General features: G+C 35.7%; 4 protein-coding genes across 6 annotated transcripts in view; all 4 read right to left on the bottom strand.

Moving 5' to 3' along the window:
- LOC108910612 (eukaryotic peptide chain release factor GTP-binding subunit ERF3A) overlaps nucleotides 1–3,955 on the bottom strand; it is a 10,167-nt gene extending 6,212 nt beyond the window's left edge. The window contains exons 1-3 of one of the 2 annotated variants that reach the window (XM_018715286.1): nucleotides 3,612–3,955; nucleotides 2,248–2,685; nucleotides 1–228 (exon numbers count right to left, since the gene is read on the bottom strand). The exon at nucleotides 1–228 is cut by the window's left edge and continues 73 nt beyond it. In XM_018715286.1, the coding sequence (XP_018570802.1) occupies nucleotides 1–228; nucleotides 2,248–2,685; nucleotides 3,612–3,846 (901 nt within the window). In that variant the 5' untranslated portion in view covers nucleotides 3,847–3,955. Of the gene's footprint in view, nucleotides 229–2,247; nucleotides 2,686–3,125; nucleotides 3,227–3,611 lie in introns of those variants that run through there. The other variant, XM_018715287.1, reaches the window with a different exon arrangement.
- Nucleotides 3,956–4,118: 163 nt separating this feature from the next.
- Nucleotides 4,119–9,192, bottom strand: LOC108910611 (ribonuclease Z, mitochondrial). Its single transcript, XM_018715285.1, has 14 exons — nucleotides 8,842–9,192; nucleotides 8,606–8,792; nucleotides 8,330–8,554; nucleotides 8,161–8,275; nucleotides 7,658–7,930; nucleotides 7,454–7,598; nucleotides 6,332–6,503; nucleotides 6,088–6,278; nucleotides 5,403–5,554; nucleotides 5,286–5,346; nucleotides 4,919–5,231; nucleotides 4,670–4,859; nucleotides 4,392–4,615; nucleotides 4,119–4,335 (listed from the first exon to the last, which is right to left on the bottom strand). The coding sequence occupies exons 1-14, from the start codon at nucleotides 9,105–9,107 to the stop codon at nucleotides 4,156–4,158; spliced, it is 2,694 nt and encodes an 897-aa protein (XP_018570801.1). The 5' UTR covers nucleotides 9,108–9,192; the 3' UTR covers nucleotides 4,119–4,155.
- Nucleotides 9,193–9,675: 483 nt separating this feature from the next.
- LOC108910613 (rho GDP-dissociation inhibitor 1) lies at nucleotides 9,676–14,865 on the bottom strand. 2 transcript variants are annotated; one of them, XM_018715289.1, is made up of 5 exons: nucleotides 14,755–14,865; nucleotides 14,252–14,446; nucleotides 13,070–13,294; nucleotides 10,446–10,646; nucleotides 9,676–10,356 (listed from the first exon to the last, which is right to left on the bottom strand). In XM_018715289.1, exons 2-4 carry the CDS (start codon nucleotides 14,439–14,441, stop codon nucleotides 10,447–10,449), a joined length of 615 nt encoding a protein of 204 aa, XP_018570805.1. In that variant the 5' UTR covers nucleotides 14,442–14,446; nucleotides 14,755–14,865; the 3' UTR covers nucleotides 9,676–10,356; nucleotide 10,446. The 2 variants fall into 2 exon arrangements, with proteins under 2 accessions (XP_018570805.1, XP_018570804.1); XM_018715288.1 differs by having other exon boundaries at nucleotides 9,676–10,646.
- A 7,651-nt stretch (nucleotides 14,866–22,516) lies between these two features.
- Nucleotides 22,517–50,408, bottom strand: LOC108910607 (the record flags this gene model as incomplete). Its single annotated transcript, XM_018715279.2, is given in 15 exon segments — nucleotides 22,517–23,214; nucleotides 28,570–28,647; nucleotides 28,714–28,819; nucleotides 28,883–28,936; nucleotides 31,298–31,563; nucleotides 31,671–31,943; nucleotides 31,996–32,249; nucleotides 32,305–32,704; nucleotides 32,766–33,007; nucleotides 33,062–39,344; nucleotides 39,397–39,600; nucleotides 39,657–39,874; nucleotides 40,064–41,386; nucleotides 41,389–49,062; nucleotides 50,358–50,408. Coding segments are annotated over 15 exon segments (17,459 nt in total), but the record flags the coding sequence as incomplete, so codon positions are not given.
- Nucleotides 50,409–68,244: the final 17,836 nt, after the last annotated feature.

Consider the following 68,244-nt stretch of genomic DNA (forward strand, 5'->3'; position numbering starts at 1 on the left):
TCTTGGCCAGCATGGCGTGTTCCCTGGTCTGTCCGCCCCTGTCGAATCCCGTTTCGAACTCGCCTTTCCTCGCTGAGATCACCAAGACAGCCAGATCGGCTTGGGCAGCACCCCCTATCATGTTGGGTACGAAACTTTTGTGACCGGGCGCATCCAGGATGGTGAAGTGCTTCTTGTCAGTTTCGAAGAAGGCACGGCCCACCTCCACCGTCTTACCCTTATCTCTTTCTGTTATGAAACAAGGAAAAAAAAGAAATGTTATTTGGAAAATGTTTTTTTCTCGATTAGTCATCTTTTTATAAAGATTTTACAAGAAGTTTTTTTTAGCTTAAAATCACTCAAAGATTCATCTCTTAAAGTTTACCGATATTATTAACTATATTCGCTGCCTACCAAAAATTTTGTTACATTTATTTGATTTAATGTAATTTTTTTTAATATATCAAATATTATTGTTTTATTATTTTAAATTTCCAGTACTATAATTTATACAAGGATGGCTGTATTGAAGACATTTCATAATCTCCTTATGAAACGTCTCCACTATAACCATTCTTGTCTATCACATGGATTTCTATACTTTGTTCCTCTCATGTAAAGGTAGATGGACCATGTGGATTTCCAGCCGTGCATAGAAAATGTCATAATATACCTATAGAGCAAATTAATGAAATAGCACAAATTGACTTTCAAACAGCCATTTTTGGGCAAACAAGAACATTGACACTTGGTTAATATGAGAATTGTATTACGCAAGTAGTAGATTCACTAGGAAATGTTTTTTGTGAAACGAGTATCCTTTTAATAAAGTAAAAGTCCAGACTGGTAACACAAAATATTTATGTAGCTCTTACTAGCGACCAACTGAAGAATATGTCTTAAATTGGTGGATTGAAGAGCGATAGTAATACTCGTAATTCTAAGTTAACTACAAACAGGGTCGGAAAGTACCGATGGTCCATTTGCCGTATCGTGAGAGCGATAAAGTAAGTCAGAAATCCGTGCGATAGAGAAAGATGGCTATAACGAAGGCGTCTAATAGTCAGCGCCCATTTCGCCCTTCCACAAATAAGAAGTGGATCTTATTTGTGGAAGGGCGAAACGGGCGGTGACTATGAGACGCCTTCATTATAGCCATCCTTCTCTGTCACATGGATTTCTTTATCGCTCTCACGTAACGGCAGATGGACCATCGGTACTTTCCGAACCTGTATAAAAAATGCCTATTTAGGACATTTCCCAATTTCCTAATTTTTCGTAAAAAAATATTTTCTATTATTGAACTTTAGTTTTAAAGTATTATAACATGGACTACTTACTGCCAAGAGAGGAATTTTTATTTTTTTTTTTTGAGAAAAGTAATTTTTGATAAAAATTCTCGATAGTATTCAGAAAATATGAAATATTTGATGGACAAAGTGGCTTTATTTCTAATAAAAAAAATTGTTTGTAACTAAAAAATGGAAACAAATATTTTAAAAAGTGTAGCTATATTAATAAGTTTATATTTAATAATTAGAAACAAAACTAAACAATCAATCAAACGTCATCCCACCAAGACGTACAGTTTTTTCAAATCCTCTGAACAATTTTGTATTTAATCTAATAAAATGTTGGCAGCATCTCTATTTCCAGTTTTGTGTTTCAATAATTCCACATTATTTTCAAAACAGTTTTTTTTGTTTAAAATATTTGTTAATAAAAATAAAATTTATTAAAAATAAAACAAAATTTGTATCCATCTTTTTTAGTTGTAAACAATTTTTTTAATGTTTTTTTTTTTTTGTAGAATTTTGTAAAATACTTAGAATACCTTGTAAATCAAAATTTTTCTATGATAGGATTTATATGGAAAGTAAATTTTATATAAATGACCTCAAAAACAAAAAAAATTATAGTCGATAAATAGCATAATAACTTTTTTGTTCATGTTTGATTAGAATTCCTCAAACAAATATTAAAGTGGGGGAATCTTAACGTAAGCTGTAATAAGTATGTATAACTCGAAAACCTAAAATAGATTATGCATTAACCTTTAGAGTTGTGAGAAAAATAATTCTAATAAGCAAACTTTCATAAACTACATAATCTTTTATGTATTACATACATAATTCTTTTCACGATTCAATCAAAATTAAGAAAAAATTAATACTAAACATCCAATCCAAATAATTTGACAAAATGGGAAGCGACCCCATTTAGATCATAATTAGAACTGACAAAAAAAACAAAATTTTGCAGACATACCTTCTTGATTGGTGTCCAGGGCCCAACTGAGATACCAACTCTCCCTACTCTTCTCCCTCGCCTCCCTCTCATATTTTTCCAGTGTCCTCTTGTCCACCATGCCCGTCAACGCCATGATCTGGCCTCCGATGGTACTCTTACCCGCATCGACGTGCCCTATGAATACGACATTGACGTGTTCCTTCTTGTCTTCCACCACCTTCTCTTTCACCTGTTGCTTCTTCTTTATCTTAATGGGGGCCTCCTCAGATGAAGGTTCTTCATCATCATCTCCTTCCGGGGTGGTGGCTGGAGGGGCAGAGGCCGATGTGCTGTCATCATCGGCCGCGTCTTCCCAAGTACCCCCCTCCCCACCGGGGGATGCATCTCCGTCAGCAGGCGGGATGGGCGGAGGTTCTTTCACTTCCACCTGCTCGGCGGACGTTTCCGTGTTGGTACCTACAGTAGGTATTAATAGAATAGAAAGCGAAAAGTTTAATTCGTTTAAAAACAAATACGACAAAATTGAAATAGTTTTTAATTTAATTGTTGCTTATTTAGTATTAATTATACCGCTTAATAGTAGCATCCGTATAATTTTCAGAGAATACGTTTTATTAGCACAAACTTAAAATTTGTCATTGTCAATTTATGTTGTCATCACAATGCTATACTTTATGCTTTGTGGTCACCTTTATTCATTTTTCTATTTTTGTTAATAATCTGAAATATAATTGAAAACATAAAATACAATTTTATAACCCATTAACAATTGATTAAAATTGATGATCTGAACACACAAAAAACTGGGAAATCTTTACACAAGTTAAAAAGTGAAGGTAATATTATTTTGAAAGGATTTTTTTCTTTAGAATAATATCTACATTAGTATTACTCACCATATGGCATAATTTAAATAGAAGTATTTGGAAACAGGAAGTTTGACAAGTAATTACTGACAAAATATGTTACTTTGACAAACTGAAAAAGGATATCAATGTGCTACAACTTACTACCATAATCCAGAAAAAACTGGTTTATTGGTAAATGATTTACTTGTCATAAAAGTTTCACATTTATCTTAAGGCCTGACTTAACTTACTGAATACGTCAAGTTTTATAAAAAACATTACACATTGTTTCAAAATGATCGGATTGTATAGGGGTGCGAAATAAAAAAAAAAATCTTTGTTTACAAAGAGCTTGGGAAAACCATCAATGTGGACAAAATTTGAGCAAGACGCTCGTGTCTCCTTCTTTTGCAGAATGATTTACTAGTTATGCAGCAGGATAATTTCGCCTTAGTAAAAAAAAACGTTATAAAACGGAGGGTGTATAACCTAAATTAGAAGCAAACGTCAATTTCATCTACACTTGATACTTACCGTTTAAAATGGGATTGTGTTGGGGAGAATTACTAGATCCTTGGGAGTTTGTTGGAGACGGTTTCTCGACTACTTCGGGCGCTTTTCCAAATGAGAATGAAGGCACAAATTCGACAGCATTCACATTCAACGTGGAAAATGGAGCTGTCACATCTGCATTATGTTGTGGTGAATTATTGGTCGATGTAGAATCGGCTTGAGATTCCCAACTGTCCGGTGCTGTGTTGTTTGACATTTTGTGCACTTACGTTTACTTAATTCCTTATAAACACCTTAAAAATCAAAATTAACACTCGATAGCAACTCGTCTTCGTCCGCGTGCGTTCTCTCGACTTGCCACCGGAACACAATGGCCGAATGTCGAATGTCATTACAAACGACTGTTACCGACCGAGTATTTTTCGAATTCCATAAATAAACCGGAAGTTTCACAGCGCGAAATTTGAACTTCAAAGATCATTTTATTTGTTTTTTTTATACTGTTTAAAACTGTACGAACTAAAAAACTGTTTTTTAAAAAATGTTTATTTTAATAAAAGTACAGCTATCGTATAACTTCATTCTGTTTCCGTTTATCATTTCTATTGATAGAAGCCTCCCTTTGCTTCTCAATTTTCAGTTGTCTCTTCACAGCCTTATGCTCTAGTTCTTCGTAATGCTCTGCGAACATCAGTCTTAAGGCAGGGTACAAATGTGGCACCAGAGGCAATTCATCTATCCTAACCTATAAAAAAATCAATTAGACTTAGATCTGGACAGTGCGGTTCACATCCCACTAACCTGCATGTTATCAAAGGCAATGCCAACATTCTCAGCGAAATTGTCATTGAATCTCGGCAATTTCGCATACCTTTGACTGAAATGGGTCAGGAGGATATGCTTGGCATTCATTCTTTTGCCGATATCTATCGCCTGAGATGTGGTGGAGTGCATTTTTATGACAGCTTCATGGGCTAGTTCGTCTTCCATCGTCGCTTCGTGAATCAAAACGTCACTATTAGTACCTGCAAATAACTGATTATGTCACAGTTTCATGTTTTTTGGTGTTTTTCACAAACCGAGTTCTACCAAATTATCCGACGGCATGGTATCACCAGAGTAAGTAATCTTGCGCCCGTTCTTGTCTGTAAATGCTACTCCAAAAGCATTGGGACAATGCCTAACGAAACAAGTACTTATACGCGACATCCCCAGTTTTTCCAAAACAATTTCTTTTGTAGATTCGGACAGTGTTTGGTTGTTAAATATCTACAAAATAAAATAATTATTTACGTGTAAATATAAAAAGTAATCAATAATTTCATTACCAAGTCACCGTTTGGCACGAGATGGAATTCTTTTCTGATATTTTCAAAGCATTTATCGTAAAAATTTAACCAGGCCAGTATTTGTTTAGGTGCAAACAAATACACTTGTTCTTTCTTCATTTTTAGATTATCCAAGGCCCTCCTTCTACCTTGCAGAAGCCCTATAAGCCCGATGTGGTGATCGGCATGCAGATGTGAAATGTAGATGGCGCTTATGTTAGCCAAGACACGATCTGCTTCTTCGTGACCAAAGAACCTTATAATTTGCCCGCACGTGCCTTCCCCGCAGTCTAGAAGCATATTCTGGCTTTCGCTAAAATAAAAAAATACTAATATCGCTTAAAATTTCATATTGAAAAAAACCTACTTTAATTTTAGTAAAATCCCACTTGTATTCCTTGTTTTGTTTGGTATACAAGAACCGGTACCTAAAAACAATTTAATTTGACGATTTAAATTTCAAAATCTACTAAATGAGGGTTACCTAAGAATAATATTTGTGGATATTGACTAATGTCCAAATTTTTCCTGTCTCGTTTCAAATTGTTGCACAATTCCTGCAAAGTACTGGAAAAATTCTCCACTTCCATTGTCTCTTTCAGATATTCCGCAGGATTTACTTTCAGTTCAGCAAGTCTACAATTATGACACAAACTACAGGGTGTCCCACTTTGAAAAACCAAGTGAACTAATTTATATAAAAATCTATACAATTTGATTTTCACCGGATCATGTTTATATGGAGTCTACTTTTAGAACCATATTGATTTAAAAACACGTCACAAAGCCATACAGAAGAAATATGTTTTTGCAAAATTTATTTTCCGTTGAATTTCCGCTATGCCTCATTATTTTTATACATACAACCGAGTTCGGATGCCCATTTAAAGTTACACACTGTATATAATAATTTAAAAACAATCATTTCTGATATATTTTAATTGGTTTAATTATTTGAAAATTGGTACCTAAAAAAATCACAAGAAGTTATAGTATTGAAATATGTGTGCTAAGTTTCTTAAAAAAATACGTTTGAAATGTTTGTTTCTTATGAATTATGTTGATGGCTTGTACAGCTATAAATCCGGACACCCTGTACATATAATATTTAGCGACTTTTACTTAGTTATATCCAAACGCTAGAATAAAAGAATTAATACAATTTTTACCTGTCTAAACCTAATTTTGGCCTTAAATGAAAGCTACAAAAAGTTTTGGGAAAAATATATGGCTCCGTAGGACTGGCTGGTCTAGATTTCACAGACAAATTTTCCAATTTTAGGTCATTTTGAAGCGAACTGGGAGACGTCAAATCCTTCTCTTCACATTTCTGTTTTTTATTTAAGTGGATCCCTGGATTCTAAAAAAAATCAAATAGAAAAAGTGTTACTTATGTGAATCAGGAAAATTTACGTCATTAACGATTTCCATTCCCTTTTCACTTAATAAAGGAAAAAAGTCCTCTGAAAGCATGTTCAATTTGTATTGTATCCTATGAACCGCTTGACTACCCATGCAAGAGTTTGTTTCATTCAGAATCATGTGTTGTGTACTCGCTGAAAAATTCTCCATCCATTTTTTATACCTATAAAAGCCATAAACAAAATTACATATTTCCTATTCAAATACTGTAGAGTTTGGTTATTATGAGTCCACTTTTAGTGACTGGCCATATTTTGTGCCATACTTTCACTCATAAATTTGGTTTCTCCTCTTTTATAACAACTCAACTTCAACAACCTAATTTCGAATTGCGTGATGTGATTTTTTTATAGTTGTCACGGAAACACACGTTGAACAGCGTAGAGCAATCAAGTTCTGTTCTAAAGCTGATAAAACAGCCACGGAAACATATCAACTGTTACAAACGGCGTATGGTAAGAACTGTGTATCACGTATGACTGTGTTCCTGTGATTCGAGAGGTTTCCTGATGGTCGAAACAGCATGCATGACGACGAGAGGATGGGGCATCCACACACCAGACGAATGAATGAAGACATCGAAGCTGTGAGCTCTGCACTGAAGTCTGATCGTTGATCAACCATCAGAATATTCGCAGACGATCGTGTATGATTGATCGATGATCAGACAGCGCAGAGTGCACAGCTTTAATGTCCTCTCGTCGTCATGCATGCTGTCTCGGCCATCCTCCTCCCAAGCCAAACGAACGCAGTCAGATGTGATACACACTCCTCACCGTACACCATCTGTAACAGTTTCCGTGGTCGTTTTACTGGCTTTAAAACAGAACTCGATTACTGTACACTGTTCAAGGTGCGTTTCCATGATAACTATCAAAACTTTATGCACGCAAAAGTTATAACTTTGATGAAATTTTGTTTGGTCACTCGGAAACTGTGTTTAGTCTACAATAAAGATGTGGGACATTTTTTCAAAAACTTTAACACTTCCTGTACCTTTTTTTTAAATAGTCCTGCATATATTTTAATTTCGATTGTTAGCTTACGTTTAGTATGATGCAATTTCGCTATTGCTTCAACGTCGTCATAAACGAACTCCACGTGTTTACTTACCTTGGATGTTGCACCACATCTGCTGGAGTAAAATGCACCACCAAAGTCGCTATGTCACAATCTTCTGTTGCAAAAATTTGGTGCCTTTTCAATTCTTCACTGTTCGTCAAGGAATCTAAATATTCTTCAGAAGGACAGTCAACAACTGAAAGTGCGGTAAAATTATTTTTCTATACGAACTGCTAGAATTAGTGCTACACGAACCAATAAAGACAGGACCAGCGTCGTCAGGTTCACACACATCTTTGGAAGTGACGACATTGCCGTTTGGTAAAACAACATCCTCACCACCTTTAAGTTTGCCCAACAGAGGTCCTGGCGGAACGCCCATTCGGACACATTTGTCCAAATTCAAGGCACCCGGTCTGGGTTGTAGTCGACAAATATAAGTCATGGAGATACCTTTTTCTTTCGTGTCTTGTAGGATCTGCTGAGAAGTTATCGAAACGAGATTGGGGGTTATCCTCCTACCACTATCTAGAATAAAAATAGGCATCAATACATAAAGTGTTACTAGTGTAGCGGGGGTCAGTTTTTTAAGGGTAATAGTTTGTGTTTCCCAGAATACTAATCTGAAAATCTCAAAGTTGCACTCTGTATAATATTTGGTTTATATTTTATGTTTTTTAGGTGAGATTAAGGGATACCAGTTGTTTTGGATCGGGATCTGGATCGGGAACGATTTCTATTTCTATGTCTACTCTTACGTTCGTGGGCGTAATAATCTACATTATCTTCAACGATTTCTTCTGAAGTGCTAGAACTCGAAGCCGATCTCCTTCGTAATTTCTTTTCGTTTCTAGTGGATGTAGATGCCTCTGACTGCAAAAATATATAATTAAAAACACGTTTAACAATGATAATCAATTTTTATACCTGAACTACTGTTGCGTTAACTTCGGCATTCTTGAAATCGTCACCATTTTCACTGGTTTTTGCAGATTGATTATCATCAACGACTAAATTAGATGTCCTTGTTAAAGGCACATATCTTACACTAATCACGTTGTCTTCAAAAACGTTATTTTCACTACAATCAGCCATATGAATTTTTAAATCTCTAATAACAACAAATCTTTTTGTCGCCGCAAAAACTTCATCCTATAATAGCAAAATGTTACAAAATGTTACACATACATTTTGAAATATTACCAAGCCTGGAGGCCCATGCAGAGTAATCTCAGGAACTCCTACATCCTGAATTGTGAGTGCAGTACCGGGAAGACCACCAATATTCTTCCAAACTGGTTGTGTTATGAATATATGTTCCAGTTTCGCTAGTTTCATTTTATGTTCATGAGCTAATCTTTGTGTTCCTTCTCCGCAATTAAATAAATACCTAAAAGCTACCTGTGATAAATTTAAATAATGTACTCATTGGGACATACCTGGACTGATCCGAGAACATATACAAAGCACGAGGTGCCCCTTTCGCGCCTGTTCCGAGCACTTGTAACGTAACTTTACCGGGTACATATTTAGAAATTCTCTCTTTAATTTTTTTCCGTTGCTTCTGGGCCTCTGCAATGTGTTTTTGCTCTTTCGGCATACCTTTGAGAATATTTATGAGGTTAGATTTGGACTGCTTTGAATGGAATCTTATGATAGGGATTGTTACGAGTCTGAAATAGGATATTTTGAGGAAAATAGGCATCAGGGGGTAAATTCGGTATTTATACTTATGTGCGGGTGATGAAAATTGTGAAATACTTGTGAATTTCCAATTTGAACTTTTGACGTTGATGGCCTTGAGTTTTTCTAACAGTTTGGCCAACCTGTGGACGCTCAATTTTCCCAAATTCGAATCGTATCTTAAAAATAAATTCCTAATGTACGTGTTCTTTTGTTTTAATTTGAAGACGCGTCTTTAAAGTTTACCGTTTTTCAAGAAAAACGATGTAAAAAAATTGTTTCGTAAGTGTGTAAAAAAGGTGGATATTTGAGTTGGTTAAGTGAAATGAGTATGAGTGATTTGTGTTAGGAAATAATAAAGTGGACTGTACACGAAGACCAAGCGATTAGTTTAAAAATTCCAGTAAGTGTTATGAATAGTTTTCAGGTTACGTTTATGATTATCTACAATTTATATTGTTTTACGCTATAATTTTAAGGTTATAAAATTATCCCTTGCTAAACTTTTGCATAGATTTTACTCAATCGCTTTATTTACCATAGAAAAGGTTTGGGATGGTTTTAATATTTTTGTATGTATAAAAAAATCATTTTAAGGGGGACATAACACATTTATTGATTAAAAAGTAATACAATTAATGTAAAAAGAAAAATGTACACTGTTAAAGCACTTGAGTACCAAGCATAATTGCATAAAAATCAATTCTAAATAAAAAATAATATCCTAGGAAAAATACTTTCATTTATATTCACTCCTGTATAATATATATAATTTTTTTGTAAAAGCACATGTTTCATTGATTTAATAAAGAAAATATATTCTTTGAAAGAAATAGCATATTGTGGGAAGTCGTGAAAATTAGCAAAAATGTATAAATCTTCAATCATGAGAAAATAAAAACTGGTTTATGGCTATGTAGGAGAGTGTGGGGTGTATCACATATATTTTGAAAATGCCCTGAGCATAAATTGTGTATGACATAAAAGGAAACAGTTACGTTACACATTGTTGCAAATTTTCACGAAATCCCTAAATACATTGAAATTTAAAAATATAAAGACTACTTTTTACACTAGTTAAAATGAGCTTATATACGCTTTTCGCAAAATCTTAAGGCCCTACTGATTCGGTTGACCAGTAAAAGTTTCAAAAAGGCTTTGTAAATTGGTTTCAAAAAGGTTCCACAAATATATAAAAAGATAAGGTTTGAGGCAAGGTAATACTTCCAAAGTTGTAGATATAATACTTTCTGAGAACTTGCCACAAAAGTCTGCAATAAAAAAAATATAGTAAACCGTCGGCACATCGACAAACACAAAAGAAACAGAACTTTATCCGCCGACTAAGGTGCCAACCCACCTTAATCCTTCCAGTCCTTCTTGATTTCGAAGGTCCACTCCCACTTGAGGTGCTCATTTTTGTCATCGTCCGTGAACAGGGAGTGAACGGTGTAACCGCCCCTCGCCATCAAACCCGAAGGGGCATCTTCGGGTGGGGTAGTGTAAGACTGCATTTCGACTTTAGGAGCGTAGGAACCCACCATGTGGGTCATTTTGTCCACTAAAATATTCCAATATTTAATTTTTTTTAATGTTAATTGCAAAAGCAAATAAACATTGCAGAAACTCAACTCTATGAATGATCTATGAATGTGAGTAAAGCTTTTTAAAAGATCATAGAAAAAAAAAATGTTAAACGATCTTAGATGACTGTTTTCAAAATTAAAAATTATATTGGTACGTTTGTCACTTTCCCTATTTTTTTTTTGCGAGTCATCTGAAATCTACGAGACACTAAACATCAATGCGATGATTAATAAGCCTGTTTTACCTGGTTCTGGAAACCAATCCAGAAAACGACAGCATTATTATTGACAAGAAAAATATATTAGTACTATGTTCACATAAAACGTTTCACCAAGTACTTCAAATTTGAAACTTTTGTCAAGTACATGGAAATTCAGATTGTCCCTTAGTATGACTGCCAAACTAACATCTTATAGGACATGAAAATTAACGCAAGAAGTTCAAATAAACACTCATTGCGTAGATATAGCGGCTTGAAGATAACATGTCCGCAATGATTCCTTTTAAATAATTTATAAAGTTGAAATATCAGTGTAAGTTATTTTACATGTTTATTGGCTATTTGTGATCCATTTTATTGGTTGTGCCAAAATTCATGCAAGATTTTAATTTTGTGCCATTTATGCAGTAAACTGTTTGAAAGAAAAAAGACAGCGTAACAATTTGGGGTTACGAAAGATTTGCATCTTCATGCTTTCAAAGTTCAATCGACTCAAGAATTGAAGCCTACTGACCATACAGAGCGAAGAGAGTTCGTTGAATGGATTATGGAACAAGTGGATGCAAATTTTTCAAACAAAATCATCTTCAGCGATGAGGTTCATTTTCAACTCGGAAGGAAAATGAGTCAATTTTGAGGAATTTTTTAAACTAAGAAATATTCATTGGGCGGCTATTTTCTGAAACTCGTCCGAAAACGGTTAATTCTCCTACAAACTTGTACTCTGAACCCGAGCGGACATGCACAATGTTTATATAGTTCTATCGTTTAAAAATATAAAAAAATAATCGATTTTTTGATCGTTGAAATTGTATACACGGCTGGCAACGGTACATGGTCCGTCTGCCTTTACATGTGAGCGACAAAGTAAAGTAAAGAAATCCGTGCGATAGACAAGGATGGTTATAGTGAAGACGTTTCATAATCTGAATAGTTACTCCCACTTCTAACCGAGCAAATCCCAAAAGGGGCAGTGACTATTCAGATTATGAAACGTCTTCAATATAGCCATCCTTGTCTATCGTACGGATTTCTATGATTTACTTTGTCACTCTCACGGAAAGTAAATGGACTATGTGGATTTTCCAGCCGGGTATTTCCCCTTAATGGCATTTGCTATCGCAAATGCCATTAATCCAGTTTTTTGTGACTAAATTGCAAGATATGGATGTGACCGATATGTGGTTTCAACAAGACGGTGCCACATGCCATACAGCCCGATAAACAATCCAATTACCGCATGAGTCATTTCCCACTCATGTAATTTCCCGTTTTGGTGATCAAAATTGGCCGCCGAGGTCATGCGATTTAACACCGTTGAACTTTTTTCTTCTGTTTTTTTTTTAAGGTTTATACCAACAAGCCCACGAATCCTCACACCTTCTAGGAGGAAATTGAGTGCTGTTTCAACAAATTTCAGTCGCATTTATGCAAAACGGTAATGGAAAATTTCAATAAAAGAGTGGGTATGTGCCACCAATGCCGCTGAGGCCATTTACCCGATATGCTATTCCAAAGATACTGCATACTTCATGAATAAAAAAATATTTACAATTTTTAATTAAAAAACTTGTGTTTTCTAACAAAATTACTTCTTGCATGAATTTTGGGACACCGTTTATATAAACTCTTAAAATTGGAAGGAGGAACTCCAGCAATTACAATTTTTTTTGTAATAAAAATATGTAACATGAAGAATATTAAAATATTTCATTAATCATTTAAGAAAAATTTGAGAATTTTTTGAAGATGTATTGAAATATATTGATGCATTGAAAAAACTTAAATATTTCATAATTTCATACTTTTCAAGTATTTCCGAAACTTGCAGTGCAAAATTTGAAAAATTTTAATGAAGTATTTCATTTTCATAGATTTCATAAAATTTAATAACTCTTCTGATTAACTATGGCGATAATTTAAAAAAATTCACTCCTGCACGTTTTGGAGTAACTAAAAATTGGTCATCATTATAACGTTTTAATAGAATAACCATCGAAAAAATGCAGTGATGGTAATCTTCAGGAATAAATAAATGTACATCGTTACGTACTCAAAAGGATACACAATTTAAATAGGTAGAGTAAACCTGTAAAAGTTTGGCAGTCGAATTAAGAGACGCCCTGTATTATAAATTTTTCAGAATAAAAATAAATATGTAAATGCGTTTTTCTTACCTGGGATGCCCAGTTTGCTTGTCTTTTGCACGTATTTAAGTCCATGTACTATTTCCCTTTGCACTATAAATTCAATTCTTATTCTATACGATACCCCCTCCTTAATCACAAAGGTTTCCTTTTTCAGTTGCGACAAGTCACCTGTGAGATCGAGGGCAATCTCAGGTCGATCTGCGGCGACTAGAACCAGCCTTTTAACAATAACTTTTCTTGGATTATCGGGCTCTACAAAAGGAGATAATGTCATTTGACAAGTCGTTAAAATTAAGGAAGAAGAATAAGTCACAGTTTACTAAATATTTAGTCAAAATTGTAACGTTTATTTTTAGTATTGCATCATATTTTTCAAATTACATTTTTGGTTAAGGCCCTAAAATACTGTAATGGTGAAATTTTTTATATTTATGTGTATTATAAAGGTCTCTAATCGCATCACAGTGTTGGCTATATTGTTGACTGATTGCATTTAATATTGATATCTTATCAATGTCAATAAAAATTGTTTAAATATATGTGAACTTAGAACATCCTTGGAAAAATCAAGTCGTAAGCTCACTAAATCAACCTTTAATAAACCATGCATTATCTGAAACTATCTAAGGTATTAGTTAGATAGTTTTTTCAACATTTGGAAAAACAAAAAAATACTTTTTATGCCAGAGAGTTGGATTAGTTTCAATACATAAACTTTTGCTCAACAACAACGAGAAAGTGGATTATTGCAGATAATACGTATTAATTAATCGTATTTAAAAAATATGTTTACAATGAATAAGAATTAAGATAAATAATGACAAAAGTCGATAACCTGTAAATTAATTTATTAAGAATTAAAAACATGTCTTACAATGAGTATGTTTTTAACGATGAGCTAGCTTATTTTTTATTCTTTTAATTAATTTATGTGCCTTGGGTTTGGATATGATAATTTGTTTTGATATAGCTGAATTTATTTTTTTAAAGTTAAAAATGATTTCACTGTTCTGACAATTAAAAATATGCAAACATGAAAAAAAATCAATAATACTAAGATTTTGCGTATTTGTGGCTAGAATTTTATTACAAGAATAACAAACATGGCATGTTAAGTATGAAAACATCTGGTATATATTTTCTTAACGAAAAAAATCATATTTGTTAGGATTTTTTCCATATTCTTAAACCTGAAACCTTAGAACTTACCAACAATGACTGGTCCGGTTTGCGCCTGTCCCAGTAAAGCTTCTTTATATTTCCTCAGACTTTCATCCTCCTGGTCGATCTGTAAGATTTCCTCAATGGTCTTTTCTGGCGGAGGCTTGTAATTGGATTCCTGTTCGTTCTCGTTTTCTACGAATTCCTCGGGAGTTTTCGCTTCTTCGCTCCCAGACATTTTATCTGACGAAAAGAAATAATTTAAAACCGATTTTGGGTAAACAAAAAGGATGAAAAGACTAGCTAGATGATTCACATATAGGTTATGTCGGAGTACAAAGCGAAATCAGCAATCACCGTAACGAAACTAACGGACCATAAAAAATAATTACGTCGACATATTAAAATAACCATCCGTACATTAATAGCTATTCCAATGTTTATCTTTAATAAAGATCGGTAAAATTTTCACCGGAAATTGGGTAGAGGTAGGTTGGTTTTCTCGTTAGATCAAGCATGCCGATTAGAAAAAAATTGAAAGGTGTACTTACTAGATTATGTGGATTTTTTTTCTCGAACCAAAAATATTGGAAAAGTGTAAAAATGGGTAAATTTCTCTTCACGAAAAATGGGTGGATGCCCCCTAGTACTGTACTCGTACAACTACGCAAGCGTAAATTTATAAACAGAGGCGCGCAAACTCAATATTTGATTCGTAGTTTATTAGTCATCCCTGCATTAATTCAAGCCATAAAAAAATCGGCAACTCATATTAATATTCATATAGGTAGGTATAATATTATTTTTATAAACTATTGTTTTCTCAGATAGCCAAATAGGATGTACTTTTTTCATTTATGATAATAATTTCCCTACCGAAATAGATTTTCGGGTTTCATAAATTGAAAACATTAAAAAAAACGGTTGTAACGATTTCATTGAAACTTGGCAGGCAACTTTAATTTTAAATTGTTCACAATATTATGTGCACGTTTTATACGTTACTTTACATGCAGGGACGTTATTCTAGAGGCGGATGTGGCAAATTTCCCTTCAAATTTTTAGGTTTCAAATTTGACCTATTACTATCGTATCGGGCTTTGCAAAATTGTATTCTTGCTGTATGTTGCTATAATGCAATTGGTAAAATCTTCGACCATGCGTAATTATTACTAAGTGCCAAAATATGACGCATTGAATATTTTTTTATTAATTTATAACGAACAGTAGGAGTAAAAAGTTACTTTGTAGAGTACCTACCTGTCTAATCAATTTTTATTATGATTTATGTATTTGCTTTTAATGTAGGTAATTTACATAGATGCTATGGTACCTATAAAATTTAAGTAAATAGAATTTTTAGATAGTATTTTTTTTATTTAACACTAGTAACTATACTTGCATTATCCCACACAAGTACCTACTCAAGAGTCAAGACCTTGAAATAAATTAAAAATTTATTATACTTGATGCTATATTTCATTGGGCCTCATGAATAAAACGGGCGAGCATTTGCTTAAAACAAAAAGTAAGTAGAAGCCATGCAGAAGCTAATGCTTTTTAACTTAAAAGCACAGCATTATGTAAACTAACAAATTCAGCTGACTGGAAATCGTAAAATGCGTGTGACTGAATAATTATAAACAGACATATTTAAAAATGTTCCAGTTTGGAAATTGTATTCCATAAAATTCAGAATGATTGAAAGCAGTGAAATGATCTTAGATCTTTTACATTATTATGCTTTGGTAAAAGGTTACTGTTACCACAAAAGCATTTGATTCATTTCATGGGCGTAGCCAAGGGGGCAGAGGGGTCACCCTCTCTAATTTTTCCTGGACGCATTTTCCATCCATTTTACCTCGTTTAGTATCGAACAGTCTGATTGAATCACTTGTCTGCCACTGTTTGCTTTTGGCCGTTGGATAGGAAGGCTTTTGCACTAAATTCCTAGGTTTAACCATATATTCTTGGTATTTATGAAACCATGATTTCTCATACCATACTCTTTGTTCAATAAACTGGCGTCCTCCTAGAAAAATTCCTGGCTACGCCCATGGTTCATTTTAAACTGCAATTATGAGGACACGCGCCATTATTCCATAGCTAGAAATTGGCCTCAATGATTTGGGATCGAGGGGGATTATCCCTCTTTATCCTGCCTCATCTCGTGTAGGCCTGGACAGCCTTCGTAGGTGGGCCCCATCCGTCGTCTACCCCGACCGCAAATGCGGCCGGTGTAGGCGCTTTGTGGGACCTCCTTTTGTCCTGGCTGGGCCCCGCCGGCTAGGGCCCTTTCTTCTGGCGCTCTTCTTGCTTCGCCGGCTCGTCTGTGTAAACCCCGGGGGTAGTGTCATGTTTATGTGTGGTATGGTTGGGTAGGGTAGTGCGGCTATGCAGCCTGGGATGCGCTTTGCTAAGGTGGCCCTTAGGCTAGCGCGGGAGGGGAGGGGTAAGGAGGGTATGGGGGGTGTGTATGTGTGTGTGTGTGTGTCGTTGTCTTCGTTTCTTGATCCTGGCTGTCTCTGAAACAGAAAAGGTTAGCGGGCAGGGGGGGGGTCATTGGGGTGGTCACCCAGGGTCAAAAAGTTGGTGTCTAGGTCTTTTGTGTTTGTCGGTCACGTCGGGTACGTAGTCAACGGCTTGCCTGAGGAGGGGATTGTCATGTCTAGCGGCTACGTCAAATCGTTTCTCCGCGTTTTGTCTTATTGTCTGTGTAGCGTTTGTGTATTGTAAGTCTCGTAATATGTCAGTGTTTCTTACGTACCAGGGCGCGTCGGTGGCCGTGCGGAGGGCTATGTTTTCCACAGCCTGTAATGACTTTAAGTGGCTTTTTGCCGCGTGACCCCACGCCGTGGAGGCGTAGGTTAGCTGCGGTTGAAGTACCACCTTGATAAGCGTTCGCTTATTCCTTAAACTGAGGGTGTTTCCACCTTTGAGTAAGGGATAGAGCCTAGCCCTGGTGGTCTTCGCTCGCGCCACCGTCTCCACGATGTGCGGTTTCCACGTGAGACGCTGGTCCATCGTCACGCCCAGGTATCGTGTTTGTCGATTCCAGGAGATGGGTTCCTGGGATAGTGTCAGTCTGTCGAGGTTTTGTGGGATTTTTCGTTTGGTAAAAAGGATAGCCGAACTTTTGTTGGGATTAATTTTGACTTTCCACCTGTTGCACCAGGTTTCAAGTTGGTCTAAGGAGTTTTGGAGGAGGGAGACGGAATATCTAGGATCTACGGATTGGGATGTGATTGTCAGGTCGTCGGCGTATAAGTATATGTTGGTGTTGGGGGGATGTGGGATGTCGGAGTTGTAAATGGTGTATAGGTGTGGGGACAGGACGGTGCCCTGGGGGACACCGGCCTCCATGGGACGGGTGGTGGAAAGGGAATCTTGGATTTGGATGCGGAATTTTCGGTGGTGTAGGTAGGATTTTATGAGTTTGGTAAAGGATATGGGATATTGGTTGGTGAGCATTTTCATCAGTAGGCCTTCATGCCAAACCGTATCGAAGGCCTTTGCGACGTCCAGGAAGACAGCACCAGTGTACTGTCCCCTGTTGAAGGCCGCCGTGATGTGCTCGGTAAGGCGAAGGATTTGGAGTTCAGTGGAGTGATTGGGTCGGAAGGCGAACTGCTCGTCTGGAATGACTTGCAGTTCTTGGGAGTGGGTTCTTAGACGGGTTAGGATAATTTTTTCTACCACTTTGCTCATAGCCGGGAGCAGGCTAATGGGCCGGTAGTTGGATGGGATGGTGTGATCTTTGTTGGGTTTTGGGATAAGGATTATGTTTGCTGTTTTCCAGCGGGTAGGGAAGTGTCTTAGTCTGAGTGTCGCGTTTGTTATGTTTAGTAGGGCCATGAGGCCCTTGTGTGGTAGTCGTTTAAGTGTCGTGTTATGTATATTGTCGGGTCCGGGGGCTTTTCTGTTTTTAAGTCTGCGTATTGTCAGTCTTAGTTCGTCAGGTGTTGCGGGGGGGATTATGTCATTGTCTGGCTCTCTGTCGACGCGTCGGGCCGCGCGCTCAGCCACTATCTCGAATTCCTCGTCTTCGTCGGGCAGCTGAGGCAGTCTACACTGCAGTTCCAGGCTATCGGCGAAAGCCTCGGCCTTTTCCTGGTTCGTGTAAACCACCCCCACACTACCGTGGATTGGAGGAATTTTACGGCGAGCGGTCTGTCGCAGGGCCCTCTGCGTTTTCCAGAGGCTGTTGTCTTGTGGATCCAGCGACTCCAGGTGCCTAGCCCAGTTATCCTGGGCCAGTTCATCCAGAGCCGCCTTCACCCGTCTGTTAAGTACGTTTAAGTCATGTCTGTGTCGGGGGAGGCGGGTGCGGGTGGCAAGCCGTTTCGCACGTCGTCTGTCACGTATTAAGTTTTTTATGTCATCGGGGAGGGTGCCCCGGGGGTTTGTCAGTCGGGGGACAATAGTCTCCGTCGTAGTCTGAGTCAGGGCGTTTTTAATGTCAGTCTCAAGGGAGAGGATTGCCGCCTCCAGATCATGGGTGGTTTCGATGACTGGGAGCGCCATGTTTCCTTGCATTACTGTTCGGAAACGCTCCCAGTCAGTGAACCTCCTCGTGAAGGTGCCTTCATATCTCTGTCTTCGCCCCAGATCCAGAAATATTGGATTGTGGGCGGAAGACCCTTCGTATTGGGTGGATATTTGGGCATTTAACGGTATAGATTTTAAGAGGGCAATGTCGATAACGTCGGGGCGTCCTACGGGTCCGTAATGTGTCGGTTCTGTCGGTCCGAGTATAGTCAAGTCGTCGTGTCTGTCTTGGTAATTCAGCAGGACGCGACCTCTTGTGGTCGTCGTCCCGCTGTGCCATATGGGGGACTTCGCGTTGAAGTCCCCGATAACTATGAGGACAAAAGATCCTCCTCCAAATCGATTATTATTTTCAAGAAAACTTGATTTAATGCAAAGGCAGTATTTTGGGATTTTGTTTTTGGCTCAAATTCGGTTAAATTATTGTTTTAATTTCACAATGAAACAATATGTGATTAAAGATATTTTGTCAAATTTAGATTCTCACAGTTGTATAAAATGTAATATTTTCTTTTCGAATCCTGCTTCATTTATACTGTAATAAAATGGGTAAATTTTAACTGTTATTTGTGCTCCAAGAAATAAATGCGGTTTTCCTTGGAAGAAGGTCATTTAAAGAAATCAATGGTCTTAAATTTTTTGAAAAATCATGATATATTTTCTATTCAATAATGGCCATATAAAGCCTTTAGGGAATTTTAATGATTTCTTTCTCATATCTGTAGTTTGTTATTAATAATAAATGCACCAGATTTGAAAAGTAGTAAATATTAATTAAAAATTTACTTTGATGTTTTTTGAGTGAAATCACTCCTTAATTTTGTTTGCTTATAAGTTTCCAGACAGTTCTGACACCCTGTATGTGTGTCGTATTGAAAATTATATCGATCTTGAAGGACTTTGATTCTGTAATTTCTTAACTGGAAGTAGCTTTCGTGTTTTGCATAGGTGTTAGTGCACTATTCTTGTTTTCTTCGTGAAATAATTAGCTAGCCAATAATGCACAATTTCATGATTGAAACAGAAAACGTAGCTATAATCACTCGTGACTATCTCTACACTTTTTTTTATAACGTTTTTTGGTTCTCATTTGATATATTTCTCACGTTCAGATGTACCAATTCCAGCTGAAGTCTGTTATTGGTACTGAGGTACTTTACACCTACATTGTTATCGAGAAGCAAATACTAGTTTTATTCACATAAAAAAGTTTTATAGACATTAACTGTATTTTTCTTTTCCAAATCAAACACTTTTTCTTTTAATTGTAAAGCAAATTCTTCAAAATGCTCGTGAGACCGATCGGTAATAATCGAATTAGGCATTAAATAGTATATTATGTTACTAGGAGTAGAAGGCGATCATTATGTGTTGAGCCCAAAAGTTTGCTCGCCGAGGCGTTAGCCGAGGCTGAGCAAATTGGGCAAAACACATAATGAGCCTTCCACTCCGAGTGACATATACTATTTTTTCTTCAAGCGTGAATATAAAAAATTACTAATTTTGAAAATTTATAGCGGATAACGCGATGTTCAATCTCAGCACAAAATAAAATCAGTAGGTAGGTAATACTATTTATTTTATACATTTTATACATTTTATTGATTAATTAAACATGACAGTTTTAACCACTTTATTCATGAATAAAAAAACAAATGTAACAATTATTTTTCTTTAATTTGAATTAAACGAATAAACATCTAAATTACCTACATGTCTATCATCAAACTTTATTTATTAACATGAATATTAAATGTGCAATTTTGTATGGTACAGTTGTTGATATTTAAAGCGCTGCTGGCTGTCTTTTTTTCAAAGTTTACAGTTCTGTCGTTGAATACGTTACTTGTAATAAGGTTCTCAGTTTCAGTGTTAACAATTGTACCATTATTAACAGAAAAGTCTTCGATTAAATTATTTTCAGGATCAATATTTACAGTTTCGCTTGATGTACTTGGTTCATTATACTCTAATGGGTTTAATATTTTCATCGCTATCTGTTTCTTATTGTTTACAGAATCTTCAATGTATCCTTCAGCGACGCTGGTAGATTTCCATCCACCATGTCGCTTTAGGGTTGTAATGTCTCCACCATTATCAACTAAGATAGTTGCCGAGGTTCTTCTAAGGCAATGCCCCGTATATTCATGTGGATTTGGCAACCTTAAAAATGATGCAACATCTTTTGGCACTTTTGAAATTTTATGTATGCCCATTACAACACGATGACAATGGCCATTTTGATATTTAATAAAAAATCTATCAAAAGTTATGTCTTTTGGCCGAAGAGTAGCATATTTTCTGTATAAATTTAAATAAAACTCTCCAATTATGGTAAATGAACGATGTTTTTTAGTTTTTGTATTGGGAATATTTACTAATATTATATTTCCCAAATCTTTTACATCATTAACTTTTACTTGAATGAGTTCATCGCATCTACAAGCTCCTGTGACTCCAAATATTAGTGCAACCTAAAAAATATAGAATTATTAATTTTGTAACAATAAAAAAAGTTGGAAAATGCAAGGAAATTCTAAAACATGACGTAATTTTAAGACATCTATATTTATGAGTTTTTACAACATTCTTCCAATGAGCTATCTTTATTTCCGAAAATTGTTTATTATTCTCGTAATGGATACTATAAAATAACTTGAAGTTTACAAATTATAACAAAATTTTGTATTACAAATATAAAAAGGTTAAATATATATCTACCTATAATTTAAAAAGTACATACCTTGGTTGCTAAATATTTATCATCAGGTGCTTTATTCAGGAATTCGTCAAATTCTTTTTTAGACAAAACTTTCGACTTTTTTGGTTTATAATTTTCACCTTGTCGTTTCAAAAATGTAATTAATTTTGAATATTTCTCAATATTTACATTGTGTTCTATGTTTAATTTAGATTTTACCATTGAATATTGCGCCCATAAAGTTGAACTTTTCAGTGTTCTGGATAATCTTGTAAAATATGCTATCATCACATTTTCTGAATAAATATGTGCATTATTTTCTTTTGCCCAATTTATGAATTTATCATAAGCATTTTCATAAATTTTTCTCGACTTTGTTGGTATAAGTGTTGCCACTGATGTATTTGCAATTTCCAGTAATTCTGGTGGTGTGCACTGCATTTCTTCAGACATTTTAAAAACGACCCGACGCGACATCAAATTTCAACTGACACTTAATGAAACGTCAAAGCTTCTTGAATCTTTAATTCGTTGCTAGGATACTTACCTACACATTGTTACATTTTTTTACTAGTTAAAAAATGAAAAATATTTGTACTAGTTAAACAATAGGCTGCTTCTAAAGGAGGTGTTGCACTATATAATATAAGTATTATTATACGCTTGAAGAAAAAAACAATTTTTATTGTTTCAGTCTATAAATTTTCGAAAAACATCCAAGGATTACAAAAAAAACAATGCTATTAGAAAATTGCAATCTTTCCTGACGACTATGACTGCAGCATTACGTTTACGCATTTCCCGAGTGATATTTTTAAACTGCACTACTCTAGGAAGCTAATAGTTGAATACACAAAAATATTCAATAACTTGAGGTCGAAAATAGAACTTTTTCAGATATACATAGATCACCGTTCGCGATGTTTACTATGTGATACTAGTATTGGGTCAAAAACACCTTGGAATATATTAGATATTTCGATAGTAGATTATTTTAGTTGTATCTACAGCGTCCAAATTAAAATAAAAACTTGGAATGGGAATTTTGAGGATTACGAAATAAATAAGTTTCAGATATAGTATTTATTTAAAACGTTCTTTTTATAAAAACCTATTAGTAATATTATATTAGGTTTCATTGCGGTGATATACAGTATGTATCTAAACTATATTACATAAAATATATTTTTAAATATTTAATAAAAAAAAAATTAAAACAAATTTACAAAACATATGTAAGTCTTTTTTGGCACACTCTGCACATAAATTTGCCTGCGAAGTATAAATATAATACAGAAAAATAATTATTATTAATATAAGACCAGAATAAAATTAATATAAATATTACGCACTCACTCTTGCACACTGAAATATTTACACACCCATTCGCTCTCGGAGTCCTAATAGTATCCTATACCAAAAAAAAATGGAGGCTTTGCAGCTCATCTCATGATATTTTCCATAATTATATACAAACAATAAAAAAATATATATATGGCCAATGTTGCTAAAGTTCCTCTCTTCTTTTGGACATGCCTAGTTTATATTATGTAAAAATATGAATCTCATAAAATAAAATCTCTCTGTACATTAACAATTACTAGGTATAAAGTAAAAAATAACCTGGTTGTTCATGGACAAAAGTTTTATAAATAAATATATACCACAGGCTCACAGGCACGCGATTGATAAGGCACATTGCGAAAATTACCATGTGAATTTTCTTCTGCTAAAGGGACTCGAATCCTGATATATCACTTCCCTAAAAACAGAAAATACCATTTATAATAACCAAATACCTATTGCATTTATATTGTATTAGTTATTTTTACAGTTAATGAGTTATAAAGAAAAATAAGTAATGTGGAGTAGGTAATTTGTTCACTGGACCATTTTTAAATTGTATGATTTTTTTATTCTTGGAAACTTAAATTAAAAAATCATTTCAGAGATGACAAAATGAGTTTTTTGGGAGGCAGGAAGTTATTTTATCGTTATGAACATGACTCCTTTTTATTAATAGTAAGGATATACCATTTATTCAAATTATAGTTGTATATTTTCTATAACTTCAGTGCAAAAATTTTTAAAAGAAAAAAAGATAATGCGCCTCTGTTTTATTTAAAATATAAAATGTGAGTATAGGTAATTTTTGATTGCTATCAAGATTGTTCTTCCAATGTATTTTTTTACGTACTTCAGTAGCGCTATTTTAATTATATTTTAGATTTATCTGTTATAAATATTATATATGTATACAATTAGGATAAAACACATAAATACCTTAAGTTAAGTAATGCATTAATTGTAAACATTAAACATTTATTATAAGCAATTAACGACAAATTATAAAAATCATCAGTGGCGTACACGTTACTTGTCTCAGGGAGTCAGAATATTTTAAATTGTTTCTCTATTTATTTGGGAATTTTGTAAAATAAATGAATGAATGTTATTTTATGAAATTACTCGTAAAATAACCATTCATTTTTATTATTTCGCAGGTGGCAAAATACCCAAACAAGTAACGAAAAAAATTAAAACTATGCACAGATAAATAACATCAGAAAATATTTTAAGTGTTCTAGAATTTGCGTACGCCACTGACTACAACTGGTTTAAGTCTGCTTGTAAGCTTAAGACGAAACACCAATTTGAGTCGATAATGAATAAAAAAATTGCACAAGGAATGAGAAATACTTTGTGTTAGTATTTAATATTTAGCAAAAAAAAAATGTAAATAGTACAAAACACTGGCGTATTCGTATTTTTTTTTTAATTTATAGGCTGCTCGTTAGCGTTATTTTGAAATCATGGTTTCATATGGAATATACGGTTAAACCGAGGCCAAAAGCAAACGGTGGCCTAAAAATAAATGGCCAGTAATAATAATATAATTTTTAAAACTTGCAGCATGTAACGAGGATTATGGGGGGAGCGTTCCTCCTACCTGCCCCCCTGGCTACGCTCATGTAAGTTTCCGAAAAACCTGTATAGTACGATCGTATTCGATGCAAAGTAATAAATCATTGCCTGTCAAGGGAATCAGTGCACACATTTTATAGGGGGTTTTGGAAATTGAATAATTTCTTTATGCATTATGAATTAACAGTTATATATTTATGAAGGATAAAATGAAAAACAAAGGCATCTCCTTCGCACATTGGGCGGCAGGGCAACAATACATTTATTACTCCCTTCATTATCCCTCATATGACTTGTGTCTTGTGTTTTTTGCGGCGGCGCGCGTGCCGGCCTGGCGTGGTCACTGGTCAGTTTCGTTTCGGTTGTATTGGTGCTGCGTGTTTCTCGCTCGCGATATTTGTGAGGTTATAACTGTTATAAGTGCAATTATATTTCTTTCGCGCTATTATTTGAGAATTTGTGAGTGAAATCATATTTCTTGTGCTCCGTAACAAAAGTGTTTTTAGTGTTTTATTTGTGTGCTGTGTGTGTGTTTCGGGCTGTTGTTTGTGAATCGTGAATGCTATTATATTTTCTGTGCTAGTGAAGTGAAGTTTTTTGTATTATTATTGCTCTGTTGTCGTTATATGGATAAATGGAGGCGGTGCCTGGATGTTCGCGAGCCGGATGTACTGCTGTGGGTACAAAAAAATCTATATTAAGTTACAGAGAAAAAACGATAATATTAAATGTCTATAACCCTTTAGAAAAGGATCATCCCATGAAACTGAAGACTGGTTTGGTGGAAATGTGTTCTAGATATACTGGAGTAAGCGAATTATCTGTTTTCAAAATTTTAAGAGAGAAGAAAATTGAAGGAGACGTTAAGAAACCTAAAAAAGGGGGTGCAAAGAAGAAATTAATATTAAATGAAGATGAGAAAAATGCAGTTTGGCGTACAGTACATAAATCATAGAATTTATATTTTGTTTATAATTTGTTAACATTTCTTGTTTGATAGAAAAATAACTTATTTTGTTGAGATTGGTAGAGAATTGTTGTTAGTGTTTTCATTTGATAGAATCATATCATAGGATTTATATTTTGTTTTCATTCTGTAAATATTTATAGTATATCTGTTATACAAGGTTTTTGCTTTGAAACTTCGTTCTCCTTATAAAAAAAGAATCGTAATGGGGTGCGATGAAGTGATCAGTTCACGTCTGGAACCCTGTTCCTACAAAAATCCCTTTATTCTCATAAACTATTTGTTTTAAATGTAATTTATTATAAATCCAATTCGTTATTTAAATTCCACATATGTACTACATTTCACCTCTGTACGCGCCACTGTTTATTGTTCCCTGCTCTACGATCAAGCTCGCCAGGTTAGTATTTGACGTATAACCAACCACTTCGTACACTCGATGCACCTGGCCGACTACAGCTAGTACCAGAACACAGTGCGTATGCGGCGGTATTTCAGATTTTACATTCAATTTCATTTTAAATTTGAAACGGTTCATCTTACGCCTCCTAAAAATGATGACACGATTTTCCTTTGATAAAAGACCGACAATTTTTTGCTCTACTTTGCATCGTATACGATCGTACTATAGTAGTTTTTATGCATTTTGGTCCACTGTTCTATGCAAATCTATGGTTTTGTGGTTCAGTTATATTTGTGAGATTATTTTTGTTAGGGATGTTCTGTGGATCATTTTATTTAACCTATAATTAGTACAATTTGCGAAATAAAAATGAGGAAATATGGCAAATTTGTCGCTGATTTTTTATGTATTAGATGATGGTGTGAAATGTGTATAAAAAGGTAAATTTAGGATTTAGGTAATATATCTAGGTAAGAAATATTGACAACATAATTTACAGTATTTCCATTTTTTTAGTTCTGTTAGAAGTATTTATTATAAAATTGTTGCAGGTCCGTTTTATAAAAATAAAATAATTTTTCAAAATTACTTCTAATATCAGGTATCTTCTGACATACAGTATGTCCACGGTTAGAGTGGAAAAGAGGGAAAATATTTTTATTTTTCATTTTATGAGAAAAATGCATTCTTGATTAAAATTTTTGCTTGTCTTCAAAATGCGGTAGGTATAGAGAACTTTCATCTTGCATGTACCTACCAGGGTGATCAGAAAATCGGAAAATAGGTATAAAAATTGTTTAAAAATAAATTGCCTTTTAATAACACAGAAATATATTATTAAGGTCTAACGTATTCTTAGATATATAGCAGGTGTAACAAGTCGACAATCTTGTAAAAATATTTTTAAGGAATATAAAATATTAACGCTTCCGAGTCTTTACATCTTTGAATTATGTGTTTTCTTTTTCAATAACAAAAATCATTTTAACAAAGTATGTGCTTTGCATACATATAAAACTACACAATGGAATACTTTTTGTGTGCCTTATAGTAATTATAATGTGTCTGTAAAGTCTCCTTTCGTGTTTGGACCCAGGGTGTTTAATAACTTGCCCTTGGAAATAAAAATGATTGAGAATTTCGGTAGGTTTAAATCTAAGTTAAAATATTATTTAATTGACAAATGTATATATAACATTACTGAATTCTTTTAGTAAAAGAATTTATGGCTTTTATCTTCCCTTTTTTGTATTATTGACTATTCCCATACTTTATTGTAAAGTCTTTAATGAAAATAAAGGTTATTTATTTATTTATTTATTTATTTTATTTATTTATTTAAGGAAAGTTGCTTAGAATTAAAATTTATATTATAATTTCAATTTGTGTATGAATCGGCCTACTTTGATAAAAACAGTAAAAAATTTTTATTGATCATTTTACGAGAAAAAGGCATTTTTGATTAAAATTGTTGCTTGTTTTTAAAATATCTATAAAACGTTTTTATAGATAAGCAAAAATTTTAATCAAGAATGTCTGTCTCGTAAAATGAATAAAATTTATTTACTGTCGTTTTTATCAAAGTAGGTAGGCCGATTCATACACAAATTGAAATTATTATATACATTTTTATTCTAAGCAACTTTTTTTAACATATTTCTGTATTGTTTAAAATACAGGCAATTTATTTTTGAACGATTTTTATATTTAACAATTTTTTGATGACCCTGTACATGCAAGATGAAAGTTCTACACGACAATCGCATTTTAAAAACAAGCAAAAATTTTAACCAGAAATGCCTTTTTCTCGTAAACTGAACAATAAAAATATTTTACTATCCGTTTCTATCAAAGTCGGCCGATTCATATACAAATTGAAATTGTAACATAAATTTAAATTCTAAACAACTTTCCTTAATAACATATTTCTGTATTGTTAAAAACAAAGGCAGTTTATTCTTGAACGATTTTTATATTTACCGATTTTCTCCCTGTACATGCAAGATGAAAGTTCTCCATGCCAATCGCATTTTAAAGACGAGCAAAAATTTTAATCAAGAATGCCTTTTTCTCATAAAATGAACAATAAAAATATTTTCCCTCTTTTCCACTCTAACCGTGGACATACTGTATATAAATTATGCCATACGTAGTACTAGAGTTGCTCCTGATTAATACTTTAAAATAATTATTTAAATATATAACTGCTGCATAATGCGCCCTTCAACTTTTGTAAATAGTAGTTCATCGTACTAATGAGGCTTACCTACTTAGTTGGAAACATGCACGATAACGTATTTTGTAAAGCCAGTGCATAAGGCTGTCTTTTGTCAGGCTAAGTATTTTTTTTATTAGTTATTGTATGTTAAAATTCTGCATTATCTAACAGTTTGAAAAATGATTATATTTTTATTAAAAAAATGTCGGTGCAATCAAAACGTACTGATTTTGCTGTAAAGTTTTTTTGGGTAAATAATTTCGATCATAAGCTGTGTTTTATTTACCTGAGATCCTAGATGTTCTCAACTATTCTGAATGCTGATTATTCAATTAAGTGAGATTATCCGAGATTTCAGGTAAATAAAACACAACTATAAAAATCATTATTAGTACTATTTTTAAATTTGCATTACAAAAAGGGAGCCATCTATTAACAGTTTCCTGGACTTATACACTCCAGGAAAACAATAGATGGCTCTGGCGGTCACAATTTGACGTTGATAGTTCATAGAGAAATATGATTCACTTTTTCACGATACCTACTATATGAACAATAATTTTGTATGATTGGTAAATGTTTTTTTTTTATCAATTTTACGTACCCTGTCAGGTTTATACAAATGCGTGTGGGGAAGCAAGAAAGTAGATCCTAAATCTCTTTCAGCCATCGTGTTTGCCTCCTATAAAAAAATCAAATCGTAAACGTTTATTGTATTTGTTTTTTTTTTCAAAGAAAAACCACTCACATCGTTCGGCTGCTGTGAAGACGGTTTGGAGTCGTAATCGGTTCGGAAGGATTTCATCGGTGGTGGTATGGTCGTCTCGTCGTACGATCTGGCCTCCGATACGGTTCTGCTCGAAAAATAAAGCAAAAATATAGTCACAGGGGGTCAATTAAGTCAGTTTTATACTTACGTCACCCTCGGCACTATATCCAGCCAGTTTGAGGACGTTTCAACATCTTCATCCCTAAAAAATTAAGCAGAGAGCAGGGGGTGAATAAAAATATTATCTACAGAGTGTGTAAAATTCCACAGCTCGATATATCGAAAACTACTCGTAAAATAGATATCTGTTTTGCGTGGAGGGTACTCAATTTTGATCAAATATCATGTTTATGCAAACTTGCTTCTAATAAAAAATTAACGCCGACTGAAATACTAGGCCTATGGGCTATGTTTTAGAGGACATATTTTAATAAACCTAAAGTAAAGTAAAACAATGTGCCAATTTTGTGATAAAGTTACTATAATTTTTTATTTTATATTAAGATAATTCAAATAAATTCAAAAATGTTTTCAGTTGAACATATATAAAAACGCTTAGCAATAAAATTTAATAAGTTTCATAGGCATCCCTAAAAAAGTTTTCTGCTAAAGGTAAAAAATTATAATAATTTGTATATAATGTGTAGGAAATTTCTATTAATGATGGTAAATTTCGTTTTGTTCCGTTTCAAAAGGTCTCCAAAATGCCATGTTGTAATAATATTAGTAAACAAAATATCCCTCTTATTTCTCCCTTTCGCAATTGTAATATGAATGATTAATAGAAGGTGCCTATAATAAATTAAAATTACCTGAATCACACCAAATTCCGCATTGCTGCACTGCACTGCTAGGCAATTTGTCAGCCACTTGTCAACAACTGAGATTTATTGCCCAGTCGCACAGTGCAGCTGTGTTATACGCTGTTTGCCCCCGAGCACATTCTTCAACTGGGCGTATACATTTCTACCATCTCCATGTTTAGTTCGACCAAACCTGTATATGGGTATGGCTAAATAAATATGGGAACAAGTTTTTCAAATATTTCAGTGCCGAGTTGCTGCGTCAGCGACCGAACCTGGTGCATATTGCCAACCTCTTGGTTCTTTAATTGAGATCGGAAAAACTATAACAGTGTTCATTGATATAAAAAATCTAGGTGTACAAAATATGTCTAAACTCACAAACAAGATTCCTAGTTGTTGATATTGCACAAAATAACTACTATGGATTACATGCCCCACCTAGCATTAAATGACACCCACAATATCTAGTAAGAAGCTAGTAATAAATAATAATTATCCAAAATAAAAATTGAAAACAAATACTTTTAAATTAAAAACACCTGCCATAGTGAAAGTTTTATGTACATTTTTTATTTTTCTTCGCATTCTTCTTCGCATATAGTGTCCATGTGTAATTATTTTAAAATAAATAAAAAACTACAAACCATTAATTTTTGGTAAATAGTTTATATTACAAAAGTTGCAAAGAATTTAATAGTTTGTAGGTAAACCACCAACTTGTTTGATATCGCTATAAACTATAAAGAGCAATATCATTTGAATGTCAAACGCAATATTTTTTTTTGCAAAACTTAGAGATATCTCCTTGGGTTTTCGATATATCATTCTGGGGAGTTTTAAACGGAATACCGTATACGTATAGATAGCATAAAACTATCAGGCAAACAAATATGCTATGCTGTCACTTTCTTGTAACAAACTTTAGCATAGAGTAAAATATTAGAGCTTATAAAACTAAAAGTAAACCAATGATGATTAATACATAATGCAAGTCTATTAACGGTGCGTATTCACCAGTGATCGCGAACAGCTCCCAATCACCGAACTTTGTTACATTAACATCTTTATATTTATTTTGTTTAGGTATGTTGAATTCTCCAAAATTTGTGCAAGTTCTTTAAAGGTGCTCATCCTTCAACAAGCATATCAGGAGCAGTTTGTACAGTTATCAACAAGCCTTACTCGTGATCAGTTCAAACATATCGCAAACAGGTCGTGAGCAATTACGTTGGTATACAAAAAAGAATTTTTGGTTATTTGCCAAGAAGTTCTGAATAGTGTTTAGAGAGAGCCGATCCAGTTATCTTCGAGACTCCCTGTATACACGTTTTTCTTGATTGTTATTTAAAGAAGTAAACTGATAGGTCAGTTAGGTTTTTCAGTATACAAAATGTACTAAATCGTAAACGTGCATGAGGGGAGCTTCAAAGCAAAATAAATTTGGTTGTCTCTAGATTCTCGTGAAGTTCAATTATTGTGTTCCATGTTTATTAGTGAATAAATATGTCATCGTACGAAATGGGTTAATTTCTCGCTTGGAGTACCTAAATTTCGATCGCGAAATGTTAGTCGGTCAATACTCATCTTTAGATCTTGATCACAGAATATAGATGGCCTTGAATCAGCAATTTTTTTTAATCTAAGGAACTGACATTGTGCTCCATCTCTTTTTATTTAAATTTTTTCCTTCTATGTTTCGAATTATGAATTAACATGGTTGATAAAACTATAAGTGAACCTAAATAAAAATTACGTACACCAAAGACTTCCGCAATGTATTGAATTGGGACCTGGTGCCCGTGCTAGACAAAAGGTCCGCGCTGATCTTCTGTATCAACGTGGCGTTCTCGCTACGATCGGCCTCCGTACCACAGGTGGTACCCAGAGTACCTATATTATTGCACACCGTCGCCGAGACTTCAAAACCCGCGGAGACGAGTGCACCGGAAGTTTTCCTGGAAGTGGGTTTCTCTTCGATCAACGTCTCGCTCGGCGTGTTGCTGAATTTCCTCTTTGCTTCAGACTGAAAAAAAAATGTTACGCCGAATTGGTCGTGGAAAGGGAAATAGAATATCTTAATTTTTATCCATCTAAAAAATGGATTCCTCAGGAAAAACCTCATCTCTTTACCTTGCTTGGGGATGGACCAGCATCCAAGTAACTCAACAACTTCGCTTCGCTGACGGACGGCACTGACGGTTTTCGGGCGTCGAAGGTGGTGTAGTTCATGAGCGGTGACATAGTTGGAGCCGGATGGTATTTAGCTCTCGGGATCATCACAGTCAAAGATCTGTCTTTCTGGTCAGGGAAGGAAATCGTGTTCATTCCGTTCTCCACATCGGGGGGATGTTGCATGGAAACTTTCGAGGTCTTCTTGAGCGCCCCCTTCGGTTTCTTCTGTTTCTAAGATTATAATTAAGTGGTCAAATGACTAACTTTTTTGTAATTTGTATACCTGTTGAACGTAAGGCAACGTGTTGGTCTCGGATCTGCTATCTTCTGAACTCGTATCGTGGATCATGGCTCTCCTATCTAGTGTACCTCGATTTCCGGAACTTCCCACTCGTTGGGGGAAGAAACTCATTCCAGCAGCCATCCCCGCAGCTACCCCCGCTTTCTGAGGTTTGCGTCTCACGCAGGTTAAAATCAAGCACACTAACAGTAGGACGAATAGAATCGTTCCAAGTGTCACCAAAGCTATTAGGAGTACTAAAATAAAAAAGTTTATGATTGAGGACAATAGGAGTGTATTTATTATATTTACCTTTCAAGTTTATGTGGCAGCTCTCTCCAGCGTACCATTGGAAACAATCGCAAACTACTTCGTCTCCCTCACTGGAGTAGCATGTACCGTGGTAGTTGCATCTCTCACATCCAACTTGTTCCGCGGAACAAATCCGGCCAGGGTAAAGTATATTTTCCGACAGATCCAAATAACCTTCTCTACAGCTACAGGTGTAGGTTCCTCTTAAATTGAAACACTGGGCGTTGTCTGAGCAATCGTGGAATTTAGAATATGAACACTCATCGAAATCTTGAGCCTTCAACTCTTCTATAGATTGAGGGGAAGCGAAGATGTCTGTTCCGCCTAGGCTGTAATTGTTGTTGCGCAAGTACTTCTTGAAGATGTCTTCCAGGCGTATCTCGTCAATGTTATCGGAGAGCTGCAAGAAAAACACAGAATTAATTTGCGATATTAACGTAATATTTCCTCCAACTATTTACCTGTAGGTAGAAACGGGCAACGATGCCCTTAGTCGTGGGACCTGGTCCAAACGAATGCACTTGCACTCCGTGGAATATATCCCTTAGATCGGACTGCATCACCATCCTATCGAGAGCTTCACGCGTTGCTTGTGCGAATTTTATGAACTCAGTCGAGTTGGAATCACCCAGATCTTCGAAAAAGTGTAATTGGTCTTTACTAATCCTGTCTAGTGTTATTTTTAGATTGTAAGTGTAGGTCGCTAGAAATAAATGCAATCAAAACCAAATTCAAACCGATCTTATGTGGTACTTACGTAAGCAGGGCCTATCTGGGAACATCCTAGCGAATCCTGGTCTGCAAACGCATCTCATGATGCCTTCCACCTTCTGGCAGAGCTCGTTTCTCGTCGCTTTGCAGTCTGGTTCACATTTGTCAGTTTTCTTTTCTGGAATATCCTGGTTCGGATGGTTTCCGCCAAGTATACCAGCCAGTAGGATGTTGTTAACCTTGTTGCTCGTTATAACTTCGTCTCTATCCGGAATCTCATAACTGGTGTTGGGTACCTTAACAATACCTTTGGTGTTTTTGTCTGTCATCACTACAAGGATGGAGTCATTATCACTTATTTCACCTTCTTCATTTTTGCTCATTGGTGGTGGATCTGTTTCACTTATTATAAATTCTTCTAGATCTTCTTGGGACAAATCGGTGACTACTGTTGAGGCTTCATGTAAGAATGGAGTTACAAGGGTAGGTGCTATTTGAATAGATGGGTAAGGACTGCCATAGGCATCTGGAGGATACAGCGAACTTCCTTGTTTGATAGTTGTAGTCACAGTTTCTATAATGCTTGTCGGTTTTACCAGAGTGTGAAATTCTGTAACTGTGTCTACAATAGTACTAGTTTCAGTTTTAGTTACAAGTATCGTGAGAGTAGATGGAGGACCTCCTAGTGTTTTAATCACCGTTGTCTTTGTTATTGTTATAGTAGACGTCATCGTGTAGGTAATGTACCTTGTAGGTATAACTGGTTTGCTTTCAGTAGTGACTGTAGGAACTACATTCTTCGATGTTGTATGACTAGAATCGATAATTTCATCCACCACTTTTACTTCATTACCAGCATGATGTATGGCTTGTGTAAAGATATCTTTTCTGCTAGTGGATTCAGAAGTCTGAATTTCCTGGGTTTTATGGACATCACTTTCCGCGAGTAACAAATCTGTTGTATCACGGTTGAGCGAAACCGTTGTTTCTGTGGTACTTTCTTGCAAAGGTGTCTCAGATCCAGTAAGTTCCACTATGTTTGTACTTTCTTCACTAGACTCGGTTCTTATAGTTGTAGATTCTTGGGACTCATCTAGATCCAAATTTGGATGGCCGATAATTACCTCCAGAGATGGTTTGGTTTTAATCGTAGGAGATGGAGTAATAACTTTTTCTGTTGTCGAACGAGTGGTAGTACCTCGGTTAATGACATTGTAAATAGGGTAAGTGGGTTTCTTATTATATATGCCACCCTCAGTAGCGACTGGTGTGGTCGTAGAAGTTCTGTAGAGACCTGGTTTTCTTGTATATGGTCGTCTAGGTCTAGTGAATCTATTGTATCTTTCAGTGGTGGTACTTGTGCTGGGTTTGAACACAGGTACTTCTTTTGGTATGTCGACTTCCATGGAAAATATCGGTTTTACAGTTGTGATTGGTTTATTGCTGATAATAGGTTTATGCGTAGATACAAGAGGAGGTGGACTCATTCCTAAAACTTCCTCATCTGTGGTAGTCTGAGGGGGAGGTACCATGGTGTCCAATGGTTCTGGAATGTATGGTTTAGGACTGGATGTACGGTCAATTAGCCCAGATTCAGTTTGAATATTCGGCACCCTTAAGATATCACCTCCATGCGAGTTTATTTCGATTTTTGGTGGTTGCATTTCTACGCCTGGTTTCTTCACGGGTAGATCTGCAATGAGAGGTGGTGGTTTCATGATCTCCATATCCGATAATTCAGTGGTAACGTTGGTATAAGTTACAGTGACTTCTCCGGTGTTCAACTCAGGCGTTGCTACCTGGAGAATAGCACTTGTAGTAGACTTTAGGGGTGGTGCATCAGTAGTAAAATCATTAATAATATTTACTTGATTTGTAGGTTGTGAAGGGTTCTTGTTAGGTATAAATGGTTTTTCAGTTTGAGTATTGACTTGACTAAAGTTTGCTGGGAGAGCAAAAAAATCTTGAGGTTTGCCAGTTTGTGTATCGATAGGTAAAGATGTGACGCTAGGTCTATCTTTGTTTTTGTTGTTCTTGCGATTGAAAAAGCTTTCCTTGTTTTCTATAGTGTCGTCGATGTATATGATAATCGGCTTCTGTGTAGTGGCCTTTGTTGTTTTTGGTTTATATACTGATATAGGACTCTTTGTACTGAAACCAAAAACATTGTCTAGTGTATTTTCTACAAACAATGGGTAACTAGGAGTGGTTGTACCAAGCGGTTTGATTGTCGCCCTATTTGGCTTAGGGGTACTAGAGGGCTTAACGTTAAAGTAGTTATGATTTTCGTCATTCTTCTTATTCACTTCGCCCAAGACATTTGTAAATTGGTTACCACTTACAACGAAATGTTGGTTTCCTGCGTCGTCAAATTGACTGCCCGCAACTACGAAACCATTGGGGCTGTTTTTGTGTTTCTGAGTTGCGTTTTGAGAAGAGTGAATATTAATCCTTTCTGTGATGGGATGGGAGTTTACAAAACCACTAGGTGGTTTAATTCCTGGACGTATTCCATCGAAATTATTTATCTCATTCGTCTGTTGATTCTCTGGTCTTACCACGGGATTTTTTGGTCTAGAAATAGGTGTATGTGGCCTTACAAAAGCATTTTCAGGTCTTGTAACAGTGCCCGGTTGAGGTGATGTGAAGGGTCTAGCATTTTGGGATATAATAGGATATTTGTGCTGAATTATTTCGTTATAACTAGGGAATTTAATTTGCTCATCAGAGGGAAACCGTATCGTGTGATTACCTTTAATACTCGAGCGTTCAGTGGTACTCGTTTTAGCCTTCAGTATCTCAAAAGGTATTTCTCCTGGCAGCAAGGGCCTGCTGTTGGATTCTTGAATTACTTCGCCTTCCTCGTTTTCCAGATCGTCGTCTGTGTGATCACCGATGTCAGTATCGATACCTGATATGTACGACGGAACATAGGACTGACCGAAGCTATTTTCTGGTTTTGGAATATTATATACTTGCTCAACACCCTGATTTGGTGTTAGAGGTATTGGTAGAGGCCTCTTTGTCGGCCGTCGATTATACACTCGCTTAGGTAAAGTAATTTTGTTGACTGGTGGTGGTGGAGTCAAATATTCGGATATTTCGATGTTGGGCCTTTCTGGTCTAGGTGGTCTTGGGCGCAAATTATTCCTTTTTGGTGGTAGAGGTTTACCCTGATGTGGTTTTTTGACTTCAATATTTGACATTGTGTAAGGATCTTCTGGTTTTCTGTTCTCTAATTCATTTTGTAATGGAGGATTCTGTTGATAGAGAGGCCTCTTACTAGGAGGGACCCTAGGGGCTTGCGGGAAATTCGGTCTGATTTCGTTAACGGGTGGATCATAAGGACGGTTGATGTAGTTGCCAGGTTTCCTGTTGATATTTTGATCGTTTACAGGTCTTTGAACTTCGTTCTTGTTGAAGTTCTGAGGGATCTGCATGTAACCAGAATTCCCATCGTTATGTTGCTCTTGTACAACCTCGTATGGAGTAGCTGGAGGCCTGAAATCGATATCTCCATGATTTATAACGTGAGCATTGAAATCGTTATCCTGGTGTACTAACCCAAATGAAATCGGTGGCACATTTATGCTGATTTCGTGGTTGTTTCCAAAAGCCACCTGAGCGTCTTGCTGAGGCTTACTAGGCTTTATATTGAACTTCACGTTCTGATCGCTGGAAGCTGGTTCAATATTAATGAATTGGTTACCGACTTTGATGACCCCATTCACTTGTTTTTGATTCGAGTGTTCGTTGTGGTACACGGAGGCTAGGTGTGGGACGCCATTATTAAATTCTATCCCGGAAAATTCCGGTTCGGGGTAGGGAGAGGGATCATCGAAGTACTGGCCATTCTTGTGTGGTTCGGTGGATCCCCCGTAGATCAGCGCTGTTGTCCTGTTGAAAGGGATGTTTACAAAGGCCACTTGACTCGGTTGAATGTTAACCAGCAACGGTTGACCTGTAGATCTCTCTATTACTTCGGGTAATACAATGGGTTCATTGATGACAGAAGGAGGTTTGATGTTGAAATTGTCTGTTGGTGCGTCCGGTATCATGGAAGCTTGGTGTTGGGCGTAAATAGGATACGAATCTTTGGCGACTGATTCGTAGTTCTGTTGTATGGAATGTTGGATGTTTGGCAAGCTTACTACGTTGTTTATTTCGTTCGACGCGTAAATAGGGCCGTAAGTGTTCTGATTTATAGGATAAGCCTGCTGGTTCAGTGGAATTTCGTTTGTGCCGCCATATCTAATGTTATGAGTCGAATGTTCCGTTTCGTAATACTCCTGAACTTGTTTCCTAGGCGGTAACAGTGGAATATGTTTTCTTTTATCTCCGCGTAGATTTTCTTTGATGGGCGGCGGAGGTCCTATGTAATCGACGTTGTTTTGAGCGTGGATCACATTCGGCATAGGTTTGTCGTTTCTAATGTTTGCAACTGGTATGTGCTTGTACTCGTTGTTTTTTGTCCATTTGTTCGGTACTGGCGGAGGTTTCATGTCTATAGGAACATCGTTTTCTGTATTGATGTGATTCAGGGGAATAGTTGGAATTCTTGGACCTATCCTTCCGGGCTTGCCCACGATTACGTCTGAATTCGCCGTTATTACCTCCCCTGGGGATATAGGTATTCCGCCATTTAAGAGAGGCGCCTCGTGAGTTGTTTTACCCGGTAAGTGATTCCTTGGAGGTGGATCCACCCAGTCGAACGTGGCGATGTTTTGACTCTCTGCTATTTCAAAGTCATCAGCTAACCCTCCTACGGGTATGTATATGGGCGATCTATTCTGAACGTCTACAGCGGGCGGCACCACGTGAGCATCATTTTTCAAGGTCAACTTCGGCTTTGGGGTAGTCGTGGTCGTTGTGATGTTCGCGTCGTTTCGTCTGTTTGATTTTAAATTAGTACTGATCAGACCAGCCATTGCGTTTAAAACGGGTGTCAGTGCCTGTATGTTTATGCTGCCTAGCCCTAATAGATCCCCGGCCGGTGCTGCTGGCGGTTTGACTATTTTAGTTCCAGCAGATTGTTTCTTTTTATCGTTCTGAAGCTTCAGATTCTGATTTGGTGATTTATTTTTATCTGCAGTTTCAGTCTGTTGACTGGGAGGCTTAGTTTTAGTTGGAGTGACCACATTTGACTGAGTTTTGACTTTACTCTTTGTAGAACGTTTGGTTTTGCCTACGGATGTTGAGACCTTCGTGTTCTTTACGATCTCTGAGCTCAGCAGAGACCCCAAATTGTTTTGCAAAGTAGAAGTTTTCTGTTTGGTATCGAGGGTAGGTGTTGCAGCGAACTGCGCAAATGGATCATCGTCGACGAAAACTATTGTAGATCCCGTAATTACATTCGACAATGATGAAGACGAGGGTTTTGGAGAGGGTTCCATACTGCTCATGGTTTCATCCGGATCTTTCGTCTTTTCAATAGGCAGGACTTTAGTCGGCTTAATTTTTTCCTGCATCTCATTTGCAATTGCAGTAATTTCAATTTTTTGACCGTCATGTAACGTTGCAACTTTAATTATGCTGTTAGATCCCTCCCTAATTTCGCTTTTTAGTATATTTAAGTATTTCTTATCTAGTAGGTCGGGATTTATTGTTTCTGTCACCAAATTTTCAACTACTCTCGTTCGGGAACTTATGATCGTAGGACTTTGTGGATTATTTTCTTGTAGCATGGTAGTGAAGTAGGTAAAAGTGGTGAAATAAGTTTTCGTTGCCAGAATATAGAAATTTTCACCCGGCGAATCAACTTTGTGTTTCTTTTCATCTTTAAGAACCGAGGAACTTGTCACCACACTATTTGTTTTCTTGGGATATAAATACAATTTCTCAGTTACCACATCACTGGAAGTGGATATATTGGTATTTATCACAGGTTTTCCGTTCTCCATAATCGTGTTAAAGTACGTATATGTAACGAAATAAGTTTTTACGACGTCTGTTGTTGTGTACGGAGACATCGGCATTGAACTTGAATCTTCCACGTCCAGTGCAATGTAAGACGTCATAACGGAAGTGGCTCTTGGTGGTACACTTTCTGTTATGACTACTTGAGTTACAACTTCGTTGGTGCTTACAACAGACGATTGATCACCATCGTATATCGTCTTCTTAAGAGGGATGGTGCTGTAGTAAGTGTTTGTGTCTTTGATTGCGGACACTGTATGTGACGGTTGTAGAAGGGACAAATAGTCGTCAGGAGCGGTGACTGTGTTGGTGACGGTATGCTTTGACGAAACTACAAGCGGCTGTTCTCCATCCAAAATGGTGTTGAGATATGTGTACGTTGTGTGAAACACTCCAACAGATAAGTTTGGATACTGTAAACAAATTATAAATTAATGGCGTTTTAGCAGTTATTAGAACACGTACCTGAGTCAAAGTAATGCCCATAGCTGGGGTAGGTAAAATTTTACCCGTGTTCCTTTCCTCGGTAGCAATATTAGACACGACTTGCTCGTGACTAGATACGGTAGTTGTACTGCCTTCCAAGTAAGTTGTTAGGTAAGTGAATGTTGTTAGACATGTTTTCGTCACAAATTGATTTGGGTAGAGTGAAGACGCCAGGCCGTTGAGCTGTAATTTTTTTGAATTACAATTTAAGTAAGTTGAATTTTATAAAAGGAACTTACGTTTGCCGATTCTTGCGGCAACATCATGACCATGTGATCCGTTAGGGTGCTGGGCTTCAGCGTAACGGGTTTCTGGACATTACTGGGAGCCACCCTCTTGATATCAGGTTCTCCTGGTAGAGTCGTCTTGTCGCCTGCCACTATAACTTCGACACCATTGGACATTATTCTTGTCGCTAAGTTATACCTCGCTTCCTCGTGACCTCTACCTGCATTTTCTATGGCGAAATATTTATTAGGGGGTTGTAGAACAGTACAATCAACTTTCGCTACAATTTTTACATTACTATTTACATTAATTGTTAAATTTGGAAAAGAAAATGAACGTAAAAGAAGACATTCCTGGGATCTGAAGAGATTTATTTTTTTACATTGAGTGAAATAATTTTATACAAAAGCTGACTCACCTTGGTTAAGAAGTTGAGGTGGGGAGTTATCCAAAGTGGGAATTGTGGTCGTTTCAAGCTCTGTCAGTGTCTGGGTGGCGTCGAAGTCCAGAAGAGTTAAAGTGGTATATTTTGTGAGGGGTTCGGTTATAATACTCGTCTGTATCTGTGGTTTCACTTCGGTGGTGGAAGTCACTATCTGTTCAGTGCCGTGCACTCTGGTCACGATAAACGTAAATGTTCTTAGTCTACTTTGTACAATAGTTTTCGTCAATAGTTCGATAGAAGAGAGTACTGTGGTTTTTAAGAGAAGTACGGGGGCATCTAGGGATTCCGTGAGTTCAGGGAAAAAGGGTTCGTATTCGGGGATGCTTTGGAATGTAGGCGATTCGGTGTTTTCATCACTATCGTTTTCATCGTCAATTAGATTCTCTTCTGTGACGTCCTCCACTTCGTCAAGTTTGCTTTCTTCAGAATCGTATTCACTATCATTTCCATTTTCATTTTCCAAAGTTAATTCATTTTTGGGACTCTCTACCGGTGGTAATGTTTCATTGGGACTCTCCGTTTCTCTATCTTCATAATCCTCGTTATCTTCATCGTCATAATCCTCGTTATCCACATTTTCTGTAGTCGTTTCTTCAGTGTTACCTTCATCTGACTCATTTTCTATATTATTCTCTTCAGTTGCATCTGTACTATTCTCTTGATGACTAACCAGAGTTTCTTTAATCAAATGCGCTATTGTTGTCTCTACTACCATAGTTGTCGTAGTTGAAGATTCAATAGTTTCGCTTTGTGAACTGAAATCTAGAGATTTGTCACGTCTTGGTAAGAGACGTTTCCTCGTAATCACGATTTTTCTTCTAGGCTTAGTGGCTTGTTGCAAATGATCTTCAGGTTCTTTACTTGGAGGATCAACTTGTTTTAGATCATCTAAAGATTCGGTACTTGTACCATTTGGGTTGTCCCATTTTTTTAGCAGCCTTTTCTTTTTCTTTACTCTCAATCGTCTTCTAGCTCTCCTAGTAGTCACCTCGATTTCGCTATCTGTTGTGGGACTGACATCTGTTGTATTCCTTGGTTGAACTCTGACCAGTTTCTTCACTATTCTCTTTCTTTTCTTAACTGGTGGCGCCTCTATAACATCACTCACGTCTCTCTTCTTCCTTAAATTAATGTGAGTAGCATCTCTAATTCCTACTTTTACATCTAAGTCTACATTATTGCCATCTTTATTCGAAACGTAAATTTTATTGTTAGTTTCCGTATTAATAGACTGGCCCCCTAGAGTTAGTAACGTTTCGACCTTCGGCACGAGCGGGGCTACTTTGCTAAGGTCACTTACGCTAAAAAATCATCGGAAGATTTTTGGCTTTCTTCCGAAGCTTTTACGTATTTAATTTTGTACTTTTTCGACGCCAGGTTCGATTTGGTCGGTTTTACATTGAACAATTCGGGAGTGCGGGTAGTTAAATGTTTTCTAACATCTCCTATTATGCTCTCCAAGCTTTCTGTTTCTTTGGTAATTTCGGAAGCTTCTAATTGTACGTCTTTCGCAGTCGGCATAACGTAACTGTCATAGTGATCACTACTAGCAACTTCCGAGGGGTCGTCCACTGTAATTGATGGTCTTACCGGTATGTATGGTACCTCTCTCTTTCTCCTGTTATTTTCTTCTCCAATTGTTACCGTTGAAAGGACAGTCGTAAACTCCCCAGGTGTTCTTCCGGACACGTACAAGGTTACCACGCTGGTTTCTTTAGGTGGTGCCACTGGAGCTGGTTTATTCTTCTTGTTATTTCTCGAGACTTTTCGTCTAGGAGCCGGGGTCACTTCGTCGGCAGCTTGTAACTCGCTAGAGTCATCTATAGCCAAATTGAACTGTTCTGGTTCTTGGTATAGGGCCTGCGCTTTGGGCTGGTCATTGGGCAAATTGAAAGCGGGTTGTTGCGGTGCTGCTTGTTGCAACTGTTGTTGCAGCAGAGGTAGCAGTAGAGCCGTATTTAACTGCGGGGGTACAGGGAACCCTAGGGTTGGTGTAACAACAACTGTATCAGTTAAGAATTCCGTAGCGGTAATAACATTTACGCTGCTGTCTACGATCGTTGTTAAAATTTCTTTTCCTCTAAATGTCAATGGGATCACGGTAGATGTTTGGCTAGTCACCGTAGTCACATAAGTTGTGGTTCTGGTCTTGTATTCCGTAGTTGGTGAGGGTGGTGCTCCCAGGACTGGTTGCTGCAGAGCCAACAACGGGTTGGTCTGTGGTTGCAAACCGCCTAAAAGTAGCTGAGAGAGCAAAATATTTGCTAGTGGAGCTTGAGCGGCCAGTGCTGGTTGAATGGTGTTCACCACTTCTTCTACATCGTAAACGGTGCTTGGTACCACGTGCGAGAACGATGTTTTCCGCCTGTTAATGTACGTGGGGGTAAATATAACGCTAGTAGTCGGAGTTTCGTTAAGGATGAACTGTGTGATCAATGTGGCTCCGTTATTCCCTACGCCTGTGTTTTCACTTAATAACACTTTCAATTCTTTGCCTAAGGCGTTTACAGATGTTGAATATTGCCTAGGATCTAAGACTTCGGTGCTATGGCTGGCAGATACGACATTTTTATATTCCGTTATTTTGCCGTTTACTACTGGTATACTGACCTCTGTGGGTATGTGATGCGTCACAGTTATTGTGCCGTCGAATTGTGGAACTACAAAGTTAGTATCGATAGTTTTCTGATTATCCTCTTTTTGATACCTAGCTCTTGCGTTGCTTTGAGTTCTGCTTCTAGTAGTAGTTCTCGACTGCTGTCGATTACTAGATGTAGGTTTTCTGTGTACGGTTGCCTCTGTCTGATAATTATTTCTTAATCTTGGCGATTTTGGCCTAGATGCTGCAGTTGGCCTCGTAGTCCTTGTAGAAGTGGTTTTTGGCCGCTTGAAATTAGATCTGCCTGAAGAGGAAGAAGTCGAAGATGTATCTTTTTCTCTAAGCGTGAATTGTGATCTGCCCTGTTGAGATGTTTTACTCGGCGATATTCTTTTACGGGTTGTAGGAGCAGATGTAGTAGTTTGTGCAGATTTTGCAGTTTGTGCAGATTTTGCACGGTTCTTTGGTGTAAATCTACCTCTTCCTGTATTTTTAGGGCCTTCTGTCTCTACATCTTCTTGAGGTGGTGGCGCAGCAGTGGTTTTGCCTGTGGGTCTTCTGAATCTCGAATATGTGTCTCTCCTTGTTCGTTTTCTAAAGAATGGTCTTATTTGAATATTACTGGATCTTCCTGTTCTTGTAGATGGAGGAGTGGGAGGATTGGCTATTTGGGTGTTGGTTAGAGAGCTATCGTAATCGGTATCTTCCTCAACATCTCCTTCTTCCTCAAGATCTTCCATATCTTCTTCCTCTTCCTCTTCTTCAAGAGGTGGAGGGGTCGTAGTTGTGAATAGCCCTCTTCTGGGGAAGAGCCCGTTAGACCTGGGCCTGCTGAGTAAACTGCTAGGTCTATTATACGAAATTTTCGGTTTGGGAGTGGTGGATGTAGCTTTTTTGTTGTTCAAATTTCCGTTTTTACCAGATCGGGTAGAGGCCCTGGAAGCCTGAGTAGGACGAGGAAGAGGGGGTCTTCTAAACCTTAATAGAGGGTTTTGACTACGCCTAGATGCACCTTCTGTTGTAGTCTGTAGAGCGAGGGTGGTCTCAAATTCTTCGCCAATGTTATCTGTTGGATTATCAGTTACCAAAGTTGTCAAATCATTTTCTTCCTCATTCGATGCTTGCGTTACAAGGTTGGATTTAGGTGACCTGTTCAGGCCGGACACTGCAGTAGGACGAATTTTAGGCCTAGCACCATAGAGAGAACTTGATCTGAGAGCTCCGCCTGCGCTAGAAGATCTAAAACCTCCTCTTCTGGAACTGGCACCGAATCCGCTCGCCGTTGGCTGAATCCTAGCAGAACTGCCTCTCTTTGCTCCAAAAGCTGAAGAACTGGCACCGCCAGCCGTAGATTTTGGTCTGGCAAATCGTCTGCCACCAGAAGCAGTCGGTTGAACGACTTGAGCGCCCGAAGAGGTACGTCTGCCTCCAAATCTGTTGGGTTTAGATGCTGGAACCGCGGTCACTGTAGGTGTGAAGTTGCTCCTTGTAATAGTTGCAGCTGTGCTTTGGCCTGATTGTTTTCGTTTGGGCGCGAACGTAGGTCTTTGACGCGACGCAAACGGTCTAATAGCCGGAGTGAAAGTTCGTTTTTTGGACTGGAATGTCAGTCTGGATTTTGTTCTGCTACTATCTGGATCGTCCTCCTCCTCTTCTTCTTCTTCGCCGGTTTCTTCTGTAGAAGTTTCATCTTCTGATTTAGAGGAATCACTGATCGATCCTTCTATAACTACTGGTGACGGAGAGATAGTGTCCGTTGCAGCTATTTGCTGATCAGGCGCCTGAGTGGGTGATGGGACAATTTCGCTTACAGCACTTGGTTTAACATTTCCTACCAAGAAGCTGGAAGTGCTTTCTATTATTTGAGCGTATCTTCCATCGATGACGGTACCCAACACTTTAGATTCGTACAAGGTCGTTGTATCATTTTGTATGATAGAGCCTTCTATAAGCCTCACTAATCCTGTTCGATGTATAGGTAGATCTGTGGGCAGAGCAGCCTTCTTTTCTTCATCAACTACAAGGGAACTTGTACTACTGATCACCTGGGCGTATCTGTTATCTGTATACGTGCCCACGGCTTGTGTAGTGTAAAACAAGGTGCTGACGCCTTCTGCATCGACAATTTTTCCTTTGTTGATGCTAACCACGCCGGTTGGTTTCAAGTTTTCTGTTGTCACGGAAGACGGAGCAATTGTTTTCGAGATAATAGTCGAGGTACTTTCGAGAACTTTTGCGTATAATCCTTCTATGTACGTACCATATACGCCTGTTGAATGAATAGTGGTAGTATCGTCATTTTCTTCGGTGTTCATTATGGTAGATAGTAATCCGGTAGGTCTAATGGTACTGGTGATACTGGTTGGTTCTATCTTCGGTTTTTCTATAGTATCGTCTAACTGATTTTCAGTACCGGAACCAACAGTACGTCCGATTTGATTCGAATCTATTTCTGCAGAGTTATTCACAACATTAGTAACGGTTTCGAGTCTGCTGTTCAAGACGGTACTATTTCCAATGTAGGAAGTTGTGAAGTACGTGTAGGTGGTAAAATATGTAGTCAGATCGTCTTCTCCTACCGTAGACGGTACAATGTTCTCGGATTGTGTAGGCACTATATCGTCAGCAGGGGGCGCAGTTACAATCGGAGTTATACTAATGGAAGGAGCTGGACTAGTAGCTTCTATTGTAGGAGTAACAACATTGGAAATTGTTTCCTCGCGACTCGTAACTTTAGTGGTACCGTTCTTATAAAGAGTAGTCCAGTACGTGAACGTGGTGAAGTAAGTTACTGGCAGGCTCAGATCCTCTGCACTTAGGGTTTGTGTTGGAGTTAATGTTTGTGTGACCACGTTGGTCACCGTCTCTAACCTGCTAACTACATTACTCGAAGTCGTACCGTGATACATCGTCGTGAAGTATGTGAAGGTGGTGTAGCTTGTTTGCAGCAACAAGGTGGGGGATGGAAGGATTTCGGAATCGTTGTTAGATTCAGACACTATTTGATCGTCTAATACGTTTCTTTTATCTACGTTGTCTATAATTCTTCTATCACCTTCGGAAGTACTACTACGTACGTCGGTGACCATCGTAGCTATAGTTTCGTAGTCACTTAGATTCAAAATAGCATTTTCAGTAATTTCATTATCCACCGTCGTGGTACCACCACGTTGCAATGTGATATAACCCTGTTCTTTTATACTCGGAGTAGCTGCCACCACGTTATTATCATGATTGAATGTAACGGACGAATAAATTTCATTCTCTTTCTCTGTTTGTTCTTCAGTCAGCACCGTTTTATGATGTCTGTTAATAGTGTTGTAACTATTCTGAGCTGATACATTTAAGCTGGCGATTTTTCGCCTTATTTCACTTTCTTCATTATCATCATCTTCCTCTGGTAGTTCTAATTGATCCTTGGTATCTTCTTCTAATTCTTCAATTTTTGTAGGTGAAATGTTATCATCAACAGCACTAGGTTGTACTGTAGGAGTTACATAGTTCGTGTACACCTCTGTTCTACTAGAAATATCAGTTGCACCGTCCACGAAAATTGTGGTAAAGTAAGTGTAAGTAGTGTAATATGTTTTAATTCCATTATGAGCGACTTTTTCATTATCAAGCGTTGGCGTTGCCTTCAACAAAGATGACCCTTCTTCGTTATTTTCATCTCCGTTTTCATTATTCTGGAATATGTGAGCGGTTGAAGTACTTTCGTCATCTACACTGCTAGGCTGAATTTGTGTTATGTCTTCGAAAGATACGGTTTTTGACTTGTATGTTGAGATTAAATTATCATCTCCTTCGAGTAGCCCTGCTACTGCGGGGTCTGTAGCTTCGCTACCGGGTTCTAATGTAGATGTGATGACATTAGTTGTTACGACAATCCTACTGGCTATCGAAGTCGTAGATTCTTGGAAATACGTCGTGAGGTAAGTGTAAGTGGTATACAATGTTTTGTATATCAGTTCAACCTCGTCACCGTCTTCAGTAGTGCCCTCGATTGCATCTTCCTCTTCTTCTGTGACGTGTCTTTTTTCTGTGGTGATTTCCTGAGGAGTTATCTCCAAGGATTTAAAGGTGGTTACTTCCCGTTCAGTGGTAGCCATTTCTTCGAAGATTTCGCTTGTCTGTTCTGTGCTGCTTTCTTCTGTAGTGATTCTCAACCCTTCTTCATGTATCATGGTGATATGTTCATCATTCTTAGGTGTAGTAGTGGTGTCTACTTGCTGAATGGTCGTAGAGGGAGAGATGGGTTCATCGCAGGGTAAAGTTAGGAAGCCTATTTGTGTCGACACCACTTCGTTGGATTTGACTGAAGTGGTGGACCCATCACCGACTGGAAGGAAGAACGTTGTGAAATATGTTAAAGTTTTGTAAATTGTTGTAGGTGTAATCTGACTTCCTTCGGTGCACTCAACATCTGCATTTTCTTGTTTTTCTTCGGTTTCCGGCGATTCTGGAAGCATTTCTGGAGTTGTCTCCTGTATAGGTATGGTACTAATGATGTCACTGGTTGTTAAAATTTCATTAGTAATATCGAGTTGTTCTAGAGTAGTGGGCAATTGCTTTGTAGTTTCTGGTAATTTTTCTGTCGTAATGAGGTTTTGGTTTATTTCTTCTTCTGTAGTACCAGCCATGCTTTCTTCGACTGCCTGAGAAGCTGCAGGAATTTCTACCGCGCTTGTTTCTATGGGTGCATCTTCCTCGAAAAATATTGTGGTTGCCCCACCGCTGGCTGAAGTAGTCGTTTCTTCTTGATTTTCATCGAAGAATATCGTCGATGCAGTTTCCAGCGGTTGCGTGGATTGTTTAGCTTGTGCTTGTAGTAAAGCGAAGATTTTGGCGATATCTTCATCCGATGGAGTCGACAACATCGTCGGTTTACTTTCCGATGGTTCTATGAGGTCTGGTGTAAAAGCTGCAAGCGTAGATGTGCTACTAGAAGAGCTTGTAGTACTGTCCTGTCCTTGTTCATGAGCTAAAACTGCTGATTTGGCTTCCATATCGACACGTTCTTCCGTTGTTTGAGTACTAGGATCTCTTGATCTATCTGTTTTATCTATAACGATTGTAGGCATTAGTGTTTTCATCTCTTCTAAGTCATCGGTTTGAGTTTGTGTAGGTTGTTCTTCCGGCGTTTCTTCCTCAATCGGTTGTTCTACTGGTTGTTCTTCAGCTGGTTTTTTATCAGCTTGTTCTTCGGCTGGTTGTTCTTCGGCTGGTTGTTCTTCGGCTGGTTGTTCTTCGGCTGGTTGTTCTTCTGGTTGTTCTTCTGGTTCTTCTTCCAGTTGTCCTTCTGGTTGTTCCTCCGGTTCTTCTTGTTTTTCAGTTTCACTTGGTACCTCTGGTGTCTGCTGCAGTAACGTGGTTACATCTGGTGAACCAAGTAATGTAGCAGTTGGTTGAATAAGAGTGGGTTCTACAGATATCTTTGTAGTTTCTGCGAAATTTTCGTTAGTAGTGGACGTATGAGGAGTGAATATTATTACTGTGTCGCCGACGGTAGTGGTGAAATCTGCGAACCCTGTGTATGTTATGGATGTAAAATCTCTAGGGTTCGGTTTGGTCAAGCCGGCTCTAAACAGTAATTTCGCCTTTCGTTCTGCGGGGGTCGTGAGTTTGGAGCGTTCTGTACGACTATCGAATTCAGGAAAATCCCCTAGGTAAGAGAGTCCCGAAGGGGAGAATTCATTTCTCACGGTGAAGGTCGGTAAGTTGTCCCAAGGTCGCACTTTGGACGGTCCGAAATCTTCTGAAGGCTTTTCCACAGGTTCCTTGTGGTTTATAACGTTTTCTAGGGTTATGTCTCTGTCCTGGGGGCTGATTTTGAAAACTTTGACGTTACTTTGCTGAGGAATGCCGTCCTTATTCTTTAGGTTTTCTTCGAAAGGCACCCTGAAGTTATTTGAAGGCGATTCTTTCAGTAGTTCTTCCTCTATTACGTCTTGGGGACTTCTAGGCGTTTCTTCTTGCTTGTTAGTCTCGAGGGGGGCATATTGGATGGGACTTTCGGTAGGAAATACGTATACGGCATCCGCTCTGGTGGGAACGATGTAATCGGTGTTTTTTATGAATTGTTTGGTGTTAATGGCGTTAGCGTTTACTTTCCAATATTTCTTCTTGTGCGGATCGTATGATTTCGAGGGAGAATCGTCATAGAGGACTCTGGAGCTCTTGGTGAGCAAGTGGGCGTACAGTCGTCCATTGTCTAGGGTGGTACCGAGCACTTGCGTGGCGTACTCAGTCGTGACCCCTTCTTGTATGAAGGTACGTGCTGTCGAGGTAATAAGGCCTAGGTCGGGTTTAACACTGAGGAACCTTCCAAAGGAGGACCTTCCATTACTGTCCACCAGCAGAACTGTGGTGAGATCTATAGTTAAGGAGGGAAACAGTCAGTTTTTACATTACAGAGCGATATGGTACATTCTTATGAGAACGGGACGTTACTGAGGGGGATAGCTTTGTACAACAGCGTTAGTCTGGGGATCATATAATTGCATACCCAAGATATTGAATTCTAGGAATTAAAATTTATTTCTTCTAATTTGCTATATCGTCTAACGTGGGCATCTTTAATTTATGATGTTTTTCTAACAGCTTATTGCGTTTAAATTTATTTCGTACACGGTAAAGATATGCAATTACATAATTACTGCATGGTATTAAAAATTTATTGCATTTATACAGTTAAGTACTACAAAATTACCATGTTTACTAAAGGTATTAATGTTTTCTTTTAGTAATGACGAAAATATCCCACTCATCCTTGACATTTTATTTGATAATGATTGTAAAACTACGTAATGGCAACCAGGAGGATCGTAGAAGGCTTAGATATTCACGCTCAACTTAATTGATTATTCATAGCAGGATCCGTTTAATGAATGATTTAAATCTAAGATAGAAACGGACAAATGGAGTAAATTTATTTGTTCAAATTGGTATTCAGAATTTTCTTAAGGTCTTCTAGTACTTTCTAAAACGGATGGGTAATTTAAATATGTATGACTTTACGAGATTATTTGGTCTTGTTAATAATGATTATTTTGAAGCCTCAAGTGAATTGTTGAATAAGAAGATGACTATGAAAAACGTATAAATTTAATAACGACGACTTTTGACATTTACTGTTTGTACGCCGTTGCGTAAGGAAATACTTTTACCAGTATGTAATCAGCAATTACAGGCATAGTTCTGTCAATAATTTAATTAATTCGTTTTTGGGTGTATCTGTTTAGTTTTGCTAAAAAATAGTAATGACTGTACACTCGCTTACGTTTCTGAAATTAATATTTATAAACATAAAACTGTTCCTAACATGAATCATGCAGTAGGCGTACCTACAATTCTTTTGTCTTCTCGTAACCGTGGCATTTCAAGAATTCTTTTCGTCCTTCAGGGATCTAGCGAATAATTATAAACATTTTTTTATAGCTCGACAGGATAATTCGATATCATTCGAAACATAATTCTTTTTGTTCTCGGAACCTTGACGGTCGTTTTATATTGGATCCTTTAAACTGGGGAATTTGTAGTTTTGGATAATACTTCGTACTAAAACCGGGGCTATCTACACACTACTAGCATGCTCTGCTAAATCTGTCTTTACAGTACCGTTTACCAAAAAGTTAGAGCCATTCCTACGATATTTAAAAAAAATGGTACCTTTGTCGTCCTGCCTTCTCCTTCTGGGTGATGTGTTTACGTAATCTTGACCTGCAAGAGAGAGAAACAGTATGTATTAGTGACATTTGAAATTTACTTTAGACGTTTAGACGTAGGGGCAAAAGGTGAGCTCTAACTAAAAAAACAATGAACTAGTTTTATCTTAATGTTAAAACATAAATTATATCTATATAATTTTCTGCGATTAAAAAAATTTAAAAATGCATATTCACGCTGAAATAAAGATATTTTCAAATCATTATTTAAACCCCTTTTGGGACCGCTTCTGACCGCTGACCCACAGAGGTTTATCGAGAGTGAATCTTGACCTACCGCATTATTCGGTCATTAACCTAGTTTTTACTGCGTTTTTAATGCGTAGCGAACGACAAGGAATAAACAGATCTTTTTACCTAGACACAACAATGAATTAAGATATTTTTTTTATATTTTAAATATTAACGAGTATTATTTATTTATTAATAAACAAATTTATAAAGATAATAATTGTTGTCGAATGTGCGGCTATCACAAGTTAGTATTTTTAATATTGTTAAAGTTTTCACTATGTTTTATAAATGAATGAGTTTTTAGTATTATGTTCCATTAATTATTCAGTTTATAGTACGTATACCTAGTGACTTATTGCTTTTCAAGGAATAATGTGATTTAAAAGGCCGATATGGCTAAAACAACACTCATATCCGTCTATAGCACTTTGTTAATAAAATTGGGATCTACTGCACTTTGATTCAGAAAATGTGATGCAAAGTAGACCGCACAATTAGCGGGAATTTAAGGGTAATTTGGTTATTTTTTCGGGTAAATTTTTGTTTTTTTTTGATTTACTGTCTTTATTATTCCTTTCGAATACGTGGTTAAAAGTCATGACTATATGACTGAATCACCCTGTACAGTGAAGTGTATTTGTTTTCCCTATTTGTCTGTTTTTTTCAGTGTAAGATTTTTGGTTAGGACAAATTATTATCGTAAAAATGACTCTTGATTAATTCTTTTGGCACAAGGATTTATTTCATTAATTTTTTAAATTTTTTCACAGGTGGCAAAGTAACCAAATAAATGCTTTTAGTGAAGAAAAACTCCAGTTTTTTCAGTATAACAATAAAACGATTATAAAATAATAAATAACTATTATCTAAAGGAATATTTTAAAAAATCGCTTAATACAAATATTGAACCATGAAAATAATAAATGTCATTATTTTTCACTTTCTTATGAAATTTCTTTCAATACAATTCTCTTTACAAGTTGAATAATGCAAAAGTGAAGCAATGCGATTTTGACTAATTGATTTGTGAAGCTGGATTGAGTGAAATGCTTTAGTGAAGAAAAGCTCCAGTTTTTCCAGTATAACAATAAAACGATTATAAAATATTAAATAGCTCTATTATCTAAAGGAATATTTTAAAAAATCGCTTAATACAAATATTGAGCCATGAAAATAATGTCATTATTTTTCACATTCTTATGAAATTTTTAACAATACAATTTCTTTTTACAAGTTGAATAATGCAAAAGTGAAGCAATGCGATTTTGACTAATTAATTTGTGAAGCTGGATTGAGTGAAATGTTTTTAGTGAAGAAAAGCTCCAGTTTTTTCAGTATAACAATAGAACGATTATAAAATAATAAATAGCTCTATTATCTAAAGGAATATTTTAAAATATCGCTTAATACAAATATTGAACCATGAAAATAATAAATATGTCATTATTTTCACTTTCTTATGAAATTTCTTCCAATACAATTTCTTTTTACAAGTTGAATAATGCAAAAGTGAAGCAACGCAATTTTGATTAATTGATTTGTGAAGCTGGATTGAGCGAAATGCTTTTAGTGAAGAAAAGCTTCAGTTTTTCCAGTATAACAATAAAACGATTATAAAATAGTAAACAATCCTATTATTTAAAGGAATATTTAAAAAAACCGCTTAATGCAAATATTGAACCATGAAAATAATTAAATATATCATTATTTTTCACTTTGTTATGAAATTTATTTCAATACAATTTCTTTGTACAAGTTGAATAATGCAAAAGTGAAGCAATGCGATTTTGACTAATTGATTTGTGAAGCTGGATTGAATGGAATGTGTTTGCAAATAAAGAGTTCTGCTTATTTCGTAAATATGGTCTTTCTACTCAAATCTTTTACAGAAATGTTGCATTGTCTCCAAAAATTGTAAATCAGAATGTAAGTTTCATATTAGTCTGATGTTGGTAGCCGGAAAATGATATTGTGGGAAAGCACTACTCTGCGGACTAATTCGTCAGTAGAACCACCAGACACATACCGGTTTCGAACTTATTAGTTCCCCATCAGCATGCCACGGCTGTTACTTCTCGAGGTACCCTCGTCACTAGTTTCGTAAGAAAATTTGCACCGTTACAGTTTTAAAAAAAGAATCAAACCTGCCCGCAATTGGCATTTGAACAGCCGTTCCGCACGTGACTTGCCTCGGTGGCCGACAAGAAAATGGCACATGGACGGCTCTTAAGCAGGTTGATGCGAGAAGAATGTGTGTTTCTGGGTGTAAGTTCACCGCGGACGATGGGTGTGTCGTTACTTTCATAATCGTGGAATCGCCCGGAGGTGTATTCACACGGATCCGGCGGTTCTTCCGTCTCAAATTCGGATTCGGACGCACACGTTAGAGCGAATTCTGGGTCAGTTTCGGCTCTAGACGAAAGTTCCGCGGTTCGGGAACGCAGATAGCCAATTAATCGATATCTGGTGTACAAAAAAGGCGATTAAAATCTCGTCTCGGAATGTACAAGTTACGTTTTGAGGTACGAGTTGAATTAGAATGAGTTGTAGTTTCTAATTTAACGAGACAGTAATGATTAATGGTTTTTTGTATAGAAAAGTTGATGGATGGGTGCTGGTTTAAAGTTACGTGGTAATTTGCAAGTAAATCCGCAGTTTCTAACTTCGTTTCTGAAAAAACTTAATTCAAAGTATCAAGATGAAATTAACATAATACAAGGTCCAAGGTGTACATTTTCACTTGTATGAATAAAATATCGCATATTTGTCGTGCCGAAACTCTGCTTCTATTTATCATTTGGCCATGATGTTTCGTTGAATAAGACAGGAATTTGGCTACAACAACTTTAAAATTGATCGTGATAAAACGTAACATAAATTCTGTTATCAAAGTGCGCAGAAACTTTTAAAATCAATACCTAGTTTATAAATATTAAAATTCCAAAAAAAATGATTTTAAATATTTTCTACTTTTTAAGGATTAAAAAATGTATATAAATACCCAGAATAAGGGACCCGTTAATTTTATGTTAATTAACATGTTTTCTAAATTGTAACTAATTTTTTTATTTATTGTGTATAAAAGTAGCAAAACAGAGCCCTGTCTCGTCTAGATATACTATATTCCGAGCTATATTACCATATAATAATAATACGATTGTCAAATTTTTTATGTTTAAAATCGCATGGTAATAAAGCATGTGTAAAATATCTAAAGATTTATAATTATAATCGGGATAATCACTTCATTTATCTCGAATCATGTTTAAAGTAGGAACTTTGTTTTCTTTATACATATTATAAATTGTGCGCCGTATTACATCTAGTAAAATCGTCAATTTTCTTGAATTTTGTATTTTTCCGTTTCCTCTTTGTACCGTGATCAGTCCTTTAATCACGCGATAAATTGACCTTTTTTGGATATCTTAGTTAATTCGTTAATCCGTTTCCTAACTTTTTTATTTTAAATTTTCAAACATTCATATAAATTTAATATAATACATTGACTTTTTTCGTGTAAATCTTTGTTTTTAAACTCGACTTGTTTCGATACTTTCGACAAAAACCGGTTCCACTATTTGGGGATTTTCCCAAGTTATTTCGTTATCCTCCGCTTCAAAGAGTCTCCAGAGAGCCACCCTAAATTACTAGATAATTACATATAACATTTATTTTAATAACTATTACCCTTTACTGGTTACGATATGAACAAATAATAATATCAACTAATAAATAATAATACGTATTATACCAACAACATACCCCGCCAAGCAATGCTCTGCACGGCACTGGCAAAGCGGCAAAGCTAATGAACCCGTGTACCATACAAAAAAAATATTTACGACCTAGAGGACCAATACAGGTTTGTTTTGATGACCAGCACGCCGCCGTCAATTCTACATCAGTAGACTAGTTTACCAATACCGGATTCGCCGAATTGCTATTCGAGTATAAATTACGAGACACATCATGGTCAAAGCATAAGAAGAAATTTCAGGAGAAGTGATACGGTCCTGTGCTTTAAGATTTACAGGTTCCAATTGACATCGTAACAACTAATGTTTAATGTAAATGAATGTAGTCTAAAATTAATGATTAGGTGTTACGTTTTAACAAAAAATAGAATTTACATACAATATTCAAGACATTACACAGCACACTGAGGGAAAACTAGTAGAAAGCTTAAATTTATTGAAAACATCAAATACTGAATGTTGCAGATTACATTTAGTTAATTTGAAAAATTTATATTCATCATTTTTAAAATATTATTTATTTTCCACAATCACATTAAGTCAACGAGTTGTCAAGGAAGCATGTAGGGTAGAACAGCATCAACCATTATTGTGCATGCATAATGTGAGGTGCGAATGCGCATCATTGAATTGATACTTGTAAAAATTCGTGGTTAATAAAAACAGTGTGAAAATTATAATAATTTAAGTAAATCTAATTCTTAAACGAAGAAAGAGGCAAGTGGCAATTCCGTACAAGCACAAAATTTCGATGAGGACGGGAAAATTTTCGATCACGCACGTTGGACACACGCCGAATTTCAAGTTGGATTTGTAAGTAAAATAAGTGAAATTGAGGTTAGCATAATTGACTAAATTACAACCTTATACTACTACGTCTGGAAGTGCGAAATTTGTAAGTCTTTGTTATCTCCACTTCTCGAGCGTGGATTTAATTATTATTAATGGTTTTATTCCGGACCGGGAGCAGGTCGTGATAGTTATTTTGTTACAAGCTAGAAATATGGTCGTAGCGCCACAAAAATACGTTTTTAATGGAGCGAAACAGTGAGCCTATGCAAAAAGTGTTATATTTTAAATTTCTATAAATACAATTTTTTTTTCAATAAGAGGCTGTAATTTTTGGTAAAAGGTAACTATTCTACCTTCATTTACTTCACTGGTTCAAAATAAAATGTCGTTTTTTTATATCTGACAAAATTTTATTGGAGTTTACCCCCACAAGTTTTTTTTTTTGGTTCATAGGTTTGTCATGCATACGTTCCATTGATTTTTAAATGCCATAACGTTCCTCGATACATTTACGTCTGTAGTAGCTTTAGAACCAACAAGAACTGAAATGAACATCAGGGCGGGCCTAGTAGTTCTGGTAGCGGGTCCGCCCCCACAGAGCCTATCCCGAGAACTACAAAGGCAGGCTAAAGATTCCTAGCTAAGGTAATTCCGTAACCAGGTACATAGGTCATGGCATAACAACCATCGTATTTCAATTTGACCTCAATGTAGTACGAGATCTGTTCAGAAAATAACCGAACGTTATTTTTTAAACCTTATTATTAATTTTATACATTACTGGTCCTTCTTTCCTTCAAAGTACTCCCATCCCCTATTCATCAGCGGTGTTGCCATTTCGCGAAGCAAACTTCATTTGAAATGGCTTTTAAAGTCTGTGACGATTTTGCTTTGATGTCATCAATAGTCTGAAAATGGCGTCCTTTCTACACTGATTTTAATTTCGGAAATAAGAAAAATTCGCAAGGAGCCAGGTCTGGCGAGTGATACGCGGAGATCCTTTGCCAATCCACTGTGATTATTGAACTTTTGTCTCGATGCCATAAACTCAGCTTTTGTTTCCTGTTATGATCCTTTGAATGAATGTTTCATCGTCATTGGATGTTCAAGGAGTTGCCGACAAACTCTTTCTTTCTGTTGTTCGGTCATCAAACGAGTAATAAATTTTGCTGCAACTCGATGCATGTTAAATTTTTCAGTCAAAATTTCATGGCATGACCCAATTGAGATGCTAACCTCTTCTGCAATTAATTTCTATGACAGTCAATCGACGATTTGCACACACCAGATCTTTGACTTTCTGAATGTGAGCGTCATCAGTTGAAGTCGAAGGATTTCCTGGTTGAGGATCATCTTCAATTGACTGATGATCGTCGTAAGCTCGTTTCAAAAGTTAAAAAAAATCATAAATTTGGTTTATATCTTCGAAATGCTACAGTCAATTGTTTTTTACATTTTGCTTTGAAATCGCAAAAAATTTTTTTACAACATGTGTCATTACAATTTTCTCCTAGATAGAAAGGTTAAGAGTATAAGAGGGGTTGAGTGTTTTTTGAACGACCCTGTATTATACACTGTTGCGAGTTTTCAATTTTATTATATTACAGGTTATTTATGTATTTTATTAATTACTGATTTATATAGTTGTCCTATTATTAGATTTTATTTCGTTAGGTATAAAGATAAATAAATAACCCGTATTCGAGTAATATTTAATTTATTATATAGTTTTTCCTTTTTATTTTCCTGTTAATCCATTACGTTAAATCCTGTATACAATCTGCAATTCAAATTATTATAGACCTTACACAAGTTGTAGGTAGTCTTAATAGTGTATCAATGATGTAATTTAGTATATTTTGTTTTTTTGCGAGCAAGGCGTCTCATTTTCTAATTATTGATCGAAAAAAGCGTGACACGACTGATGAATGTACATAATCGTATGCTAATTTGTATCGTTTTAAGGCGTAACCATATTCAAAGGATTAGAGAAGTTGTCATCTATTGTATTGTGGGAAAAAATTGAGGTAGCTGGTACCAGATCAAAAGGTTTAATCGAATTTATCTGCAAACCGCTAATTTTTTCGTAACGAAGTCAAAGAATTTAACGTTGCGTCGTATTGCTCATTGCGATGCATATTTTTTCTGATACTGCTTCTCAGCAAACTAATTCAACTAGAACTAGATGGGAATTGAATGAAGACACAATCTCACAAAATCCTTAGTTCAAAAATTGATAATAACTGAGCTACAGGGGTCAAAGTTGAAAAAATAAGTAACATTTTCTTTAATTTCGTAAAATTTTGCATTAATTCTATGCAAAAAATTAAACTGTACCCTTTGTAAGATTTGTGGATTATTTTTAATGACTAGAAGATACAACGAAATCGTCGATAAATTCGAATTTCTCATCCCAAAAAACTATAACGCAAGTTTAGTTAAATCGACTTATTTTGAGTTGTATTATATCTGGTGGAGCGTTGTACAGACCCTTTAGTTAGATACACCTTGTATAGTAGATATGCAGGTGCACATCTGTAATAAATTTAAACTATACTTAATGAGGATTAAAAAAAGTTACCGACCCATGTGAAATTGTTATTAAGGTTATTAAATTGCCTTAAAAAGGGAAAGGCGTGTCCCAATTCATCGAGTCTTGTTTCGGTTTTGGCTACCGACATAAGCACAAAGCGTAACCATTGATGACCATATCCGATTACGTCCTATGACCCAGTTAAAATATCAAATGTATCTTCGTATTGAATTAATCTTTAGCGAATCCGCTTTTTCTGCCAATAGGTAGATAATAAGTAGAACAGTTAGGCAAATATCATATTTCTATATTATTAGCAATCATAGATCGTGATTTGTTTAATCAAAAAGTAGATAACATTGTGATTGGAATAAAAATCAGTAGATGTAAAATTTTATGGACCATGTATTATGGAAAAAAAATCCTAATCGAAGTTCTCTTCTTACTGGACATTTTCAATAAACCTGCTTTTGTTTTAAACTATCCATTTGATGCTTTAACATACAGACGTATTTTTTTTAATTTTCAACTACTTCCAAAGGCTTTTCTTTGTATGAAAGTTACTAATATGGGAGGTTTATATTATTCACCAATACTGAAACTTTGAAACTTTTGTATTAGAACTTTTTAAAGTTTTTTAAAAAAGTCGGCTTTGTTTTTTAAATTTTCTGATTTCGTGTCCTTCCAATACCAATTTTTCCCTCTATTCTAACCAGGCTGGTATACCTGACGAAGCACTCCGCGAAACCGACAAGTGAAACGAGCCTAACAAACGGCGAACAATACCTCTCGCCTGGCCCATTCAAATCAGATAAGCCTCCTTCTCATTTGTCGTATTCACACCCGACGCCTCCGATATTCGTTCTGTGGCAGCCGCCGCCGATAGAGCGTTGAAGAGGATAATCCGAAACAAAAGAAGATCGCGAGAATCGCCCTAGCGCTTCCGCGATAATCGAGCAGGCCCTGGTAGCCGGAGGCGCAGTCGACTGACCGACTCTGGCGACTGACCTACTTACTGCCCACGATACTTGCCTTTGCACGGAGAGTATCGTAAATGCGGTACCTGATGCTGTTATTAAAAGTTAATGTACAAAAACGAGTCGTCTGAAATTTGATGAAAGTTGCTTCAAACAAGATGTAATCACTCATTTCGAAAATTAGTTGTAATTTCCTTATTTTCATCTCAATTTATAAAATTCTTAACGTTTCTTCCGAATATCGTGGAATTTGTTTAATGTTACAATAATAATTATTGCATAATATCTATCTCAATCTACAATCTCTATCTTTGTATCTACATAACATCTCTGTCCGTATATCTATCTTTATCTCTTTATAATATCTGTCAATATCTATCTTCACATAATATCTCTATATAATATAATAATCTCTATCTCTATTTATAATAATATAACAGTTATTCTACATTACAATAATAGTTATTCTATTTAGTATTTGGCATTCAAATGAAAAAATAAATTATTTTCTGGAAAATGTTGGTCAAAAAACGAAACACACTGTGCCAATGAAGAGAATAGGCAAAATTGGGCACCAGAATGGTTCAAGAATTTTTTCAGTCCGACTAAAATATGAAATCACAGCAACACTTTAAAAACAGCGATTTTTACTTTTTCTAATAAAATTTTAAACATATAGTAGGTACATTATTTCACCCTGTATATAAGTATAGTGGCTAAAAAGTTGACACCAAGCGGAAATTTTTTGTATGTGGTTTAAAAAAAATGTTTCTAATCATTTTTGCTTGTTTCAATGAATAAGCGTAACTTAAATGTATTGGGTATATAAACTCATGAATCATTTACATTTATCAAAAATTATGGGGCAAATTCTAACAGTTTTTGTTTATTTTAATCAAAATATAATCAATTAAAAAAAATTTGTATACATTTTTAACTTTTTTTAATAGTGGGGCTTTTATATTTAATTTGAATTCGTCACATATATTTTAGAGTACAACTTTATCAACATTATTAAGGGAGTAAATAATTACCATAATTAGTTCCTAATACCTGTGGATTTTATATACAGGGTGTGCCATTAGTGTGAGAAAGTAAAATAACTTGTTATTGTTGTTATTTATAATACACAAAAAAGGTTTATATAAAAGTTGTACAGAATCAAGAAACCTAAACTACAAAATTAATTTGAAACATACAGAGCGATGAGTAAAAACGGGACACGCCAATTATTACATTTTTTAAATAGAACAACCTGTATATTTTTAAACATGTGGATTTCTGAGAAAGTTCTATACATGGCAATATAAACAGTTTAACATTTTAATGCGGGATTGCCAAGATATGTAGAGAATTCTTCGAATTTTGGAAAAAACATGATCTCCAAAAAGTTGTATTCTTGCAACTACTAACATTTGGAACAAAATAATTACACAGAGTTTTAGGCAAATGTTAGACAAAGGCTCCTATATTAGCTAATATCGATATTTTACACAGGGCATTTTTTATAATGCGATCATTTTTAGAAAGTTAAACTTGATTTTCTAAAACTTTTCAAATGGAACACCCTGTATTTTATTGTTCAGTCAGTCCACTTCAACTTTTATTAAGTATGTTCTACACCTAAAGTTGTTAGTTTTTAAGATATAGCAACATTTCTGGAAAAAACTAATTTTTATTTAATAAGAACTATTTAATCTTGCATATTATCAGACAGAAACTGCAACAATTTTTGTTGCAATTTGATTTGATAACATTTCTGAAAAAACTTAATTTGTATTATTACAATGAACTCAAAATGGAATGATAAATGATGAACTGACAAATTGACAATGTGATGGTTTTTTCCAATCATCTCGACGACCGAAAATAATAAAACTTAGTTTTTTTCAGAAATGTTGCTGTATCTTAAAAACTAAAAATTTTGAGTATAGAACATGCTTAATAAAAGTTGAAGTGGACCGATATGTGAATAAAACAGAACAATAAAACACAGTATTTCATTTGAAAAATTTTAGAAAATTAAATTTGAATTTTCTAAAAATGATCGTATTATAAAAAATGCCCTGTATAAAATATCGATATTAGCTAATATAGAAGCCTTTGTTTACATTTGCCTATAACTCTGTCAAATATTTTTGCTCCAAGTGTTAGTAATTGAAAATTAATACAACTTCTTCGAGGTCATGTTTTTTCAAAAATTCGAAGAATTTTCTACATAACTTGGCAACCCCGCGCTAAAATGTTAAACTGTTTATATTACCATATAAAGAATTTTCTCAGAAATCCATATGTTTAAAAATATACAGGGTGTTCCATTTAAAAAATTTAATATTTGGCGTATCCCGTTTTTATTCATCATATTCTTCTAAACCAAAAATCTCACTATATATAGATTATCTTTATTTAATATTTAGACATGCAAGATTTGTTAGGAAAAAAAGTTTTTCTACTATCGAAAAAAAAATGGTCACCATATAATTTTTTTAAAATACTTTGTTGTATATTTATGCGTGGGAGATATCGACAGCAGTTTTATGAAATGGTGATAATTGAAAAATAGAAACCGATATAGAGCTCATATATTTGCACTGAAGCATTTTGTGAATCTAACTGAAACATCTGGAAATATCAAGGATTTTTTTTTAAATTTAGTATGTACCCTGTCTAAAGTTACTTCGCTACTTTGGTTATATCGATTAAAATAAGCATAAAACTTTTACGTAAGAAATTGTTAACTAACAAAATCTTGTAAATGAGGTTAAATGTCTTAATATAGATCTAGTCCTAAATAATTTACAAACTTCTTTTCATAATTCTTCTGTTGCTTCTTTTTTAACTTCTTAATCCAAATGTTTTCTTGAGACTTGTTCTGTTTCTTCACCACTTTGATCATAATTATTATCATGATTTTTTTTAAATATATGTAAGTATTCCTTTTTCTTTGATATTTCTTTTTTCATTCAAACAGATCAGATCTTTGATTTAACTAATAGTTTTATCTTAACATGTGTTTGTTCCATCTTATTCCTTTCCAAGTCTTCTCCACTACCAATGTTTTCGCTTTACCCTCAAAACGCTCATATATATTTTGCTTGCTTCACTCAGTCTTAGACCAGAAGATAATAGTATCTTACAGACTTTTCCGTTCTCATTTTAAAAGCAATTCCGTCCAAAGAAGTCCTTCACTATTCCAAACCCGTCAGCGTAGTCTCACGCTTCCTGTACGATATTTCACTGTAATGTAGTCGTCTCGTTTCAATTCCGACCGTACTCCGGCAGTCTGGGTGTGTACTGGCACATGGGTTTAGCTAGAAGGTGTTTCGTAAGATTGCCAAGGCTATATGGGTGGTTTTGTTGCCATTAAATGACATTCAATATCGAATTTAATTCCAGATAATCCCCAGGCATTCCAAGACAGTGACATTTGGTGGTAAGAACGAAAAGTGAAGTGTACTCTTTGTGAAACAAAATGATTTACAATTGTAAACAGTAATACCGTCTTTATACAGGACGAAACTTGACTTATCTAAAAAAATTTTGGGAATATAAGAGCCATTAAAAATAGAATCGATCACCGATAAAATTGTATTAAAATATTTTCATATTTGCGGGAAAAAATGTTTGAAATTATTATATTTAAAAGCACCACATAGTTGGACTACTTGAGTGTGTTTATTAAATTCCATATTATTGTGGTTTTTGTAGTGCCCTTATTACTGTGGTTTATTGTTTACATTAGTCTTACAAGTATTCAAAATAGCCCATGTGTAGAGCACTGCAGAAATAATCGCTATAGCTTTAATTTAAGGTGAAGCGAGACTAAATGCACTAGCAGTTTCTCACTTGTATGCACAACGTTTTCTGGATAACATGAGCAAAATGTTGCTACTTTTCCCAGGGCGGTTCAACGAGTGTGTGGAAGAGGTAGAGTTTATAGGCGTCTACCATCATATTGGAGTAGTCGGGGAACAAAGAACAATGTTAAAAATCGGAGAAAGTTCAAGAATCATACATCGAATCAGACTTGTCCATACACGCTATTCTGTCATTGTCTTCATCTTCATCGCCACTGTTGTTATCACTCAGTATCTCACTCAAGGATGTCAGAATGATCTGGGGTTATTGGGATGGAGTCTAGAGTAAGAAATTGACCGATTTTTAATATTGTCCTTATGGAAGAAAACCTACACACAGCTGTATCATATTCAGCTTGTCGTTTTGGGAAAAATATTTATATTACATCAATCTTACCGCTCTTCGAGGTTTGATGTAACAGTCTTGATAACAAGCGAAAAAAGAAAAATGCGTGGAATGTATTTGACGTATAGAACCATAATAACACGTAGACTTTCTACATTTATAAAATTTTATCTTCCGCAAACAGAAAGACATTGCAAAACGATATGTATTACCCAAGTGCAGCAGAGATGCCATAGATTCTTGAGTCGTCATCCTTTTCACAATTAACGGCATTTTGATTGCCTCCGTAACTGTTCCAAATTGAATTTGAAATAATTTAAAACCACAGACTGATTAATATTCGCAACGACAAGGGCCAACGGTACCTTTTTTTGTGAGAGAGCACCGTTCATTGTTTTTAGGCGTCGTTAATGAGTGGTAACAGTTCTAAGAGGCTGTGACAAATTGAAGTAATAATGGCTTAATTATAAATGCACGGGTTACCGTTGAGAGTAATTATAATTTCTTTTTAATTATGATTTTATACCATCTGCTCCCAGAGAATGAACAAGCATTATAATGTACTTTTTTCACGTTTTAAATAGTTTCTGGAGAAAAAAGATTTTATACTAAATATTCTTAAAGGGAGATTTATTTTTGGGACGTTGTACGTTACATCCTGTATAAAAAACATGCATTTCTTCTATGGGGTAGGTTACTGTATACCAAGATAAACTCACACTAAGTAACAGTAAATAAATTATTTTGCAACTAGCGACGCGACCAGAAGAGAGCTACATCACTTGGCTATCTCACATTTATATCAAGAATTACCTGCCCGAGTGTTTGTGTCAGTGTTTTTGGTCATTGTTCTCGGATTAGAGCTATTAATGGATTGAGACGATTTAATTACACAAATACCCTTAATGCAGGAAAATATACTTAAATGTACAATTGTAAATATTATTCAGAATGATTTAAATAATAGTTATTTACACCATAAAGGAGGTAAGTATTATTTAGCAGTCGAGGACGATTTAGCGCCCGAGCGGAGCGAGTGCTAGCAATAGAGTCCGAGACTGGTAAATTATGCTTAACTGCTGCGCGATGTATAACATTTTATCTGCTCCCACAATTCTTTATGGTTCATGAAATAAAGATTAGGTTTTATTTTTTGACATTTCTTAATCAATTCATTTGGACATTATCCGAAATCTTGCAAACTTGCAATTTTGCTGGTTTTGATTATTTCGAAATGAGTGATTTAGTGAATAGAAAGTGCAGCAAATGCCTGCGAATTTATATTGCCCGAGAAGTCGAAAGTGTGATATGGACGAGCATATAGAAATTTCAAAGAATGGCGCCAGAACAAAATACTGGTGTTTCTGAATTGTCAGTGTCAGCATATTTCGTGTGGAAATCAAAAACTTTAAACTCATCGGCGAGTTTGTGGAGTGAATACTCAATGATTAAGTCAACTATTTTCATAGAGGAGAACGTGGATATATCAAAATACCCCAAGCTGAGAGCATTTTTGAAACGTAAAAATGACGGCTATACACCTAAAAAGTCAAACATTTTTACAAGAAAACAAGTCTACGATTTTCTCGTTCAGGCACCCGATAACACCTATTTGCTAATGAAGGTAGTGACGGTATTAGGCATTGCAGGAATATGCCGTTCTGATGTGCTATGCAAATTTACTTTGGACGTCAATTTCAAAAATTTCGATGACATTATTGTAGTTACAATTCCAGATTCAAAAAATGGTATCTCACGTACGTTTACGATTACTTCTCGTCTGAGTTCTGTTTCTCACCTAGAAATTCTCAAGAAATATATAAAGATTAGATTGGAAATTAAAACTGAAATTTCACGTTTTTTTATGCGCAATCAAGCAGGTACATGTTACAACCAACTAGTCGGCAAGAATACCCTTTCTATGATTCCTGATAAGATTGCACAGTTTTTGAAACTAGAACATCCTGAAACATATACAGGTTATTCATTCCAAAGAACATCGGCTACGTTTGTGGCTAATACAGGAGTTGATGTATTAGCAATCAACAGACATGGTGGGTGGAAATCAGCCACAATTGCAGAAAGTTATGTTGCTGACAGTTTAAATAACAAAAATGAAATAGCCAACAGGATTCTTTGCAATGACCACTTCAACTCCATGTTCTAGTAGTACGTAGCATCATGCTGTTTTAATGGATCAGTCATACAATATTGAGCTACCGGTGACTGAAATGGAGCGGTCAAATCATTTTGAGGATAATGTGACAATTAGTAAACGCGAAGGGAATAATTATCCAGCTTTTATAAATGTTACCAAATGTAATAACTGTACAATTACTATAAATATTCATAATAATTAATAAAATGTAACGTTCATCAAACATTTCTATTTATTTGTTCATAAAATATGCATTTATAACTCGAAATCGCTTTTTTCCCTAAGGAGGTAAGTTACCTCACTTACCTCCCGTTGTTCATAATAACTTCCACTTCTACGGTAAAATCCACTTACCTTCTTAAAAACAGTGTATTATTAGTCTATTTATTATAGTGGGAGCAGATAAAAATATTTTCATCCAGATACTAGGCTTATTAATAATTGGAATTTTCATTTATTCTAGCTTACGGTGGATTATCACTTTATTATGTATTTACGTGAAAACAGTGACATACCAGGACTCTGGTGTCCACACAAATTCTCCTTGTTCTATGCAATTTAAAGCCTGCTTCGTTAAGACGGTACGGACATCAGATAAACACGCGTAACATCGTGAGTACATCTTAGATCGAAGTTCAAGTCGTGCCGTAAGTAAACTTTCTTCGAGATTAACCTAGTGATATCCTGGATCGGCATGTTTATTTCTCCGCGTTGGGGTAAAAGCACCGAGAAACCTGTAAGAGTGGCACATATACATAAATTTCGCTAATTTATGTTGAAATTGTCACCTACGCAAGTCTATTTCGATTATTTATTCCACGCAGGTTCCATCAGATTTGTAAGGCGAAATTTTGTTTGTCAGTGAAATACGAATGTCTAGTATTATTTATATGCTGTGTCTTTATTCCGAATTTTTTATGTATTTTGTGTGGAAGTTTTTCTAAGATATGTAAAAGTTATTTTATTTAAGAGTTTCAGTAGCTTGTACAGAGTGTGACAACAACGTTGCGACAAACTTTCAGAACGGATTCTTCTCGATAAAACAAATAGTAAGAACATTTTTTTATTAAACCATTCCTTCGCTGTTATACTTTTTATAAAGATTAAAAACACACACACCTAGCTCTGGTAATATCAATAAAAATGTATCAAACAAAGCTTACACTAAAATCATTTTTATTATACCGGATGTCCCATTTCTTCTAGGCGTTACCTAGTTTCATATTTCAAATCAAACACTCTGTACATTGCTGTATTTTTTAAATTCACGTTGAATTAAGGGCTTAAGTACTTTGATAAACAAATACTGACTCCGAATCGTAGTACTGATGCGGTGATGTTTGATCTCGTTTTTAAAAAATGGCGTTTACAGCATTATTCTTACTACAGGGCGTTCATAAATGATTACAAGCCACGTGACCAGTAATATTGTTTGGAACAGTAGTTGTATTTCCTTCACGTTGGCAATCCAATTTCCGTAAAATTAAAAAATATTAAAACAATAAGATCAAGGTTACTTTGAAACACAACCGGCTGCTTCACCGGCTGTGATTGGTATAATTTTTCACGAGATTATATTCAACGAATCAGCGATCACATTATCTCGAGCGTAAACGTAACGGTTTGTCACTGTTCATTGTAAACGAATATTGGTGACTTCAAGATTTAGCGAATTTTCGTTATCAGTACCACACCTGCAATGTTGGTTGCCTAAGTTCGGTCAAGTCACGCTTGTAAACATTTGTGAAGGTTGTGTATTTTGAGTTGAAAAAGGTGCATTCACTTTTCAATGCTGAAATAAAAGTTAAAAATATTAAAAACCTCTAAAATCTCGCAAATTATAAGACATAGACCTCAATATAAATACCTTGAAATCGAAAGGATATCAAATTTTGCCTCTGTATCTCAAATTCAAAAGTGAGTATCTTTTGGAAAAAAAATTAATTACTAATTTCTGTTGAAAACGCATTAGTTAGTAATGTAACGGGTAGGCTTTTTTATGCTTGAAGAATGCAGATGAGGTGGATGTGAGAGGGGGGTAAGCAAATGTTTTCTGGATACCTTCAGTACAACTCACATAGTAAAAGTGTAAATCCCTAGATCTGGGCAAGGTCCTGAACATTTTCAAAATTGCAAAAATGTAATTTTTTTTAAAATACATATTGTCTACGCCTCCGTTTCCTAGTAGATTCTTGTTACACGATTTTTTCGAAACCGCGGCTAGTGAGACTCCTAGGAAGGCGTAGAACTTAGTACTACTGTTTTTTTTTTGAAAAAAAAATCACAGAAACTTTCTAAAATGGTTTGATACTACAATAATAGTCAGAGATTTGGTTTACCGTGGTCCGAGACTCAGTAGTCGATTCGTAATTATGCGTCTGTCACTATCTAAATTTTTATTGATGACTCATGACAGCACAGAGCACCTAGAGTGTACGTTTCCTATCCCAAAGCACGGGAACCGATGACGCCAAATTGCGGGGAAGTGGAGTGTGTGAAGTAATCTGAGCGCGCATACTTTGAGCAGGTTCGGATTAAGGCAATATTTTTATACTTATGACAAATAGTTATTTTTCAAGTTTGTATTTCAGAAAATAATATAATATGTCATGCTTATATTAAATAAACCTACAAAATAATTTAAATATATTTATTGTCCATTAAGTATTACTAATTTATTTAATATTTGTCTTTTAGTAGATTTCACTGAATTAAATATTTTAACTTCATGATTTATTATCACATATACCTACTTTTCACATACAGTCCTCACAAGTTCTTATTCATATTTTTTAAATAAGTTCACATTCAAAAAGTTTTTTAATACATGATACACACTTTTATTTTTCTGTAGCTTGAGTGTACTGTTTTTATAGGAGTTATTAAAAAAATATATTATTATTTTTTCTATTTCTTAAATTGTCATTTTTCTGAAACATAATGATAAAATTAGTTTAACTAATGCAAAATGTAACGGCATATATTTTTAATATACGAATATAAACATTAAAATTGCTAAAGCTATTATTAAGATTTTTAAAATTTGGATAAAAAATAAAATTCTAACATTACTTTAAAATCTTTATTGGCCTTTAAATATTGTAACTTTATTTAGTACATGTCGTTTTGTAACTTTTAGAGAGTTAAATATTTTTGTTTCGTGATTTATTCTTATATCT

Source organism: Anoplophora glabripennis, unplaced genomic scaffold, assembly GCF_000390285.2.
Source record: "Anoplophora glabripennis isolate ALB-LARVAE unplaced genomic scaffold, Agla_2.0 scaffold461, whole genome shotgun sequence".
Taxonomy (NCBI): domain Eukaryota; kingdom Metazoa; phylum Arthropoda; class Insecta; order Coleoptera; family Cerambycidae; genus Anoplophora; species Anoplophora glabripennis.

Excerpts from the sequence above, each read along its gene's own strand:
- LOC108910611 (XM_018715285.1), bottom strand. The coding sequence starts at position 9,107 with ATGCCTATTTTCCTCAAAATATCCTATTTCAGACTCGTAACAATCCCT. Across the intron at positions 8,555-8,605 it reads TGCATGGGCCTCCAGGCTTG|GATGAAGTTTTTGCGGCGAC; the intron begins GTAATATTTCAA and ends TTGCTATTATAG. Across the intron at positions 4,336-4,391 it reads TTGCCTTTGATAACATGCAG|GTTAGGATAGATGAATTGCC; the intron begins GTTAGTGGGATG and ends ATTTTTTTATAG.
- LOC108910613 (XM_018715289.1), bottom strand. The coding sequence starts at position 14,441 with ATGTCTGGGAGCGAAGAAGCGAAAACTCCCGAGGAATTCGTAGAAAAC. Across the intron at positions 13,295-14,251 it reads AACCGGACCAGTCATTGTTG|AGCCCGATAATCCAAGAAAA; the intron begins GTAAGTTCTAAG and ends CTCCTTTTGTAG. Across the intron at positions 10,647-13,069 it reads AAGCAAACTGGGCATCCCAG|TGGACAAAATGACCCACATG; the intron begins GTAAGAAAAACG and ends GGAATATTTTAG.